The sequence below is a fragment of the Bradysia coprophila genome, unplaced genomic scaffold (genome assembly GCF_014529535.1).
Source record: "Bradysia coprophila strain Holo2 unplaced genomic scaffold, BU_Bcop_v1 contig_50, whole genome shotgun sequence".
Lineage (NCBI taxonomy): Eukaryota > Metazoa > Arthropoda > Insecta > Diptera > Sciaridae > Bradysia > Bradysia coprophila.
In genome coordinates, this window is record NW_023503751.1 from 1 (window position 1) to 72,089 (window position 72,089).

The 72,089-nt window shown below is 35.8% G+C and overlaps 3 protein-coding genes across 3 annotated transcripts; all 3 read right to left on the reverse strand.

The window, feature by feature from the left end:
• Positions 1 to 4,898: 4,898 nt before the first annotated feature.
• LOC119082906 lies at positions 4,899 to 5,849 on the reverse strand. Its single transcript, XM_037192562.1, has one exon. It carries the CDS (start codon positions 5,847 to 5,849, stop codon positions 4,899 to 4,901), a length of 951 nt encoding a protein of 316 aa, XP_037048457.1.
• Positions 5,850 to 5,871: 22 nt separating this feature from the next.
• LOC119082907 lies at positions 5,872 to 8,178 on the reverse strand. The gene has a single exon (XM_037192563.1). It carries the CDS (start codon positions 8,176 to 8,178, stop codon positions 5,872 to 5,874), a length of 2,307 nt encoding a protein of 768 aa, XP_037048458.1.
• An 837-nt stretch (positions 8,179 to 9,015) lies between these two features.
• LOC119082887 (nucleomorphin-like) lies at positions 9,016 to 11,208 on the reverse strand. The gene has a single exon (XM_037192546.1). It carries the CDS (start codon positions 11,082 to 11,084, stop codon positions 9,792 to 9,794), a length of 1,293 nt encoding a protein of 430 aa, XP_037048441.1. The 5' UTR covers positions 11,085 to 11,208; the 3' UTR covers positions 9,016 to 9,791.
• Between the last annotated feature and the right edge of the window lie 60,881 nt (positions 11,209 to 72,089).

Genomic DNA, 72,089 nt, shown 5'->3' on the forward strand with positions numbered 1-72,089 from the left:
AATTGATATATTTGTCTTATGAATTTTAGCTTGTACGCACCTTGTTTGTGACCTGAATTGTCAGTTTACGTTTTTCATGCTTATTTGCTATTTACACATTTCTTTATTTATAATATTATGTAATGTATGATATTTGTAAATTTTATTCTGTTTATCTCAATTCAAAAGCAATGTCCAGATTTGGACATCCTCCGCATCTTCACACTGTTTCACTTTACAGTTTCTTGTGCCGCTTTTATGACAGCACTGAAGTGGGTTTGTCATCACTGCTTCGTTGAATGTCGATTCTTCGTTCATTGCTGACTGACAATTTCAAGTTCAAGTCATTTCTCCTTGGATGGTTGGCTTGATGGATTTCTATTGATATAATAATTTTTCTCTTCTCTCGTCTGACAACCATGTCTACTGAAATTTTAGTTGAAGCTATCAGGTGATGATATATCTCCAGCGATGGAATCATTAATATCCATATATTCACTGCCTACAGCTAGAGTATTTGCGATCTGAATTATAATTAATAAATTATATCATGTGTGCTGAATTGAACTGTGTTTAGATATTATTTCCTAAAGAGTTCGATTGTTTAGTTTCTAACTGTTTGATTTCTGATGTAATGTGCTCTGACTTGATCTATGTGAAATTCTTGCGTATCAATACTATTTCTGTTGTCAATGTATATTCTTTCTTCTCCATTCAAATTTTAATTGACCCAGTTAAGTGTCGCGACATATTTGACTGAACTAGGTCGGGAGTCTAGTCGGCTAAAAGACTTATGTCACCTCTCGCGCATGATCACGTCTTAATAACGCTTATGCTGAACTAGGCTTCACATCCGGCTCAGTTCAGTTCAATTATTCCAGTACTCTACTCACGGTTGCGGATTGTCTGAGCTTACTCCAAATAGATCACATAAACATATGCTACAATGTGTTTTCGACTCATTTCGTACTTATATATCTGAACCGATATTTGTCACCGCGAAAATTATAATTGTATGCACAAGAAATATTCAGTATGTTGAATGTTGTTTCAGTTTTTATCGATGTTGCAGACCTATATAGTTGATTATACGTTTCGTCCACTAGCCAATCTCGTTTTCTATAGTTCAATATCGTTTAATATATTGCTGTACAGCTATTTCCAGTTTTGTGGAGTGTTTTTGCAAACATTGTGCAGTATGCACTTTTACATTAATTTGATGCTCATACAGTATTGAATCACGCGTTTCCGTAAGTGCATATGTATTTCCGAAATTCATTGTCTATTGCTCAATTTGTCTGTAATTGAATTACAATCCTTTATCGATAGGGATCATTTAGGCAAACATGAATGCTATTTATACGTCTCTTTTTACTGAAAGTCGAATATTCCAGTTTCGTTCCCTTACGTAATTGCCTTAGTTAGCTTACCATAGAGCCTCTTTAGTGAAAAGTGATTTAGATTATTCCGAATTATTTTTGTTCCTAGAGAGAGGTAGAGAAGGATGGGATTTTCCTGAATGCGTCATACTCAGGTATTTGCTAGATTCTAGAGTCGAATGTTCAACATCGGGGATTGCTTCTTGCGCGCATCAGAATTCAATAATTTGACATCAAGATCATGGCTGTGTGGTGTCTAGTCACCGAGAGTTTGCTTCCTATTTCGGTGTTTATATATTATCATTACATTATGCTAACTTGCTTCTTATTCACTTAATGTGTAGTTGGGCGTCGAACAAATGCAATAAAAAATAGCTGTTTATCGTGGGCACTTGCTGCAAATCTTCGAGTAGCGTAGAATCATTGCTCCTGTATCTACACTCCACTCAGTAGTGCTAGCCCAACAACGAATCTCAGATGTAAACATATGCTCCCGTGTGTATTATAATGAATTATTGATTAGACGGAATCTAGCTCTGTATCTTCCTTGCAACGTTTTTTCATTGCCAGTTGTATAATATTAAGATTGATTTTCATTAAATTTTCGCATTTGTATGGATTTTCAATCAGACTTTGTGACAGTTGGTAGCTCAATTGTGCTTTTGTACTGTATTTTTCATTCAGTTCGATCACATGCCAGTATTGAGTTCGCTTTTCTGCTTTAAATCCCACTTAAATTGAATATTTTCTTCTCCTTGAATTTGAGGTAGTATATACCGACAATCACAATTATATTCCATTACAAAAATTAGTCGTACTTCATGACCAACTTTCGAAGCACATTCCACACTTACAAAATGACCTATAGACGTTTACCTGACGGTTACCATGGTAATTTGTTTTTTTGTTATCAATTATTATTTAGCAATAGAAAAACCGATATCCGAGTCATATAGGATGTGTACTATATAATGTCAGTCTGTCAACACTTATGATCCAGACTCGATACCATGAAAACTACTTGATACCTTTGAGAAAGGATGGCCGCTGCACTTTGTTTCCACACTCTTGATTCAGATCATTTCAGATATTTTATTCTTCTGTAATCGTTGACAGATTGGAAATATGCTCTATCATTCCAATTGTGTTCTGATGCATAATTTTCTACTCCCAAGATTTCGAAATAGATGCCAGCTTTGTGTTGGACGTCGCTATACTCTTCATTGCCTCTGCTCCGCCACATCACATTCACATCCGAAATAAAAGTACCTCACAGTTACTCTATATCGCCCATGGATCCTGTGGATACACAATGAGTGACGTCCTTGATTTAGTGTGCTAGAAATTATTTGGATATTTCGATTCCTGCTGACTTGAGACTATCTTATATGATGGTCCACGAACTGTTCGACTTGCCAGCGAATATCTCTTGCTATGAACATCACTTAAGACAGTATGAGCACGAATTGATTAACCGATACTCGTCTCTGTCAATTGATATAGTGCTTGGCGGATTTCGGTCTTTACCTCAACGTGCGACGTTCGTACTCGTTCTGATATCTTTGTGCCAGTATGTGTTTCAAGTCATACGATCACAGCAACCATTTCTTGATGATGTATGTTCTCGTCTTTCATCTGCTCATTGATCATCCCATTATCAACATTGGGTGTATGCATCTTTTGCAATTTATTGCGTGTGTGGAGGTCGTCATATGATACTCATTATGTCTTTATTCAAAATTTTGTTGTTCAAATCGTGTGTACATTTAGTATTCCTAACCCGTATTGTTTCCTTGTGATCCATTCCGTCCAGATGATTGCATGGCCTCATGGTAGGTGCCGTATCAAGACATTTCGATATAACATGTCCTGTGAGTCGGTTTAGAGAGGAGTTAGAACGTCTAGTGAGTCAATGTCCGGACTCATTGCACAAATTGGTCTGGAGTTCAAACATGCTTCTATTTTGCTCAATAATGTTCCGTACTCTTCGAACGTCAGTGATGATGTACCCAATTCCTTCTTCAGATGTTCTTTCATTGATCGGACTCCTCGTTCCCAGAGTCCTCCAAAATGTGGGGTGGCCGGTGGAATGAATTTCCAATCAACTCCCTTACATGCCACCTTTTCTGCCAATTGTTTCGTTTATTACCTTGATCCAGTCTCGTTTCAACTTATTGACTGCCCCAACGAAATTAGTCCCATTGTCGCTATACATTGTGTCAGGTAGCCCGCGACGGCTAATGAAACGATCAAACGCGCGCCAGAAATGCTGTTGTTGTAGCGCTGCTTACCAATTCCAGGTGAATTGCCTTTGTTGCCATACATACGAACAGTGCAATGTATCCTTCTCCATTCTTGCAGATCGAATACTTGACATTTTCACTTGTATTGGCCCTGCGTAATCCACTCCCGTATGTAAGAAACTTCTTCCTGGAGTCACTCTGGCAGCCGGCAAATTACCCATTTTTTGATGATGACTTTGGCCAGCAAATCTTCGACATGTCACACATTGATTGTAGGCTTCCTTTGCCATTCGTTTTCCTTGAATTGTCCAGTATTGGTTTCCTCATCAGATTCATTACCAACTGTGGTCCGCCATGGGCCGTCATTCTATGCATTTGTCTATGGATCAATTTTGTTATTGCATGACCGTTTGGCAAGATGATTGGATGTTTTTCTCCAAACGTCAGTGTCGTATTTTCCAAACGTCCCACCAACTCGTAGAATTCCCGTTTCGGTCGATAAATGGATCCAATGACCGTAATTTGCTTTGCTTAGGTATGTCCTTATTTTTCCTCAACTGGTCCAGTTCTGTTGCAAATGCTTCTTCTTGGCAGTTCTTGGTAATGATTTCTTTCATTTCTCTCAATTCTGACGCTGTCAGTCTTCCGGTTTTACGATGTTTAAATCGTCGACAGTACGCCATTACTCGAACCAGCCGGTCCCATGACGAGAATCTGTGCCAACTGTTCTCATTGATCGTGGCCACGTTGATTGCCACCGTACGTTGATATTCTTCCGGTGTTGGTATGATCACCTCATCTCCCTCCCATCTTGAGGGACTATCTTTCAACCATTTCGGGCCTGTGAACCAAATGTGATCCATTTGTAATTCGGAAGGCATAATACCTCGTGACGCGCAGTCTGCTGGGTTGTCCTCTGATTTGACATATCCCCACGAGGTGAGTCCATTGTTCAGTATCTCGGCCACTCGATTGGCGACGAATGTTTTCCAACGCTCTGGTCCTGCTCGTGTCCAGCCCAACGTAATCATTGAATCCGTCCATGCGAATGTTGGAACTTCTGCCAAGTTCAGTGCTTTCTTTGTTCTGATCATCAAGTTGCTCAGTAAAACTGCTCCGCATAACTCCAACTGCGGAATTGTCAGCTTTGATTTAATGGGCGCTACTCGTGTTTTTGAAGCTACCATTGTCACTGTAACTGCCTCGTTGTTCTTGATTCGGGTGTATACGACGGCAGAATATCCCTTTTCTGATGCATCACAAAATCCCACCAGAGCGCTTTCCATCGTCTCATTGTTCAACTGTATCCATCTCGGATTCTCAATTTTGTAACGGATGGTAACTCACTTTTGAATTGACTCCATTGCTCCACTATCGACTCTGGGAGTGGATCATCCCACCCAATTTCCTTCGTATATGTCTGTTGCATGATCAACTTTGCCTTAATCATGATTGGTGCCAACCACCCCAATGGATCGTACAGCTTGGATGCTTCTGACAACAATTCACGTTTTGATGTCACTCGTTTGTCTGATGCCCATTGTACTTCAAAACCAAAATGGTCCGTTCGTGGATTCCATCGTATTCCCAGTGCTTTTGTGTCATCGGTTCCGATCAATTGAAGCACCTTTTCTGTTTGTTCATCTGGAATCGTCCTGAGAAATGCTTGATCATTCGATGTCCATTTTCGTAATGTCATTCCTCCCGATTGCAATGCTTTGATCACCTCATCCTTTTCTTTGATTGCGTTTTCCAAACTGTTGCTTCCTGATATAAAATCATCGACATAGAAATCGTTTTTGATCAAATGTTCCGCCAATGGATATTCTGTCTTTGCATCGTCCGCAATCTGTCTCAACGTTCTTGTGGCCATAAATGGTGCTGCTGCTGTTCCAAATGTCGCTGTTGTCAATTGGTATTCTTTTATCGGCGTAGCCGGCTGCTCTCTCCACAATATGGTATGGTAACGTTGATCTTCTGTATCCAATTTTATTTGCCGATACATTTTCTCGATGTCGGCCTTGAATGCAATTTTGTGTCGTCTCCAACGTATCAATATCTCGAATAGATCACTTTGTTGGCGAGCTCCAATGTGCATGCATTGATTGAGGGATCTTCCAGAGCTCGTTTTGGCCGATGCATCAAACACTACTCTCAATTTGGTTGTTAGACTATCTGGTTTTACAACGGCATGATGCGGTATGAAATACAATTTTTTCTCTGGGCTGAGCTTTGTCACTTCTTTCATGTGGCCCAAGGATAAATATTCCCTAATTACCTTTGGTGTACTCTTCTTTCAATGTTGGATCCTGAGCGAATCGTTTTTCCAACTGCAGGAATCTAGCCATGCACTGTCCTCTGGAATTCCCCAACGTTTCTGGACCCATGTCTGCTTTGAATGGAATTTTTGCTATATATTTCCCATCTGTATCCTTTTGATGGTGCTGGTGTAGAAATTTTTCACATTCTTGTTCTGCGGCCGTCATTTCTCGTTCTGGATGCAATTCCTCGATTTCCCAGAATTTCGTCAGATCAATTTTTTCTTCACATTCTTCCCTTTTATCCAATGTACTGACCAAACATTTCACGGCCTGCGACTGCCACTGTCGATCAATTTTTCCGGACATTATCCATCCAATTTTTGTTTCCTGTGCGATTGGTTGCCCTTCTTGTCCCTTCACGAACCCTGACTTCATAATTTCGACAATGACGTCCATTCCCAATAGAATGTCCACATTACCCCTTGCGTAGAACTTAGGGTCTGCCCAGGTCAGTCCTTTCAAATGATTCCATTGGCTGGGGTTGTAGTCTTGATCTGGCAACATTTTAGTCAAATTTTTCAAAATGTATACATCTACCTCTAAACTCCAACTGCTTTTGAATCTCGGTGAAATTTTTATTGATGCTCTCTTTGTTTGACCAGTGGCTGCCCCGCCCACACCAGTCACTTCTATTTCTGAATTTGTCAATGGTAGTTGCAAAATGTCAGCAGCTCTTCTCGTCATCATTGATCCTTGGGATCCTGAATCGACCAGAGCTCGTACTTTCCATTTTTTCCCATCCTCAGTTGTGACTTCAATCACTGCTGTGGCTAACAATATTTCCCTTGGTGTCAAGCTGGAATGTAGGACCACTACTTCTCCTGCTTGATTACCGTTATGCTTCCTTGCTTCGTGTAGCCAAGTGCTGTGTTTCTTGTCGCATTTCTTACACGGCTTCTTCTTGTCGCAACTCAATTTTTCTTCATGCTGGCGAAGACAGTTGAAGCACAATTTATTCCTTTTCGCCAAAGTCCAGCGATCTTTAACCTCCATTTTTTTCCATTTTTCACAGGAAAATAGCTGATGTTCCTCCTTGCAGGCTGCACAGTTTGCCGAGTTGATCGAGGTCTGGTACGATTTCAATTGACCAGATTTCTGTTGCTCTGGTCGGCGATTGCTGCTTTCAATGCGTTCCATGATTCGGTATTGTTCCTCCATGAACGTTTTCAGTTGTGTCCACGTGGGTAAAGCAACCAATGTTCCGACATGCTTTTCCCATTCTCGTTGAACGTTTTCAGGGAACTTGTGTGAGATGCATAGCACAATCCAATCATCCCAATGTCCCGTTGGTCGTCCCAAATTGCTCAAAGCCAAAATGGCTTGATCCGTTGTATCCAACATCTTTTTCAGAGATTTGGCCTCATTTCTTGGTGTTGGTTGATTCATCAGTTTGTCCAACAATTTATAAACAACCACCTTGTTGTTTTCATACCGGTTCGTCAAGCGATCCCAGGCACAACTCATGTTGACTTCAGAGATCGTTAAGTCTCCGATAAGGTCCTCTGCTTCTCCGGTCAGATTTGTTTTCAATATCTGCATCTTTTGGCTTTGTGACAGTTGCTTATTCTTCAAAACCATCGTTGAGAACAGATCTCTGAAGGTGACCCACTTGAAATAATCACCTCCAAATTTCGGAATCGTCACCCGACCCAATTTGACTCCATCCTTTGCACCCTGATCTTGCTGGAGTTGTCCTTGTAGAGTTACCAAAGCAGTCTCTACCTCTTTCTCCAGTTCATCGAATCTTTGGTTGTAAATCGCATTCACATTTCCAATCAATCCTTCGTGTTCCAACTCGATCCGATTCCAAATGTCGCCAATTTTCTTCGCCTTGATTGTCGCGTATTGAGGTGATATGGCGTTCAACCCTTCAGTTGCGATTTTCATGTTCAGGTCTGCCACTTGCCTTGCTATGGCGTCCAATCTTCCATATTGCGTTCGCATGTCCACATCCGTTTCGTATTGATCCTCTTCTTCATCATCGTTGCATACGATGTTTGTCAAGGCCGTATAATAAGCATTATAATTGTCAGTGACCATTTGTTTCATTTTGGAATAAGTGTCGTCGATGGTTATCTTGCTTTCCACTTCCTTAGCGGCGTTGTTGAAATCTAACCAAAGTTTAGCCAATTCTTGTAGACGTTTACGTTTATATTCTGCATGTTGTGATTGCTTGTTGCGTTTTTTGTGTTTTTCGAAAGCCTCACTTATTTCAGCGGCCAATTCTTTTAGTTCTTCGACTTCTCTTGCCGACATTTTTGAACCTCTGCACTTCTTCGTCGATTTTCTTTTGTATTATCACTGACACCAGTTGATGTGGATGTGCTGCGTACTTACTCTCTTTGGCTACCTGGAGTCTTTCGTTATATGCTTTGGTATTTTTCTTACCAACAACCTTGTTTATTTGTTCCAACTGCTGTCCAAACGATCCTTTTGACTGCTCGCGTCCTACCGGTTTAGGATGGGGCCTTGTCTCTTCGTTAACCACCAGTTTTTTCGTTGTGAAGTGCGACACTCTCGCCTTCATTGATTCTCTGCACCACTGCTTCGACCTTGCCGACCGTGATGTGTGGACTGTATTCCGTTTTTTTTCGAGCACCCAATGGCTCGAAGGACCAATGTACAATTCTTTACCCTTCGATGATTTGTATAGATTTGCACGATGGTTTTTTACTTGTCTCTTGAGCTAGGAGACTAACATAATTCAAGCTCTGAGTTCTTTTCTCATAAAACAACTAATTTATTTTCCCAAATTACACCGTATTTATAACAATCTTTTTCCCATAATCTTATGTCTAGGCTTGATAAATTTGTTATTATTTATTGTTTATGTTTACTGTTTATACTTCTTCGACTCAACAGTCAATTGCATATTATTTTCATTATCAATGTTATGCTTGTACGCACCTTGTTTGTTGACCTGAATTGTCAGTTTCCGTTGTTTATTCTATTTGCTAATATTTAACACATTTCTTTATTTATAATATTTCATGGTAATTATGATATTTGGTAATTTATTCTGTTTATCTCAATTCAAACATCAATGTCCAGATTGGACACTGTCAGTTTATCAGAATCTAAAGTGAAAATGTCAGGATATTTGTCCCACAGTTTTTGCATTTTCGACCTATATAAGGGGTTTGTATTCTTTCTGAGTTTTTCAAAAAGTTGTGTTTTTCTGTTTTCTTTTGAGCTGGCTTGTTTTAGATCGACTATGTCGTATTTAGAAAGCGGCTCTGTTTCAATGAAACTACTTTTTTTAACTGCTCTGTAGGAGGTGTTAACGTTCAGTATCCGTATTAAAGGATTTGATGATGATACAATTGTTCGTGGTACCAAAACACCCTCTTCAATTTCTTGGTCTAATACCAGTACATCTCCTACAGAAGATAATTTAATTGAACGAACTACTTCACTACGCGCTGGTAAAACCATCACATCATCTTCAGGGCCTTCCAGTAGTGGAATTGGTAGAATGTAGCCATTCAAATTAATATTAAGAGTCATCTTATTCAGGTCAATGCTACATTTGTAAAAATGAAGGAAATCCTTCCCAATAATCCCATCTGAAGGGATGTCGAAATCATCTGGCACTACATGGAGTAATGCTGGCACAATTTCGTTATCAACATAAAAATCAACGCATATCGTTCCTAAGGATAATATTATTTCATTAGTAAATCCTTTAATGCTGATTATATCATTTACATTCATACGCTTAGCCACGTTAAAATAATTTTTTATCGAAGAAATTTTTATAAGAGAAATTCCGGCTTGAGTATCAACTAACATTGTGGAGCCTTCGTAATTTAATTTAGAAAATAAGATGACGAAATCGGAAAAATTTGAATTAAGAGAATACACTGTTTTCAATTTGTTATTGCCAGTCGTTGAGGGACTATTTCCTGGCTTTCCCCCCCCAGTCCCCATTGGGGGGCTTCCTCGTTTCCCAAATATCTGACAGGATAACTAGAATTATTAAAATTGTTAGAGCGGTACCCTCTATTAGAGGTGCCTCTACTTCTACCATTATATCTATTATTTCTCCGGTAATAGTTATTATTAGAATTGTCATTCCTGTTCGAATTGTAGAACGTCTGAGAATTTACTTGATCGCCACGATTGTTACCTCGAGAATATCCATTACCTCGATTTCTACCACGGCCTCTATAATTATTAGGATTTCCTCGTTGAGCCCTGTATGAAAGAACTTGTTTCTCTTGTCGTTGAGAACTTATTTCACAAATAAACTTAGAAACAACCTCCTTATGATCGGTAAACGGAGTAGATGCTAACACTGACTTAATCAAATCGGATTTAGCGTTCAAGCGGCAGACTTCTACTGTTTTATCAACAGTCATAATTTCAGCTCTTTCTGGGGGTATTCCCTCTAAAATGAGTGCTCTGCGAAAACGTTCTGCTAATTCATTAGATTTGTCACAAAAGTTTTGTACAGGCGTACGATCTAATCTCAATGCATGAAATTTTCCTTCAACTACTTTTGAGCTCTCTGGTTTAACTACTGCTTTCACTGCGTCTATAATTTCATTCACAGTTCCCGGTGTACCCACTATTCCATCTCGAACAGTTCCTATCAATTTAGTAAGCGCAAATTCAATCAAGATCTCCTTCAAAGCATCAGACTTTGCCATTTTGTTCAACAAATTCAGAGAGTCCACAAAGCTGTTAAGTGACAATGGATCTCCATCGTAAGGTTTGTTTATGGTAGACCCACATAATTTGAGAAAATTTTCTTCGGCAGACATCTTGTGACTGTAATCTGGTCCAGACTCGTTAGTTTGATTTGGATCAGATCTTGAATTGGGATTAGAATTAATTTGCCTTTTGAGCTCAGACTCTACTAGTAATTGATTGTATGTAATTGTATTTGGATCAGCAATTACATTCAACACTTTAAAGCAATCTATCAACTTGTTTTTATTAGTCTCAAATTTCTCAAGCAACGTATCTTGGTCTTTTTCGGAAAACTTGTTCCAATGGTCAATATAGAATTGAACTATTTTGTTAAATGTAGTGATAATGTCAATCCTAGCGTCTTCTAACGTTGTTTCTTGTTTTGGTACTTCCTCTTTTAATATTCTTTTCGTTGCTCTTAAGAAATCTTCTTTCAATAATCTGTAAAATTTTATTAAGTCATCCATTAAAATCAATAAAAAGTTCCATATTCAATATTTAATCCCGAAATAAAATTTACAAAAGAATTATCAGACTCATCAAAATTCGGCGGAAACTCATTTCAAATTGTTTATTTTATTTTACTTGGGTTTTTTTTTTTCTCTTCTTACCAAATTGACAAAATATTTGTTTAATTGACAAAATATTTAATAACTTTCGATTAATTTATTTATTAAAAGAATTCACAACGTCATCAAAAATTAACTGAAATTCATTTTAAATTGGATATGTTCTTTTTCTTTGTTTTATTTTCTTTTTCTTTTTTTTATTTTATTTTTTATTTTTACTAAATTGACAGAATATTTGTGTAATTGACAAAATATTTGATAACTTTCAATTAATTCATTTATTAAAAATTTTAAATTTAAAAGAATTCTTTACCTCAGCAATATGCAACGGACATTCATTTTAAATTGTTTTATTTTATTTTCACTGAGTTGACACAAAAATTTATTTTCTTTGGAATTAACAAACATTTTATATTATTTTTTTTCTTTCTTGTCACGTTGGCAAAATATTTTTCATAATTAACTTGTAGCTGAATAACTTGCAATATATTTCTACTATGTGAACTGTTACGTTTTTGAACTGATTGAAATTTCGCGAAATATGGCGAGTAAATATTTTATATAAAAATTTTCCTTCGATCAATTAAAAAAAATGTTTAAGTGTAACTCACCAACTATAGTCAATTTGTATTTTTATTTTTCTTTGTAATGATATTGACTATTACCACCAGTACAGCAGCTATAAAAAAGAATGCTAAAGTGTAGATGACGATGGAAATCATGCATTCTTGTATTTCTTTTAACACGTTGCTATTTGATTCGGTTTCCATGACGTACTCTGTTCACTGTCTTTCACAAATAATTGTTCCAAACGGCTTTCTTAGTACTCTTGTTCCATGACATACTCTGTTCCCTGTCTTTCACAAATAATTGTTCCAAACGGCTTTCTTAATTCTTATTTTCAGTGTATATATTTTTGTTAAATTGTTTTTAGTTCAAAAAAAATAGAAAATATTGAAAATTTTTGTTATACTTTATGACACTTTGGTTCAAGTTTCTCATAAATTGATTTTCTCTTTGTTTCACAACAACTGCACTCTTTTTTTTTTCGTTATTCGTACATCAAACACTTGATAAGTTGATTCTACTCTTGGCTCTTTCTTTTCTTTGTATGTTCTTTTTGTTCATTACGTATAATTTTATTAGTAAGTTAACTACTAAAATAACTGCGACAATTATTAAGATACCTATAACTGTTGACGAATGACTTTCTAATGTCTCATTTATTGTTATGCTATTAGAATTCGCGTTTGAAAAATCACCGCTAGCATCGGTGTTTTGTGGTTTTGAATCTGTCGTTCCCATTTTATTTTTTAAAGTCAATAATTAATTGAATTTTTTTTTTTTTTTTTTTTTTTTTTTTGAACTGAACTTTAGTTATTTGATCACTTTTATTATTCGTGTTATCGAACTTCTGTACTCGGTCGCCATATTAAGTAAAACAACCGAACTCTCTAGCGGTTTGCCAAAGACTAATTTTATTCAAGACAATTAATAAATTAAAAGTACAGTCTCCCCACTCTCTCTACATGCATATAATAACTGTGTACTGTATAATGTAATTGCCTAAATGTAGACAATTACATTACAGTTTGAGAGCGAGGTTAAGTCGACTGCTGGCTATGGTATGAGGCTAGCGATGAGGTCGGAAACCCACAGGAAAGCCGTACCTATTTATGAATCTAAAGGGTACGACTAAAGGATTCTATAGGAATACGACTAAACCTGTATTGAACGCTCGGACAGGCTAGCCTTGCGAACACTTTCAGTGAGACTGCTGGCTGTTCCGTCGTCAAGGAAGGCGAGATCGCTCTCATAGAGGCTTTCTTCTTGGCTGCTGACATCACTTAATTCACTTGTATCTTCTTTACACGTATCAAAAAACATTGACAAAGAACAAACTATTGACGTTGTAGCGTCAATTTATACTGATCGAGATATGCGTAGATAAACACTAGTAAACGTTTTATAAAACGTCGATGCGAACAGCAGCGACAGCAGCGAAAGTAGCGTGCATGCGGAACGAACTAGGTGTGGCGCACATGCGCAAACCATACACAAGGCCATGGCCCGATCGACCGATGGTCATGATCTTTTGGGCCGGCCTTTACTTTTTTCATTTTTAATTGTTTTTTGATGTTGAGTTAAAACTATGTTGTTTAGGAGTTCACTAATATCATGATTGACAATTTCGCCTAAATGATCATTGCTTAACTCTAAATTATATGTTTTTCTACATTGTCCACGTGAATGTTTCATATGATTTCTGTTTCTGATTGTTTCGGATTTCATTGAAGAATTCGTCGGAAATTGAATTAAATCTTTTTGGGAGATATGATGTTTCTCTAAAGTCAATTTAGTTATACTCTTTCCAGACTTTCTTTTCAAGTGTATTTGTGCAGCAGTTATCAAATATTTTTCATTAATTTTCGGTTTCGGTTTCTCACTGGACTTAATTGGTAGAAGTCGCCAATTATTTATATTAATAATAAACGACCAAATGGTAATTCACAATTAAAAATTTGTTGCAATCTCACATTCACTTTGTTGAATACCTACCGTTGATATTTCGTCAATAATCAAAACTTTTAGTTTCATGTACAATGAAAAGAATTTGTTTCTAGTTTATATACAGTCGAAGAAAAATAAGAAACTGGCACCACAATCCAATCAATGCTATTTATCCCACATCCATTACCAATGTTACGATATTTACGTATGTATATGTATTATAACTTGTAAATCGCATGTGGATTAAATAACATCGTTTGGATTGTGTTCGTTGAAAAAAAAAAGAAAAAAACGGCCTTAGGCCGACTGAAAGAAGCGGAAATTAGTGTACTTTTTCCACTACCCGCGCCGCCTGCAATGTACTCGTAAAATCGAATATTGTTCTTAATATTGTGTAAGAAATGTGTCAAATCAATTAGTTTTATCCTTGAATGAAAAACAGAGACATTACGGCTTTTCATTCAATGATGAAATTAATTCGATAAAGTCTTCATCAGGGTATTCTGCGGGAATGTAAACTCCTCCAGCTAACTGGTCGGGATTTTTACTTTAAATGTTATTTTCATTGGCAGTTGAAGCACCATAAATATCTTCATTTTCATTATCACGATTGTAAACTTGAAATTCTTCGTCAGCATTATTTGGTTGTCGATTTTCATGTAGAGTGTAATTAAATTTTCAAACTCTTCATCGTCGTCAACTGCATTGTATTTCCTTCGATTGGCTCTGACAACATCAACGTTCTCTTCGTAGAATTTTTGAAATTCTAATTGTATTGTTCTAGTATTCCCTCCTCCTCATTTCTCCATGGAAAATTCAGCGTAATTTGTTCCCGATAGTAGTTTTAAGGATCTTTGTTAATATTAAAATTTCGGAAAGGTATGACAGCAACATGACCTCTTAACTTAACATATCCAGAATCATTTTGCAACGGCATAAGCTTCCCTTCTTTATTATTACTTTTCTTGTAGTCATATAACGCAACATTCTTTTGTTTAAATTTTGCACTAAGTCCATCATGCAAATTACGGCAGAACAAAGAGTAAGTACTTTAAAAATTAATTGAATTTTTAATTGGAGACAAATTAGTCTTATTTAGACATTCTATTGTCTCTGGGAGAGAGTGGACCGTCGGTGATTCTTCTCACCTGTCGTGACACAATTTCTCATTCATTCATTCCTTCTCTTAATTGAACGGTTCATTGAACTCGTATCATTCATTCATGATGCACATAATTATGCGCTCTCGCATATACAACATTCGGACATCTTCGCGAATCTATCGCCCATGGAACATTTGCATATTCCTTCATTACATTCATCTTTTTGCGCACGCGTAGTCGCACATATCGTCGATTTGATCACCCAATTTCATGCATTGATGCGGGTATAGTGTATAGGTGCTACATAAATGTTCCCTTTTTACACTAATCTTCAGCGCATGCATATTTTGCATATAGGGCTAGAATCATGGCGATAATTTAACTCGCCTACGCATTTTCACTGGACATAAGGAGTGCGGCTACGGTGTAACCACACGACATTAGTCTCATTCATTCACATTTTCATGTCACACTTTGGCGTCGCGACACGTGAGCGGGTCACGATAGTCTCTGATGCAATCAGATCACATATAATAATTACCATATGCGCGCGCATATTCATGATTGCGCATGCGCAATGCATTAATAATTTTGTATATCCAGGTGAAGATGCATGCATAATGTGTATTATGCATAACAGATTCAATGTAAAATTATGATTTTTCTTGGAATAATAACATCCTTCACAGTTTTTGTATATTTACGAATTTGATTCTCTCATTACGAGAATATACAAGTACAAGAATGACAAAGGTAAAAAGTTCTTTTGTGAAAAACGTTTTGCTAATTTCTAAAATTGTAAACTGTCAACTGAATTCTATTTAATTCATATTGGCGTATTTATACAAGACAAGGTATTATAATTGTTTATTTTTTTTTTTTAAGTGAATCAACTGCGGTCGTCTAGTATGACTTCCACTCATGCCCTTAACATGCATTGTAGTTTCATGATTTGGTTGGTGTAACATAGCTGCTGCTTTACTGGTGATCATGGATCCCTGTGATCCTGCATCTAATAGTCCTCGCATGTAAAACATTTTCCCCATTTGATCTTGTACTAAAACCAAAGTTGTCGCCAGCAGCCCAGTTGGTTGAGCTTCCACTTGATCTGAGTACACGTTCCTATGGGCATTCACACCTGTTGTATTTGCTGCGTTCTTCTTTTCGTCGACTAACCAGGTGCTATGATTTTTGTTACACTTCATGCTTCCTTGGAAGGCTTCGATCCAACATCCGGAAATGTTCTGCTAAAAATTGTTTTAGTTGATTCCATGATGGAAGTGCTGCACTGTTACCGATGTGTCTCTCTCAATCCTTGCGGGCATCCTCACTCATCTTTGATGTTATCATTGAAATGACCCAGTCATCTCATGATTCGATTGGTCTGCCCAAGTTTTTCAGCGCCAGTAAGACCTGATCTGTGGTATCCAGTTACTTCTTAGTTACTTTTGAGTCCCCTTTTCCATTTTGTTGCATGATCAATTTATTAAGGTGTTTGTAAACAACAACTCGATTGTTATCATATCTTTCCAACAATCGATTGCACGCACTGTCGAAGTTTGCATCTGTGATGGTTAAGTCCGTTATTAAAGTTTCCGCTTCACCATCCACCAATGTCTTCAGCAGCTGCATTTTTTGTCCATCAGAGAGATTGGTTTTGTTTTTAACCATTGTTCAAAACAAATCTCTGAAGGACGTACGTCCATTTGAAATAATTTCCTGTAAATTTAGGGATCATTACTCTTGGCAATTGCGTTGCCCCATCTAATACAATTCATCAATTCATAGAATGATTTCATGTCATTTTGGGGATCAGCAGGACGTTTTATGCCCACAGGTATGTTATCATTGACTGACTACACTCCAACTGTTCTTTTAATTGTCATGGAGTGAAGAGGTAACTACTGATGTGTCCTTGTTGCAAATATTTGTTCGGTTCGGTCCGGTCAATCCAACTTGAAACATACACAGTCCAACCCAGTACTTGATTTTGCATCTTGCTCAATTCGGTTATGTTCATTAGTGTATCATCAATTGCTTTTGGAAGTTTTTTATAATTCGATGCACATTCGGTTTGCAAAGATTTCATGATATTTGCTGTTAATTCTACAGTACATGTTTGCCTTTTTATAAGGTTGGTTAAATAGTTGACATTAGTTCTGCATTTTTCGATGTCGTTATTCAGAATTGTTGCATGCTCTGCATCCATGATACCACCCTTTATATTTTCTTCAAATTATAATAATGAAAAGACCTCGGCTTGGGTCCAACTGTATAACTTTACACTTTGCAGTACAGTTTAACACTATTATCAATGTGATTAGCCAACAACAACTTATTTCCGATTATTATTATTCAACTTGGAACAGATTTATATCGAACTATTCTGAACTATGATACATGCTATAGTAAGAGCAATTTCAACCGTTCAACTCAAACCTCGACAAGAAACTGAATTCAAAATTATTCCATTCCATCTATCTAACCTCGGATCGTCGATTTGTCTCATAAGCTGAAACCCTACCCTTTAAGAATGAATGAATGGTTTCGAATTCTGCAGATGTTTCCACTTCAAAAGTGTCCAGTCTGCATTTTAATATAAAAACTTGACTCATTTCATATGAACATATCCACAAGTGGATTCAAGTGGATTTTACCATAACAAAAAACCCGATAACAGCAGATCATATTGTATCATACAATTAAGCGTTGTTTTGCTCTATCATACATAAACGTCTCATTGTATAATGAGTCCGTTACAAATATGACCTAAACAATATCCAACATCAATCCGATTTCGTGGATTTCTTTGGTCAAAACTAAGACATTCCTCGCATTATTCCCAACTTCGGCCACCATAGGGGATACCACAATCGTCAGCTTCCTTACACGCCTTTTTCAGAAGCACAGACATACCACGATTCGATTTGATTATATAGCTAACAATGTAATCATGTAATCAATAAAAGCATAAGGATCTAAGATGAATTGAATATCCATATTAGCGCGGTGTAAACCCAATATCGAGGGGGTTGAATGCATTAACGAAAATGTCATTCAGTAAACGTTTAAGAAAAACTGTATTTTTCGTTATGTTTGAGCAAATTGCCAGAATATAGTCTTCCGAGAAATTAATTTCCGGTAAGCTCAAAAATTCTTCAAATCCCAATCTTTATTTGCTTTATCGTTTTGATAGATCCCTTAAGGATCTTTAGGGTTCTTTATTATTACACTTCATTTAATAGTAATTAAAACCACATCATTCATTACTTCTTACTCTATTGAATGTACTTTATTGAATGAATAATAACGTTGCCAATTATGCTTAACTTACTTAACTATATGCGCGCAAAATAAGAATGAATATAATGAAAGAGAGAATAAGTTCTCGTGCGTGTGCATTGTAGTCAGGGGCACTACATCACCCCTCTTCAGAAAAATCGTGATTTATCTCACGATTTTAAACACATAAAATTTCATATCTTGATCTGGTCTAGATCTGGTAAACTTTCACTAATTCTTAGCGGTTTCTGAGAGAAGAAGTCGCTTATACGTTGTTGATTGTTCGAGTCGGCAACTTTCTTGAAAGAATGAGATGGTGAAAACGGAATTTCATCACTAGCACGTCTTTTTGAGTTCTCGTTTAGCTCTTGGGACATGCTCTTTTAGCATTCCCTGGCTGACGTATCTATTCCTACGACCAAAAAAGTAAATCGCTCTCCTCCTTTAAGCAGTTTGATTTCAAGCTTGATTGCTACCAGGAACTACAAGCGTCGTAAATGGCAACGAAACAAACTTCCAGCCACAAAAGCAGAAAATTAAAATTAACCATTCCAAAACCAACGCAGCTTTTTTCACCAAAAGAACTGCTCAAAGATGGCTCCCTTCTGAGCGGATCACTATACACAATTCTAGAATTAACTGGAGTAACTCAATCAAGTATCTAGGTGTCACACTGGACAAAACCTTGACGTTTAAGACTCACACCGACCTTATTTCCGATAAAGCTTTCAAACTTCTCGGAATGCTCTATCCTCTATTCAACCACAAATCCAGATTGAATACAGTAAATAAAATACGTGTTTACAGAGCTATTATCCAAAGTGTACTTCTAGGCGCGTGTCCAGTATGGGGCAACTGTGCCAATCTCCACATCAAAAAACTACAAGTTATATAGAACAAGTGCTTAAAAACCATTATGAACTTACCCAAATACCATAGTACTTATGACCTGCACAAACTCGCTAAATTACTTCAAGTCTCGCAGCAGATCTCTAAAATCAATCTAAATTTCAAAAACAAACTGTTAAGATCTGATATTCTCTTATCAGAAATTTGTACTGAACAACCTGTGATAAACTACTACTAATAATCAAATTTAAAAAAATTTATTCGAAGTTTTTTGAAAATTTTCTTCGGCCTAGTTTCTATTTCATCTTTAATCGACATTTATATCATATTGTAACCAAATAAATAAATTATTTTATTTTATTTCAAAGTTTGAAAAGCTTGAAACTAGCTGACCACTTAAAATTGTGTCTAAGTTGCAAAAAAAATCTGTAACCAATGAGTTTTTAATAAAAGAATAATAATAATAATAATTTGTAGTTTTCGATTCTGATGTTCCCATCTCTCTTAGTTTAATGATAACTTGATAAAAAAAAAAAATTCTGATCACTATTAACATTCAATTTATTTATTAACTCAACTTTTTCTTTTGACTAAGTCATTTATTGTGGATTATCAACACTTCAGTATTTAACAACAACCAAAAATTCTTAACTGTTCTGTTTTAAACTGGCAGGATCGCCATGATAGATCCCTTAAGGATCTTTAGGGTTCTTTATTGTTACACTTCATTTAATAGTAATTAAAACCACATCATTCATTACTTCTTACTCTATTGAATGTACTTTATTGAATGAATAATAACGTTGCCAATTATGCTTAACTTACTTAACTATATGCGCGCATAATAAGAATGAATATAATGAAAGAGAGAATAAGGGACTGCAGTTGGACGCAGTCCTTCAATTAAGCTATCGCACGTGATAAAATCGATAACTTTGTCATAGTTATCTTGATCTGAACTCAATGGAACAATGGTATTATAATGAAATGTTACGTTGGACTACGCTCAAAGTTATATTCCTTTCAATTAGATAATGGAAAGAAAGAAAGCAAAAGGAATTAAACAAAATGTTGTGGACAAACTTAAATTTGTTAATTATAGGAGTTGTTTGAATAAATTTTTTTTTTAATTAAATCAATGCAGATAATAAAATCAATTGAACATGTACTATTCACTCGTCGTGTAAATAAAATTGCTTTAAGTTCAGATGATTGTAAAAGATGTAGATTAGAAGATAACAATAATACTTTGGCATTGGGTCATTATAAAATGAAAGACAATTTAAAAAAAAATAAATTATTAAATTTTGATTAATAAATTCTACAAAAAACTCACTTAAAACTAAGAACTCAAAATGTATTTTTAAAAAAACTTACAGTGAACAACATCTCAAATGTCTCACTGTCATTTTTTTCAGAGAATGTCATTGTGAATTTGCAATGACACAATAAAATTCTCAGAAAAATTTGACAGTGAGACATTTGAGATGTCGTTCACTGTACTCTAAATGAATAAATGTATTCAAAATAAAATGATCTGTAAAATTTTTTACTTCACTAGTCAAAGGGTTACAGAGGGTAACAATACGATCGTGAAGAATTAGACAATATAGAGTTTGTACAAATGACATATAAATCTGAATTATGAGTCGAAAGTCACTTGGCTATAAGTCCTGAGTTATAACGAGTTGGGATGTCACGTGGTCGTAATACCACATCTGAACATAACAGATGCTTCAGTGTCTCGAATGCTTTCCTTTCTTTGTCGCCGCACGTAAATTTGATTTCTTCTTTCAGGAGCTGTGTCAAAGGTTTGGCTATTAGGAGCCGTTTATAAATGACGTCCGCCTTCTGGGGGACTCCAGAAAATGTGACGGCCCTAACAAAATTGGGTCAAATTTGACCATTTTTGCGTGACGATGGGGTAGGCGGGAGTCTAAAACCGACCAAAAGTGGTGGACGTCATTTATGAATGGCCCCTTATTGCGTATTTCTCAAAGAACTTACGAAAAAAATCCTGTTAGTCCTAAGAAACTTTGCACCGCTTTTTCGTTAGTTATGGAAAATCTGGGACTGATTTCAACTTTCCCTGTGACGGTCGAATTTCTCGATTTCCAATTCTGTACTCCAAGAACAGTATGTTTTTTTGTCAAAAACTTTCATTTGTCGAAGTTAATGAGTAGTCCATTCTTTGCTGTTATGTCAAACACTGTTTGTAGTTTTGCCAAATTGGATGTCTTGTCCTTCGATGCAATCAATAGATCGTCCAAATATAGCTGAATCACTCCCCGTCTATCTGCTTCGTAAAAAATGTTATTTATGAACCGTTGAAAAACAGCGGGTGAATTGCACAAACGAAATGGTGCTTTACAGTATTCATATTGTCCGTCTGGACCTGGAGTAACAAATGCCGTATACTTTCTGCTGTTCTCTTCAATTTCAACGTGGTAGAATCCGTTCCTCAGATCGATAGACGAGAAAACACATTCATTGTGTAGACGATCTATTGCGTCCAACATCAGTGGTAATGGATATCGATCCTTTCCAATTTTCTCGTTCAGTTTGCGATAGTCGTCACACTACCTGAACTTACGGTTTCTTCCTTAGCAGGATGGGACTGTACAACTTTTTATACTTTTTGTTACACTTAGGCAAAAAGGCCGCGGACACGTGAGCGGGTCACGACAATTACGTGTGAGAAATTTGTTCATGTCGACTCTTACATTCGAGATAGCAATAACAAGAGTCGAAGGCCGGGACCTGTTCGCTTGTGGAGGAAAATAGGTCGCCGATGAGGGATACAACAGAACAAAATCTCGAGAAATGATTTCGTCGTATAAAATGATCCTGCCATATAACCTTTGGAACATTTCCAAAATCTATGTTTGGGGAGTTCAAATCGCCGCCTACTATTGATATCTTTTCTTGTTCGACGTGAATTTGCACAAGTAATTTTTGGGAATCTTTCGAACCCGAGAAATAGACCGCATAAAATTGCAGACCGTACACTTGAAGGCCAATCGATTCAATGACCTGTGTTTTCATATCAGGCAATTCTGCGTGGGAAATGTCTCTCTTGATTGCTATTGCAACTACACCAACGGGGTTTCTCTTATTCGGCTCATCACAAGTCCGATCTTTACGATAGATTATGAAATTTTGCATTGAAATAATGTCAACGAGTTTCCGAATATCATTAGCAATCAAAATGTTTTGAAATTCGATTATTTTGTTACGAATACTCTGGGCATTCCAAATGGTAACTTTCAGTGGATTACGGTGTGTCATCGAAGAGATATTTAGTTGCCATTTCAAACATGACTTCAAGCTGGTCCTGTTTGTTCATGCAGGATCGGAGTTTGAGGGTTAGCCCCTAAAGATTACACTGCATTGATGAGCGCAGAATCGGTTGCCGCAGGAAAGTTTCCATGCTGGGTGAGTTTCAGGCTTTTCATGAATCCACACAAATTTTAAAATTAAAGCTGTTTTCTCTATGTCTGAGGGGTCAATTTCTATTTGATGAAATCCCTTCGCCAACTCTAAGACACTGAGGCATCCAGTTTCTTAGGGACTACCCAAATGGGTGCATTACAGGGTGAGTTAGACTAATCGAGTTGGTTTACCATCTCCTGGTTCATAGATTCCGAAAACGTTCGAGTTAAATTTTTAATCGTTAAAATATTTGTTTGTCCAGTTTATCTGTTCGGTTGTGTATTTTTATCGGTTTGTGTGGAACATTAAGGCGGAAACCTTTCCTTAAAAATGTTATGTGAGTTAGAATGTCTAATTATTCCGTTTTCTAACATTTCTTCTTTCAATGCAGGCATGGGGGCATCGATAAATTTTAGTATAGAATAACATGTCTTTAGATTAGAGAGCTTACCTGCCATAAGCGTAACAGCTCTTCCTTTCCAAAAAAGGATTTGATCGAGATTAACGCTCAATCAGCGCGTCGAACTACCTTTTTATGCCGGTGTTCATGCACCAACATTACCAAAGGTGAGGCCAGAGCCCATCTCAGCCCTTACTGGACTTTCCCCGGAAGCAATACCCCAGCGCATAAAGCGCAATTGAACCTACAGCCACCACGTTTCAGCCAAGGATAGGCTCCTCAACCAACGCTGGGCCCGATACCGAGAGTTTCTCGGGTTCTCGGGGGGCTTCCAGTTCCCGTGGTACCGATACAAACCCTCGGGTAGGGTACGTGGTTGGTATGACCACTTCGGATGGAATCATGAACTTCCAGCTCCGATCGACTTGCATCAAATTCCGCGGGGTTGCAACGCCTCGAGGGAACTTCGTGGAATGGGCCGGGACTGCTCGGTTTAGAAGCAGAACCGACTTTTACGTCAGTAATACTGACACCAGTAGTTCCCATTTTGCGGGAAAATTTTAGTATAGATAGGTTGAGAATTGTTGCAGAATTGTTTTGCAATAACTGGGTAAGTGACGGCAGCTGACAACGAGGCAACAGGCTCTATTCCGAGCCGACCAATCCCAGCTTCAACTTCAAGAGCATTGGCAGATGTCCCAGGAAGAATAGTGTCAACGACCAAGTCTGGCTCCGGGTCGTTGGGCGCGGTAATTTCCCCTATTGGATTAGGGGCGGCTGACGTGGCTGGGCCCAAAACGGCGGTTGACTCCGTCGAGGCCAAAATTTGATGCATTAAAACATTGGGTAGAGCATGAGCCTCCCCCAAGGCAGCTCCAGGTATGTTACTAATAATGCTCTCCAACGCGGGAGAGGGAACTTGGCCCCTGAGGACCTGGAGGACGACGGCCAACGCGCCGGCCTGAACGCCTGTCATTTTGGGATTTCGGTCTGCCATGGTTTCTGAATTTACGAAAGCTGGCCATTGTCGTATCCTTATTCCGTTTATCAAATAGTTCACGATACACGAAATAAAAATGCGGAACTTTGTGCTCGACACAAATGTTTACTTTATTCAGTAAATTTAAGTATGATACGTATAACCCGAAATCACTTTTCCACTTCCTTTCACTACTCAGGACTTTTATTATATCAATCGATTGGACCTACGGGAGTCTCTTTTCCGATCAATTACTATTTTACTCGGCTCTCAAATCATAACTAATTTTCATTTCAATTGCGATCGACCGTTCGGTACGATCGATATTCCACACTTTTCACACTTTTGTGTGATCAGCAATTTGATGTGAGTGCATTTGCACTTCACATCCGTCCAACCTCGACACAGGATTTTTGCAAATATTTGGCAATTGTTTGAAGAGAATGTTTTACGTCATTTGTAAATGTTAAGTCGTCGCCGTCTTTATAAAATATGTCTTTAAAATTTTGAGTTAATGTTTTGATTTCTTGGATCTCGAATGGTTTGAGGTGATCAAAACGTAGATCTTCTTCGAAATTAGTAGAACTCTATAGTTCAGGTTGCGGTTCAATTATACATGAATTGATTTCTTCTGATGGTTCTTCATCAGGATGGAAATATAATGGAGCAATTTGTCCATTGGTACGAATGCATTTTTCCGAGAAGCAGATGTCTGCATCATTGGATATCAAAATATCATTTGCTATTAAGCCGTCTAAATTTTCACGAGTTCCAGTCATTGTTTTAATATGTAGAGGTTTGTCTAATGGCTGTAAAAATTTAGTTTGGCAAATGCTAGGGTTAATCCTATGCGGGATTTGATTTTTACATTTATGGCAATTTGTTTGTTTTTCCGAGGCTTCCGAATGAAAATTTTGGATTTTTTCGGGAAGTGAGCTTTCAATTTGTTCGGTTTAGGTTTCAACACATTCCTGATTTTGGTCTTCGTAATAATCGTTTTCATAATTGTCGTAATCATCATGGTCATTAGTATGTTCGTTATGGTCAAGTCTTCGTACTTGTGAAGAACGTGGATCTATGTCCATAGGTTCTGGTTTGTTTTGTTTAGAAAATTCCAAAGGTTTAGGAGGGTAATTGATATTTGGAGGATTGGGTCTTAAAAGGTCCTGGTTGAAAAAGCTGCTATTTCGTTCAAAATTATTTCTTTGTAACGGTTGACGTGGTTGATAGTTTTGTCAAATGGTCTAGGACTAAAATTTTGTTGAACTTGTTTGGGTGGAGACGTCCGGTTTTGTGGATAATTTTATCTTGGAAAAATCAGGAAATATTGTGTGGAACGAGATATAGATTGGTTCTTTACTCCAGCAAGAAGTCCGCATTTCAATGGTTTAAGTGAGGCCGCAGTGAAGTCAGCAAAAATTCACTTAACAAAAATTCTACACTCAGTCCAAATAACAATTATCGAGCTTGGAACAATATCCGCAGAAATAGAAGCAATCTTAAATTCAAGACCGCTTACATCAATGTCTAACGATCCAAATGACATTCAGCCGTTAACACCTGCACATTTTTTAATAGGAGCACCACTTAACACAATTGACGACAGATTATTACCTTACAGTTCAAAAGCGAAATTGTGGCATAAATTGGTAGCAATGATGCAATGTATCTGGATGCAGATATGTAAAAGTCGATGCTTATCATTCAACGAGTAGTTTATTACTAACTCCAATCGTATTCGATACATCACGTTTACATGTATTGATTAGGGTGACCAAATGTCACTATATCAATATACTACAAATGAGAAACCAATTTTGGGAAAGATGATAAAGCGAGTACTTATCAGAACTGCAAGGAAAAACAAAATGGAAGTCTGAAAAGGAAAACGTGAAAGTGGGCACCAAAAAAGGATCATGCAAAACCGTTGAAATGGAAAATAGGCAGAATCGTTGGGATAACAACAGACGAGCATGGAAAAGTACGAGTTGCAAAAATAAAAGTTGCAAAAGCGGACGCATCAAATGCAATCAACTATAAAACCAAAAAAGTGGATACAAGCAAAATTCAATTGAAAACTCGTATAATCACTAGATCAATTCATCAAATTTGCCCATTACCAGTAACTGAAAGTGATGACAGAACAAATATTGAGGATAAATTTTCGAACAATGAGTCAACAGCGAAAAAGTTGGCAGACAAGAAAGCAAATAAAGAAAATTTGAAAAATGAAAAGAAATTGAACCGTCTAGTAGACGAATTTCAACCTATTGCTAGTAGAACTCGAGCAAAAGGGTTAACAATCAGCTAGATGAAGTTTACAAATTATAAAATATGTAAATACTCATCACATGTAAAATGATCATGAATTTTCGGTAAAAATAAAGAAAATCTTATAAAAAAATTAAAAAAAGTTAAAAGGAAGTATTCTGTTCCTATGTGCATTGTTTGCCCTAATACTTGGAATCGGGCAATGTTACAAACGTAACAGAATGCGATTTATTCGGTTCTTAGATACACTTCAAATTTCTGTAAGGAAATACAAACGGTATTCTATGTAAACAACTTCTCATATTTTCATGTCTTACGTTTAGTATTCCCTTTGATTAGATCTCAAACTACGGAGGGAATATCGGGGTGTGTGTGTCGTAGCTAGAACTAAAAATAACCTAAAATTAACATCTATTGTCTTATCTCTTTTGACTCAATTTAAATAGCTTAAATCACTCTTTAATTATTAAACTTTTTCCGACTTTTATAGAGGGATTTCAACGATAAATTTAAATGACAACTTTTCTGATCTGATTCCAATAGCAAATGACCGAATAGCTTTTTCCATTCATCTGTTGAATCAGGTAACGATGTCGTTGAGTTCTTTGATGAAATGTTATTGTTGACGTTGAGATGCCGCTGCGCAACACTAAGGAATGCGACTACACACCATTGAAGCATAGCCCTGGACTATTTTTCGAACAAAACGGACAGATGTCCTTCGGATCCATGTCCTTCCATTTTGGGCAATTGTAAAGAGTATGTGGTTGATTGCATATTACACACTCACCCTCCAAAGACACTTGAAAGGTTTTTTATTGGTTTTCCATTGATTTGCTGAGTTCGATCTTGTTTTTTGTTTGAAGATTCAACTCGTTCCATCAGTCGGAACTGCTCTTCCAGAAATTCTTTCAGCTCTTCCCATGTCGGTACTGAAGTCGCTTTACCAATTTTTATTTCCCAATCTTTTATGCGTTTCTTCGTCCAATTTCTGGCCGATTATGATGACGATTCAATCGTTCCAGTGTTCCGTCGGTCGTTTCAAGTTTTTTAGGGCCAGAATCATTTGGTCTGTTGTATCTAGAATTTTTTTTATTGATTTTGAATCACCTTTACAATTAGGTTGGTTCAGTAATCGGTTAATCATATTTCCAATTATGACTCGTTCGTTGTTGTATCGACTGAGTAACCGACCCCATGCACAATCAAAATTTGCTTCTGAAATTGTTAAATCACGTATCATTTCTTCAACTTCTCCGGTTACGTGTGTCTTGAGGCGCTACATTTTTTCAGCTTTTCCCATTTTTTTCCTGTCGATTACCATGCTGGTGAACAAGTCTTTGAAAGTCGCCTCCAAATTTTTGTATTTCTACTCGGTTAAGCTTCAATCCTTCGTTAGTATTTCCAGATGATTTGGATGCAATATGGTCTTACAAGAAAATTAATGACGTTTCTACTAACGTCTCCACCTGCTCGAACTCCTGTCTATGTGTATCGTAGCCAGTGGTTTCTGTGTCTAATAACTCGTCTTCCGTTTCCACTCTGCTCCACAGGTTCAAGAGTTTATGCTTCTTCACCTCACAGTAAGATGATGACGGTGTTTCGTTGTTGTCAATTTTGATTAGCACATCGTCCAGGACATGTCGTAACATCGCGAATCGTTTGCTTTGTGCCTTCATTAACATCTCACCAGCATCATCGTCTGAATGGTCAGAATCGGTTGAGTCGTCAGCTCTGTCGTTGGTAGGAATTGCCAATAATCTCTTCGTGAGCTCGCTGTACGTGGCTTGGAATTTTTCCGTAGCCCCTTTGACACAAGGATCGTCTTTATCAATTACCTTAAGAACTGCTTGTAGACTTTTGTTATACTCCTCCCATAACTTAGTTGCTTTAGTTATGTATTTTGCTCGATAAGCCGCATTTCTAGAATTTTTGCTTCTCTTTCTGTTCCTTCCAAGGAGTGATACGATTTCTTCTCCTTTTTTGAGAAGTTCGTCGAGTAATTCTTTGCAAGCATTGGTATATCACGGACGTATGAACTCGTATACACAACAATAGAATATTCGATTATATAGTGCACTCAATGCGCAGGTATAATGCACATGTATATAAATGATATACAACTGATATGCAATGTGCTGTATGAGATATGTTTTGTTGTTGTGTATCACAGTTAATTATGAATGGACATACAGGATGCGCATGTTAATCATTCTATAAGTTAATGAATTATGAATCATTAGGGTCAATGTATTAATGAGTCAATGACTTACGTTGACTCTTTAATATCTCTTTGTTTAGATTCAGTTCTTTGTTATATTTTAGTATAAATACTGTAACAATTGATTGAATAAATCAGAGTTTAATTCTCCTTTGAGAAGAGAACAGCTTAAGTTTTACTTATACCGATAACGAACACGTATTATAGTAGTTTACTATACAATCGTCAATTGTTGTAAATTTGTTCCACGAAATGTACCATCATCCGATGTGTTTCTCAATGTCCAATGTGCCAAATGTTAAAACTGTTTTTTATTGTACTCGTTTGATTTTTGCTTTCGTCTCCTGTTCATCGTCTGAAACCAAGCTGTTCAATATTGTAGTTTCCCATACAGAAAGTCGTTCTTTGAATTCGGTCGATTCTGCTTCCATTCATATTACCTTGTCTTGTCTAGAAAGTTTAATTTTTGATGTATTATGCCATTGTCTGTCACATCTATTTTTCAATCTTAATTTTAGGGTTTAATTTTTGATTGTTGCTGGAGCTGATTAATTGACTCTCTGTCTCAAAATGTTTATAACTCAAGATTTGATTTGTGTACTGCTTTTCGTCGAATATTGGTTGTATGACGAATATAAAGTTAATAAACACAGATTAATAACAAAATTGTAATGATCACTAATAGCAATATTTTTATGTCCAAACTATGGTCTTGTATTATTTCGGTAATGTTTATTTCATTGTGGTTGGAATTACCCTTTGTCTGAGATTCTTTACATTCTGTTGTGCCCATTTTATCACTCAAAATTTATTTGTTACTCTCAGAGTTTTAACTGGCTTAGGATCGCCATATAAGATTCCTGTGACCCTATGTAAGGACTGTTAGTTACTTTCTCGGATATAATCAAAGACGACCATTCTGCTTCAACTCTATTTTATTAATGAATAATAACATTGTCAATTATGCTTAACTTACTTAACTATATGCGCGCACAATAAGTATGAATATTATGAACAAGTTCTCTCGCGTGTATATTGTTGTCAGGGGCGCTACAGTGCATAGTTCCATATTATTTATGATCACTTAGTTCATAGATATATGTGTCAAAAATTGTTCAGATAATACGTTATATAGCACAATTTTTGCTCACTAAATTATAAATCGTCTGTAATTTTGTTTACGTCCATTCGTGCTCTGCGAATTGTACGCAAAGCTACTCTCTTTGTATGCGTTTTATACACTTTCCATAAGAAATGCATGATCACTACTATTGCGAGTATAAGTAAAACTGAAAAAACCACAGATTGAATTATTGAATATTGAATATTTTTACAAAATATTTCAGAATAATGTTGTAAATGGAATTCAATTCAAATTAATAGATTGATGATCTTTTAAGTTCTCGATAATTTGAACATTAACCGAATCTGAATTACTATTTTCGCCTTTGGCAGCCGATGTTGCCTCAGGATTTTTAGAGTCAAACCACATCGAAACTTTTTGTCGTGAAGTGACAGTTTTGACATTGACATTTTTGACGTTCTCATTATTGACATCTGAAAATTGTTTTCATAACCTCAATTGAAAACGTGAACTGTACACAGAACTTGTCTTGAAACAATTAATTTTGTGTTACAGTGTTATCGTATCCTTATTGTAGTATTTACGATAATACTGTATTGTTATTCAAAATTAATTGTTTTAAGACAAGTTTTGTGTCCAGTTCACGTTTTAAATTGAGGTTATGACGAAATTTTTCAGATGTCAAAAATGACAACGTCAAAAATGTCAATGTCAAAACTGTCACTTCATGACAGAAAATTTCGATGTGGTTTGACTCTTAGAGTTACACATATTTCTAGTTTAATATTGAAGACAGATTTTTTTTATTCACTGCACTATATACTTAATTCACACTGTACTGGCAAGAGTCGCCATGTAATAAGTGGTTGGTATAATAATAAACCTGTCTGTCTGACTGCTACTATATATCTGATTTATTACTGTTATTATAATTACAATGAAACCTCTTGTCCACTGTTATGCTTACGTATATATAATAATTCATAGACGGCAATACGCCATTACACAAAAATATGCTTCGTGATTGCTTTGGTTAGCGAGTCAGCAGCATTTTTGTCGGTTGGTACGTATTTTAAGTTAATAAAAACTGATTCGAATTTTTCGCATATGATGTCTAATGTCTATGTGTTTCGTCCGAGGACGAGATCCATCGCTTTCTGCCATCGATATGGCACTGGTATTATAACAAAGTATTGTGATCTTCCCTTCCCATGAGGGTCGAATTCTGCGACCAACTGTTGCATCCATAGCACGTCACAAACTGGCAACGCCATGTACTTGTTGCGAAAGTAATAACGCCGACGGTTAGTTTGTGACTGACTTTAATAATCAAATATAATATCAAATATAACATCAAATATAAAAGTGTAATCTAATACCGAAGTTTGTTATGTCTTCAACACGGGAAGACGGTATATAAAAGAACGTTGAATATGAATATGAATATGCTTACACAACAGTACTCAGCCTCTGTTGATGATGTTACGAAATGAAAACGCCAACGGTTAGTTTGAAATAACTAAAAAGGAAAGTAAACTTGCTAAGTAACAACATAACCGATGATGTTGGAACAATATTTACCGAGAAACTCAAATTTCTGCATTAATTGTACATCAAACTAGCCAGCAAAACAAAATAATTAATTTGGTAACTCATATCCATCATGGAAAAGTGTCAACAAATGTCATCAGTCCAAAATTATTGCAACAACATCTAAAGGCAATTGAAGAAAACATTCATAGCGAGGTAATGATTCCAGGAACAAGATTGCAAAACAATTTGTTGATATTAAATGTGTTTAAAAATATTTCGTAAAAACAGTTATAATAGATCAGTGTCAAATAACGGTTTTTCTCTCAAAATAGTGTCAAATGAGTTGTCAATTTCACAAAGCTAACCTCAAACAATGACAGCTCAATATAAATTTTTCTAACATTGTGGTTAGCTTTGTGAAAATGACAGCTCATTTGACATCTCAAACGACATTGACAATGATCTATTACACATTGCTTTCGAAAGAAGACTCATCAAATGTGAACAGATCATTGGAATGTTCGAAGAACGATTCCTGTTCACGCCGTTGAACCTCTCGGTCAGATATTTCAAGCATTTCACCTTCCATGCTTTGGTCTGAAGTAAATGTGCCGACCCAACTGGAAACAATTTGATACATCAAACAAACTTCGAACGCTAAATGGATCATTCCGACGAACTGAACAAAAAAAGCTATGGTGGATTGTACGAGAAACGATAGGTCGTGTTCGACTGTTATATCCAGAAGAATTGTGTGTTCAAGTCTGTTGGTTGTTGTCGTGCAGTAAATAATTACGAACATTTGGTAGCAAATTCGGGGGACCAGTAATCGAGAACGTCTCTGTTGTATTTATGAAGCTTTAATCTATGTGTCCATTCTTTTTTATGCCATACCAAGTGAAAGCGTAATTCTTCTTAGAATATGTCTTTGGCCACATCTCTAAAATGACGTCAGAATTTGCACGCAAAATTAAATTAACACGTAACATGCGTCGAAAATCGAGATTTTCATGTTTCAAGCACTACTTTCGACGCCCTCAGCATGTAATAGTAGATTACAACATAGACCATGTAAATGGCCGATTACATTAAGCGCAAAAGTTTGCGGGCGGAGCGCAGCGAAACGGTAGCTCCTGACTTGAGCTTCGAAGCTGATCACTTATACTATCTAATTCATTTAGTAAATCTTTGGCCGACAACAAAGTGTTTCAAAGTGCAACATATCTCTAATTTGCACTGGCAGAATTGTTGAACATGAAATGATGTCTTGAATCCCTGCTTTCACTCTAGACGATCTCTTATCAACTTTTGCACCAGAATTAAATATTGATGTAATTTTCTCTATTTGTCGTTTTACCTTAATGCTATAAGTTTCTGCAATCTCTTCCACATTAGCAATGCTTACTTTTATAAACGTTCCGTGGATCTGCGAAGTACCATTGTCATGTGATATGTGGTCGTAGAAAGACCATCTAAAAATCTAAAAAAAAAATGTTTCTTCAGCTGGTATATCAGTATATTCAAGTTTTGTGTGATGTCAGCGCACGTATCGTAAATATTGTAGAGGGTAGCAGCAGTCAATTCTCGAGGAAGTGATTTACAGAAGTGGTGTAAGTTATTGTAGACATGTTGTAGATGCAATACGCATTGCTCCTAGCAAGTTAAATTTATATACGTATAGAAGATCCTATTTTCCGTACGACGCATAGTCGTAATTCGTTGAGGGATAGGTTTTGTTAAGCATCCCTCAGCATAAGTTGCTGAGGGGCCGTTACGTTTCCCGACGTATTTTCGTCTCTTCCAGCTTCAATGTAACGAACATTATTAGTTCGACGGTTGGAATTGTAAGACTGGTTACCTAGGTGGTTATCATTCATTGCTACGATAATAGCCTCTGTTATAAGAATTTGTTTGATAATTATTTCTACGATAACCTCTATTGTTTTGACGTTTACCGCGGTAATTACCACCATTATGCCGTTTATTAATGTAATTGATCGCAAGGTTAGAATTGGTAGCTGTTTCAGCCGTACTTAAGCTAACGAATTTGTCAACAGCTTCATTTAAATTCTGGAAGCTTGACTTTATCGCTAGACGCGTTTTGACGAATAGCTTTAATTGCAGTTTTAGTAGCAAGACTGTCAGCAGCGGCAATTGGAATGCCTTCAGTAATGTGGGCACGTTTAAGATCTGCGGTAAGAGATTCAATTTCTCTCACATAATCAGTCGCTTTTTTCTTGGCTTGATTTTGGATTGAATTAGGGAAGACGATTCGGGTTTAACATTACCTCGAAGGGCTTGAATAATGTCTTTGCTAATGCAGGTCCTTGCATCACCTTTTAGTTTTGTTTTAATAAGTTCTATGTAAGAAGAAGTGTGTGTTCCTACACTAGCATTTGCTAAATTAAGAGAATCAATGAAACCTTGGAGATTTGCGTCGGTTCCATCGAATTCTGGAGCAACTTTAGTAGCAAAATTCAGAAATTCAACCATGGTAAGAGCCATTTCGTCTGAATTGTCGCTTTAATTATTATCGTCGTTATTTAGATTATTGTCGTCACGATCTTCTAATTCTTGTTCAGTCTCAGTGCTATCTGAATCAGTATTTTCTGTATTCTGATTATTTGAATCTGGACCGACTAAGATCACTTGTAAATGGATAAGCAAGATTCAATTTTAGAAAACAATTACCATCCGGACATACATTAGTACTTTAGAAAAAATGAGCAACATTTTAAAAAATGTTAAAATTGACTCTCTAGATCATGACTTGTTTCCAACATTGTCTTCTGTGGTGACTCAAGTTAACGAAAAAGGAGAATTTGACTCTTGTCCTATATTTGTGAAGAAATACTTTACACAAGGCACTCGCGGAAGTTCTCGAGCTGTTGAATCTAACTGCAATGATTTTGAAAATGCTTTACAAGCATCTAGCAAATTAATTCATAGTTACATTGACAGTTTTGTTTGTAACTTTGCAAGTATGATTGATATTGAAAATAATAGAAACAAGATCATCCTCTTTGAACACTAAGACTTTGATTCTACGCTTAACTTTTAACTAGAGCTCTTCACGCTAATGCACACGAAAACGAACTAACTAAAATTCGCAATGTATCATTAGACATCAACTCTGTGACGAACCACAATGCTTTGGTGACCCACTAATCGAATGTGCTGATAACGGTTCGACACAGTGAGCAATGTCTAAATGCGAAATGATTAAATTTCCGCGTATGAAATAACGAAATGGTGTTCCCATTTTGAACTGCGCGTGCAATTCTGTGCAACTGAACCTTTTTGAGATTGCAATGCAGTCTAAAGGTGTGATGAATCATGGGTCATCACAATCGTAGCTCCCCAATTGTTTTGAGGACGCTCTTTCTCAAGTGCTCAGAATGTCGAAAATAATGTTTGACAGCTGCTTGAATTCACGCTACACCTGGCGGTTCCAGATATTGGTCCGTGTCAACCGCTTCATTCAATGGGTTCCAAGTTTTAACTTGAACAAACCCCACATTCATTCCCACTACTGAAGTTCGACTTCGTGTGTCTGTGGCAACATTATCTTCAACAGAACAGAACTTTTGATCTGCAATTTAACGCGTCTCTACTGTAGTGCATTAGCGAGATATTAGCGAATTGTTCTTTCTTCATAATTCCTTAACCTAAGATAATAACTGTCCTCAATGTCCTTGAATGTCTTTGGTGTTGTCTTGCATAGGTCTTTCCTCGTGGCCGACTCAACTGCCCAAAATGTAACATGTGTGCACTTGATAGCTTGACTTGTGACAACTAGATGCTATGACCCAACAACTGATGTCCCGGAATGGTACTGCCGTAAGTTTCCTTGGTCTTCTTTTCTTTGCAACTCGTCCCTGGCAATTACAAATTGACTTTTGTAATAATGATGCTTGTCCTTCTCGGCCCTTAGCTTTTCTTCTAACCTGATTTTTAGTTCTTCTCTGGCTTCAGCTACCCTTTCCACGTAGGTTAATAAATCATGGATAATTTTGTCTGTACACTCAGTGCTCTGTAGGTTGTTGTAAGTGAAAGGTTCTTTTGACTGTAGGAGGTTGTATACTTCCGTTCCAACTAGTTTCTTTAGGTGTAATAACAAATTTTCGTTCAGAAAACTTTGGTGATCGTTTTTCTCTTGTAGTTGTCGCTCTAGCGAAGCCAATTTCTCCTCAAGGCTACCTATTCCATCTGCCATTCCATTTTCACTTTGTATTAAATTTTTTTTTTCAGTAACCACGTAATCAACTTTATTTACTCTTTGGTTCTTCACTTTACACTAATAAGCGTCACGCCCAAGACAATGTCGCTTTTACAAATGGTTTTAACAGGAAGTTAATCAATAGTCTCAAAAATCTTTTGGTGGTCTTAACCAAGAATTGCAATGACCTTGGCCAAGAGTTCACGAACTAAAAATTTTACTCAGTGGTTTCGTCCAAGAAGAAACTACCATGCCTTAAACACTCGTTCCGAAAACACAAATGTTTTTAAAACCAAAATTCGACTCTTATTTATCTATCATTTAACTCTTCGCGTTTCCTCGTTCATAGTGACACGCCCAAGACAATGCTCACTGCGAAATATCCGTTCCCTATTTCGTTTTTCCAATTTGATTTTTTAGTTAACCCTGTCTTTATCAAGAGCCAAAGCATTTAACCCTGTCTTTCTATACTTATTAATCCCTCACTAGTTTCTAGATTCCGTTAACACACAGTGCCACGTTCAAGACAATGTGCACCATATGAAACTTTTAAAATTAACAACCTTTCGTGGTTCACTAACTTTCGACTTCACTTCACACTAAATTAAAGGGGAATTGTGAAACCACCGTCGTGAGTGGTAGCACTGTCTCAACTACTGTGACAATTTCGTTTGCTCGATCTTTAGAAAAAAAATTATTTGATTTTTGTAGCCGGCAGTTCGCCACAGCGAGGTTTATTGAACCCCCTTCTATTTTCCAATAGCGCTGCAATGAACTACTTTCACAATTCTAAAATTGAACCGAAATTGTAGCCAGCAGCCGATTTCAGCGGAGTTTATTGAACTCCCTTCTATTCTCTGATAGTGCTGAAATGAACTATAGTATAAGAATAAACTATGTTCTTTGATGGTTGTATTATAACTGTTTATTCAACTCAACTGGTTAGTATAAGGAGAGAGTGCATACGCTCTCCCCACTTACATTATATTAATAAAGTGTAGTGGAGGATCTTAGGTATTTTTATACTACACCACCCTTCTTTGAAAAAGATTGATTTTAATGATCAATCGTAATCTATTACTTTACACTGTTTTAATAAATTGTATAAAAATGAATACAGAATATAAAATATAAAAACTTACTAATGAAAAAGATTTTCGTTTCGTTGGCCGAGCAATTAGAAGACAATTATCATAACATGAAATACGAATTCGGATGTTGATCAAACGAACAATGGATTAGCTACTTCCACTTCCCTTTAACTAATTCGTATTTAATAATCGTGTCGACAAGTCACACTTTCATGCATCGTTTTTCGTGTATTTTCTTATTCTATCCTTATGTATAGTTTTTAATTTTTTATTCGTTTCGTTCAACAATACCAAATTTGAACCATTTATTTCTTTTACTGTAAATGGTCCGATGTAAATATTTTTATGTTTATTGTAAGGTTCACTAGTAACTAAAACTTTATCATTTATCTTAACATCTAATGGTTTCACATTTTTATCATAATATCCTTTATTCCTCAATTTCATTTTCTTAAGCAAATTGTTTGCATGGACATGAGCAGTTTGAAGTCTATACCTCGCTTCTTGTACAAAATTATCAAAATCATACAACGGTTGTACATCTCCATTCAATAATTCATTCGGAAAAATGGGTTTTTTATTAAAAACAAGTTCATACGGGTATACTGATGATCTAAACTGGAATTATTAGTTATATTGTAGCAAAAGGTAAAGTATTTACTATAATTTTCCCAATCATGTAAATGATCAGAAATATAAGACCGCAGATATTCATTAAGAACTCTGTGGTTTCGTTCTATTGTACCGACTGTTTGATGCCTATGAGGAGTAGATTTATCATGATTAATTTGTAGTAATTTACACAGTTCTGTTATGACTTGATTCACATATTCAGTAAATCGGTTTTAATACTTTTGATCAAACCATAAATCAGTACGAAATGGGTGAAAATTGCTTTAGCCACGGAGATAGCAGATTTATCTGCAATTGGTGCAATGATTAAATACTTCGTCAGATCGCATATCATTGTTACTGCATAACAATTTCCATTTTCCGATTTGTGTAAAGGACCTATCGTGTCGATTACCAGTACGTCAAACGGCCTTTGAGGAGTGCTCGTAATAACTAATGGTTCTTTGTTCTTGGTCTTTACTTTATTCAATTGACACTTGTCACAATTACGTACAAATTTCGCTACGTCTTTCGCCATGTTCTTCCAAAAAAAACTACTTCGAAGCTTAGCATATAATCGCTTTTGTCCGCAATGTCCACCAAACAAAAAATTATTATGAAATTGCGTCATCAACTTATGCTGTTCGTTCATCTATACTTTCTATTATTTTTGGTTTATTTATTAATACAATTTGTAAAACTTTTAGAACATTTTTGCATGCCATCTTAAAATTATCTATGTTAAAACATTGGAACATAATATCGTCCTTTGGCCATTGAATTTTAGTCATTTTATGCTTCATCATTGATTTTTCTAGATTCAATAAGATCATTTCACAGGATGACATATCATTCATAATCATATTCTTCGCCTCTACTGTCAATAATCTTTTATGCTTAACGTGTACACGTATGTGTATATCTAAATCATTCTTTAAAACCGAATTAGTACGTATACTTGAAATTCGTGGAATAGCCTTTAGAAATTTATCATTTAGTTCTTCAGTTACCGGTAAGTATTCATTCGGATTTTCATTATCCGTTTCATTTCGAACGTTCGTCTGAGGCATGGATCCTTTAAGCTTTTTTGTCATCGATCGCGTCTGAATATTCAATACCGACGCCGTTTCTACATGCATATCTTTCAACTCTTCAATAGATACTCTTGACAACGCGTCCGCTGCCACATTATCTTTGCCCTTTATATGCGTTATTGTAAACTCGTAATCTTCTAACTCTAAACGTATTCTAGTTAACTTAGGAGAAGGATTCTTATGAGTAAATAAGTAAATTAATGATTTATGATCAGAACGAACAACAAAAGGTTTTCCATAAATATAAGGCCTGAATTGAGTAAGAGCGAAATGGATCGCTAGGCATTCCTGAACAGGAGTGGACTTATTCCTATCTGCTGGAGAAAAAGGGTTTGAAGCAAAGTATACCGGTAGGTCTTGATCACCGTAACGTTGACTCAATACGGCACCGCATCCTATCTTAGAAGCATCTACTGTAACCAAAAATTCCTTGTCAAAATCAGGATAGCGGAGAATCGGAGGGTTCATAAGTTTATCCTTTATAATATCGAAAGCTCTTTGACATTCCTCAGTCCATTCGAACAATACACTTTTACGTGTGAGTCTAGTAATAGGTTGCGTTATGGTTGAAAAATTCCGAATAAAACGTCGATAGTAATTTGCAAAAGCTACGAATCTTCGTGCTGCATCCTTGTCTTGAGGAACACGGTAGTTTTCTATCACATACTTCTTTCTTTCGTCAGGCAAAATACCTTCTGCCGTACACTTATGTCCCAAAAACGTGACCTCGGGTTTAAAAAATTTGCACTTGTGAGGGTGAATTTTGAGATTGAATTTTCTCATAATTTCAAAAACTTTTCGAATATTGGATAGATGATGGTCAGGACTTCGACCAATGACGATAACGTCGTCAATATAAAGAAATGCCTGTTCTGGTGTGATGCCAGCGAAAGCTATAGACATCATGCGAGAGAACGAATTCGGACTCACATTTAATCCAAACGGTAGAACTTTCCACCTATAGGAACCTTTGTCTGTGCTGAAAGACGTGACGTCTCTTGATTCAGGATCTAAGGGAATCTGGTGAAATCCCTGAAACAAGTCAATTACTGAAAAGTATTTGGCACGGCCAAGACTATCAAGTATTTCGTCGATGCGCGGTAACGGAAATTTATCCGCAATAATTTTTTTGTTAACTTGGCGATAATCCAAGCACATTCGCCAACGCTTTTCACCTTTTAGAGGCGGTTTGGGAACTAGAATGATGGGAGAATTAAAATTGGAAGCACTAGGCTCAATACAATTATTTTTTAACAAATTGTCGACTTGAGAATGGACTTCAGCTTTTTGACTATGAGGCAATCTGTAATTTTTTATATAGACCGGATTAGAATCAGTTAATCGTAATTTTTGTGTATAAAAATTGTTTACAGTCATTGTATCGTTTTCTAACGCGAAGACATCCGCGAATTCTTCACATAACGGTATTAATTTTTCGTAAGCCTGTTCAGGTGTATTCTGTTTTATTATACTCGTCAACATTTGTGTATGTGGGATTTGCCTGGTTACCCAGGGATCCTGATGAGTATAATAAAACGCCGAACGGGAACTTCGTTGTCAATCAACGCTTTATTAGGAACTAAAACCATTACAATAAAACAGTCTTTTATACACTTAACTTTTCTGATATTATGCAAGTGGAACTCATGTTACACTTTCATGTTTAAAAACTCTTTTCACGGAAGTTTAACATTGTAATTAATAATATTCGTTTATGTTGCACTTTCGTGTTCTCATTACTTCATAATCAAAATAGTGTCATTGTCTGACTTACTTTATGCAATAGTCATTCTAGGCCACATACCACACTCGGCCACTCGACTGTCTAGTCGCCCTCGACAGACACAAAAAATCAATTAAATCAAAATAAAATCAAAAAATCAAAATCAAATTCTCGTTCATCTTTGGTGTCAGAAGTGGGATTCATCAAAACAATCAAAAGTCTCATTTCCTCATAAATTTTTTTACAAATTTAGACTAAAATCTATCATCATAATATCAAATTCTCAATTCATTTACAACATTTTCAGATTACTTCATAATATTCAATTAAAATTTTGAACTCATTAACCTCAGCAAAACAATACTCGTTATAATCATATAAATTTGCATCATTAATTATATAATCGTAATCAAAACATCAAAATTTGTGTCACTCGTAAAAAATTTTCTTTCTATAGTTCAATATCACGTCGTCATATTTTCTTTCTCATCAAATTTCAATTTCACATATTAAATATGTTATGTTGTTGCATCAAAACTTTCATTACCAAAAAAAAATTCATCGTCAACAAGAAATATTTTATAAAATTATTTTTCCAAACATTAAGATTCCGTACAACATAGTATTTTCATTATTCAGCAAATTTCATTTAAAAAAACCAAATCATCAAAGTGCTTGTCGCTTCATCGAAATAATTTTTTCTCTATTCTCATGAATGTAATTCACAAATTCCAAAATCTAAAATTCAATCATCAAAAAACTTCACTCTCGTAAAAATAATTCACATCTAATTCAAAACCATTTGTATACTTTAAATAGCTATTTATTATAGTCAAAGGCATCAAATCGAATTTTCAAACTAAAATCATCATTTTTGCATTTTAGCAATTTCACTAATATTTCTCGCTTATTGGAATCTCACGAAACATTTTATTTCTACTCGCAAAAATGTTTCCATAATCACTTTCATCGAAACAAAATCATTTGGAATTATCACACACATCAAATAAATTCAAATTATAATTCATCGTTTTTCTTCAATCAAATCAAATTTTCACTTCTCTACTCAAAGAACGATAAGAATCAATTACCTCGCTCCGTGTTGTGAATCACCATCGTTGTTCAAATACCATAATCGTGTCGTCGTATGTAGAATTGGCATTGAAGTTCTTGTTGTGTTGTGATTCGTCACCATCGTAAAATTCAAAAATGATCAGTAGAGTTCCCATCAGCGTTCGAACTCTGCTCTTCGTTATCATCATGATTCCACCAAAAATTTCCATCGTGTGAGCAGCTCTTCATCATTTGAACTGTTCTTTGAGATTTCCATCGTGTGAGCAGCTCTTCATCCTTTAAACCCAGCTCATTGCAAACCGTCTCGTACTCGTAGTTTTATCAATATGGAATCGTTCATGTTAATCATGTCCATATTCATATCTTGCCATCGTTGTTTTTGTGAATTTTTTCCGTTGCGTGTGAATTTAGTGTAGCCAGAAACTAGCATCAAAATCTCCGTTTTGATATTCCATCTTGTGTGCGTTTGTGACTCGCACTTGAATTGGTAAATATCCACCATCATCATCGTAATCATCGTAATCTTTTGTAAATATCACCATTGCCAACAATATTCTCGTCATTCTCGTACCGTCGGTAATTTGCACGTCATTTTTCTCGGAACCACACTTAAAATCACAGAACTACTTTAATTTATTCACTACTTTCGAAAAACTTTGGCCCAATCGAACCCCTGTATGGAATTCGACCGGTTTAGAGCCCCCATGTGGGATTTGCCTGGTTACCCAGGGATCCTGATGAGTATAATAAAACGCCGAACGGGAACTTCGTTGTCAATCAACGCTTTATTAGGAACTAAAATCATTACAATAAAACAGTCTTTTATACACTTAACTTTTCTGATATTATGCAAGTGGAACTCATGTTACACTTTCATGTTTAAAAACTCTTTTCACGGAAGTTTAACGTTGTAATTAATAATATTCGTTTATGTTGCACTTTCGTGTTCTCATTACTTCATAATCAAAATAGTGTCATTGTCTGACTTACTTTATGCAATAGTCATTCTAGGCCACATACCACATGTACGTTCTGCACTATCTTTTACCTTATCTAAATTATAAACATAATAGTCACTCAAATCTTCTGACCGTAATTTATTCCTTTTCATTATTTTCACCTCATCTGTAGTATTAATTACTCTAACCAAGGGTTCATTACTATTGACTATTGTTCTAGCCACAAATACTCCTTTGCCAATTTCTTGCGCATCTATTAACCTAGCCTTATCACTATTCGTCAACTTAAACTTTCTTACAACTTCGCATCTTGCGGGTAAAACAAACGTATCTTCTTCTGGTCCTTCTTCAATAGGAATGGCTACTTGTTGGTTATTAAACCAAAATGTAAGACTTCTATCCCTGTAACTAATATCGCACATAAATTTTTTTAGAAAGTCTTTACCAATTATTCCATCGGAGGGAATATGGAAAGAGTTTGGTACTACATGTAAAGGATGAGTAATAACAAAATCTTGATGCATCAATTCAGTTTCAACAACTCCCAAGGAGGATATCGGTTCATCGGTTATTCCAGTAATTTGAATTAATTCAGAAGTATCAAATTCTACACGCGATAACAGAACTCCAACCTTAATGATTGAGATGTCTGCCTGGGTGTATATTAAAAATGTACAAATGCGGGACGAAATAGAAATTTGTAAAACAATAAAATCTGAATAGTTTGGATTCAACGTGTAAACATTACTCGACGTCAACCGGTTAACATCCTTTTTGGTACACCTATACACGCTTTTCTGAGTTAATTTTGATTGCGACTCTGGTTGTAATTCTGATACGCCCCCAACTGTTCTGGCTGGGGGGCCTGTTCGTTTTCCGACGCCTCCATAGTACGAACCGAACGATAATTATTGTTACCTCTCGAATTCTGGTTGCCTCTTCCCCTATTATTACCGTAATTATTCCGATTGTTCGAATTATATCCCGAATTATTACCTCGGCCTCTGTAATTAGAATTACTATGGTAATTTCCCTGATTTTGATGATTGCGATTATTCGACTGGAAGTTACCTCGTCCTCGCGACGAATTAAATTGTCCTCTTCTATTGTGATTACGGGAAGCCTTATAGGCAAGGATTTGCTTTTCTTGCGTTTCGGTTGATATCTCTAGCACTAACTTGGCTACAACTTCTTTCGGGTCTTTATAGGGAGTAGCGGCGATAACTGATTTAACCAAATCACTTCTAGCATTAGCTCTACATAGCTCAATCGTTTTTTTAATCGTCATTTCCCTAGCTTTATCTTTTGGGATTTTTTCCAAAACTAGCGCTCTCTGCATAGCTTCAGCTAACTCTTCAGCTTGTTTAATGAAATCAGGTATAGCAGATCGGTTAAGTTTCAACCCTAGCATTCTACTAGAAACAACTTCAGACGATTCAGTCGTAATACCATTTTGTAAACCGTCAATAATCTCATCTACTTCAAGGGGTGCTTCTGGAACTTCTTCTAACGCTTTTCCCTCTAATCTGGTCAATATGAATTCAATCAACAATACTTTATGAGTATACGTTAACAAATGCTCTTAATCCCAACGGGTCTCCTGAATAGCTTTTACTTAGCAGTTTGCCTGCCAAGGCTAAAAATTCGTCTTCTGTCTGGGGCATGTTTTCGTCTTCGCTTTCAGAAGTATCAGAACCCACTTCAATATCTAACGGATCGATTACTTGAATATTCGGAGGAACCTTTATTCTAATTTTCAGAATAGAAAAAAGCTTAATGACTCTGTCTCTTAATGCCGTGTGAAAACTACTCGCGTCAATTTTATGCTCCTTTGTAAAAGTTGAATACTGCGGTATTATTACTCTCAAAATCGCATTATATTGCAGTATATAATTAGTCAGGTGGTTTTCAAAAGTTTCGGGTGAACCTCTTTTCTTCCTTCTCGCTAATAAACACTTTTCCACTCGTACCAATTCTGTTTTAAGAGTTCTTGTTTCATTTACTATTTCTTCCCATGTTGACATGGTATTAGCATTAGGCAAAGTTTATGCAAAAATAAAAGTATTTACGAAACGCAATGTAAAACATGAAAATCAAAGTAATAAAAAATATGACAAAATTTAATTGCGAATTAGACGCGTTTGAAATAGCAAAAATACTCGAAAACGGTTTAGCTTCAAAAGTTTCCATCATCACTTTTATACCCAAAAAAAATTCAACATTAAACAAAATTGCATTAACACGCGCGACTAATTTTTTTTTTCAATTCAAAACGTTCATATTCAATAACATCCATTGGTAAAGAAAAATATGCAAGAATATCGGATTACCTTACGAAATTGCCAAGCCACACCATATACTTGTTGCTGTGTGCTGTTGTTTGTAATTTTGCTGACCATCGAATTTATTGTGCAAGCCACGCTACCAACTTGTTGCTATGTGCACCAAAATTACTGTCGCCAAAATTTTTTCTTATGACCGTCAATTTTCTGTTCCAACACCTTATTTTGTTTTAAATGTTCTTATCGCATTTCGGGATTCACTTAAATGTTTTCTAGAGTGTCTCTGGATTTTCTAATTGCAGCTTTCTTAATACATTGACGATGCTTCGTATATATTTTGTACAGTGAGTGTACGCATAAAATTGCAACTATTATTACCAATAAAATTCTGGTCATGTCACTATGGTCTTGCAATTGTTCAATTATTGTGATATCATTTGTGTTTGAGTTTCCTTCCGCTTTTAATTCTTTTGATTTAGAGGTACCCATATTTCAGTTTAATTAATTATTTCCATTTTACAAATTAACACTGCTGCACACTGAAACAATTTCACAATGTCACCAATTTTTTTTTTTTAGTTTCTGTCTTTGGTCGCCATATAGTATAAGAATAAACTATGTTCTTTGATGGTTGTATTATAACTGTTTATTCAACTCAACTGGTTAGTATAAGGAGAGAGTGCATACGCTCTCCCCACTTACATTATATTAATAAAGTGTAGTGGAGGATCTTAGGTATTTTTATACTACAACTGTAATGTTATTCAAAATTAATTGTTTTAAGACAAGTTTTGTGTCCAGTTCACGTTTTAAATTAAATTATGACGAAATTTTTCAGATGTCAAAAATGACAACGTCAAAAATGTCAAGTTCAAAAATGTCACTTCATGACAGAAAATTTCGATGTGGTTTGACTTTTAGAGTTACACATATTTCTAGTTTAATATTGAAGACAGTTTTTTTTTTATTCACTGCACTATATACTTAATTCACACTGTACTGGCAAGAGTCGCCATGTAATAAGTGGTTGGTATAATAATAAACATCTCTGTCTGACTGCTACTATATATCTGATTTATTACTGTTATTATAATTACAATGAAACCTCTTGTCCACTGTTATGCTTACATATGCTTTGTATATATAATAATTCATAGACGGCAATACGCCATTACACAAAAATATGCTTCGTGATTGCTTTGGTTAGCGAGTCAGCAGCATTTTTGTCGGTTGGTACGTATTTTAAGTTAATAAAAACTGATTCGAATTTTTCGCATATGATGTCTAATGTCTATGTGTTTCGTCCGAGGACGAGATCCATCGCTTTCTGCCATCGATATGGCACTGGTATTATCACAAAGTATTGTGATCTTCCCTTCCCATGAGGGTCGAATTCAGCGACCAACTGTTGCATCCACAGCACGTCACAAACTGGCAACGCCATGTACTTGTTGCGAAAGTAGTAACGCCGATGGTTAGTTTGTGACTGACTTTAATAATCAAATATAATATCAAATATAGCATCAAATATAAAAGTGTAATCTAATACCGAAGTTTGTTATGTCTTCAACACGGGAAGACGGTATATAAAAGAACGTTGAATATGAATATGACTATGCTTACACAACAGTACTCAGCCTCTGTTGATGATGTTACGAAATGAAAACGCCAACGGTTAGTTTGAAATAACTAAAAAGGAAAGTAAACTTGCTAAGTAACAACATAACCGATGATGTTGGAACAATATTTACCGAGAAACTCAAATTTCTGCATTAATTGTACATCAAACTAGCCAGCAAAACAAAATAATTAATTTGGTAACTCATATCCATCATGGAAAAGTGTCAACAAATGTCATCAGTCCAAAATTATTGCAACAACATCTAAAGGCAATTGAAGAAAACATTCATAGCGAGGTAATGATGCCAGGAACAAGATTGCAAAACAATTTGGCAGTAAAGTTTTATTAACATAACTCTCCATGAAGTTATGTTGCTCCAATTTTGTTGATATTAAATGTGTTTAAAAATATTTCGTAAAAACAGTTATAATAGATCAGTGTCAAATAACGGTTTTTCTCTCAAAATAGTGTCAAATGAGTTGTCAATTTCACAAAGCTAACCTCAAACAATGACAGCTCAATATAAATTTTTCTAACATTGTGGTTAGCTTTGTGAAAATGACAGCTCATTTGACAGCTCAAACGACATTGACAATGATCTATTACACATTGCTTTCGAAAGAAGACTCATCAAATGTGAACAGATCATTGTGTAAATCTTTCTGATTATTCGTTGGAAACTCTTGAGCTAAGAGTTAGTTGAGTTAAACAAGCTCGGTTGAATTGCAATGATTTTTCTGTGTCTGCTGTGGGAAGTGTTTCCAAAAATTGTTTATCATTTGAAGTCCATTTTCGTAACTTCATACCTCCACCATTCAATAAGGTTATTACTTCATTCTTGACTCGTAGTGCTTCCTCGATTGAATGTGCTCCGGATATTAAATCATCGACATAGAAATCGTTTTTGATGATTTGTGACCAGATTCAATTTTCCTTTTTTCTTTTTTGCCTTTGCGGATTCAGTCAGGTCTTCGTCTTCAGCTTCAATCATTCTTGGTTCATTTTCCAGTAATGGGCAGATTTTATTTACAGATCTACTAGTCTCGCCCTTTGCTGTTTTTATAGTCACCACTCGAACTCGGCCATCCGCAGTTTTGTGAGCCTCCTTTATCCTCCCGAGTTCCCATTTTCGCGGGGGAAGATTATCTTCCTTGATCAGTACTATGTCTCCTTCTTCAACATTTGGAGAATCAGTTGTCCATTTGCTCCTTTGCTGTAGCATAGTCAAATATTCTGTGCTCCATCGAGTCCAGAAGTGTTGATGTAGTAATTGCAGATGTTTCCAGCGTTGACCAAATGGTATTCTGGTTGGATTAAGGATGTCTGGTGGTGCTAGCAGGGCATCTCCTATCAGGAAATGTCCTGGAGTAAGCACATTTAAATTTTCTGGATCTTCATTCATTGGTCCAATCGGTCTAGAGTTAAGGGTAGCCTCAATCTGACACAGCACAGTGGCGAATTCTTCGAACGTGAGTTTCGTTGTTCCCAAAACCCTTTTCAGATGTGTTTTCATGACTCCAATGTTCCTTTCCCATATGCCTCCCTTATGTGGTGACGCTGGCGGATTGAAATGCCAATTAATCCCCTTGATCGCCACATTGTTTGCCAATTCCTTATTCCTTATCAGAAGCAATTCTTTTTCAAGTTTGTTCGCTGCCCCAACTAGATTTGTCCCGTTGTCGCTAAATATATCGGAACAGATTCCTCGACGTGCTGTAAAACGTTGAAGTGCTGCCAGAAATGCATCTGTGGTCTGGTCGCTTACTAGCTCTAAATGCACTGCCTTAGTTGATAGGCAAATATATAATGCGACATATCCAGTCACAGTTGGCGCCTTACGTAGTCTTGAACTTCTGATTTCATAACCACCGGTATAATCCACACCGCATTGTAGGAATGGTCTCGTATACGTAACTCGGTAACTTGGTAAGTCACTCATCAATTGACTCGCCACATTCCCTGCTTGTCGTTTGCACTTGATGCATGACTTATAAGTTTCATTGATTATCCGTTTCCCACGGATTATCCAGTACGTTTTTCGCAATATTGTAGTCATTAACGGTGGGCCTCCATGTGCTGTTTCTTCATGAATCGCTCATGTTATCAGTTTGGAAACATGTGACCTTGATGGCAGTAGAATCGGGTGTTTCGTATCGTATGACAACTCCGAATTTTCTAGTCGTCCTCCCACTCTCAACAGTCCGTCATCACTAATTAGTGGATTAAGTCTGATGATATGGCTACTTGATTGTATTGGTTTCTTCTTTGATAGCCTCTGGATTTCTTCTGTAAAATGTTGTTCCTGACATTGTTTTAATACCAAATTCCTTGTTTCAATCAATTCGCTAGCTGATAGTGGTCCCTTGATCTTTGTTTTCCATCGTCTCACCCAAGTCATTACATTCAACAGCTTATTCCATGATGAGAACCGTTGAATTATTTCGTCTTCAATTACCACTAAATTAACCATAATTTGGTTTCGTACTTCAATTTGTGGATCTGAGATTGGGATTCTTTGCCATGTACTTGGATCATTTTTTAACCATTGTGGTCCTTCCCACCACAAAGGATGATTTATCAATTCGTTGGGCATTATCCCGCGAGAAGCACAATCTGCCGGGTTTTCATCAGATTTAACATAATTCCACTCAGTTGTATCAAAATCATTTTGTTGGATTTTGATCACTCGGTTAGCAACAAAGGTTTTCCATCTCCCTGGATTTCCCTTGATCCATCCAAGCGCAGCGGTTGAATCAGACCAGGCGTATGTCTTTATCTTGTCCATATTTAATGCTGTTTTTATTTTCATAAGTAAGTTCGACATTAATTCAGCTCCACACAACTCGATTTTTGGTGTTGTTAATTTCACCTTTTTTGACGCAACCCGAGTTTTTGATGCAATTAATGTTATTATTGGTTTGTCATGGGTCCTGACGCGTGTATATACCACCCCGGCATATGCCTTGTCGGATCCATCGCAGAATCCATGTAGTGAGATGTCAGCTTCATTTGGTGATTGAATCCATCTTGGGATTTTTATTTCTCCCAACCTTACAATGTCATCACGAAATTCCATCCATTGTTTGTTTAATAGTTCGGGAATTTCTTCATCCCATCCAATTTTTTCATCCCATAAATTGGTCATTAGTAATTTGGCTTTTAATACTACTGGAGCGAGCCACCCCAATGGATCAAACAACCGTGATAACTCTGACAGTAATTTCCTTTTTGTAATTACTTCAGATTCGGTGTACCATGATACTTGAAAGTGAAAGGTGTCCTGTTTAGGGTTCCATCGGAGCCCTAAAGTTTTCGAGTCTTCGGTATCGGTAAATAATTGCAATGATTTTTCTGTGTCTGCTGTGGGAAGTGTTTCCAAAAATTGTTTATCATTTGAAGTCCATTTTCGTAACTTCATACCTCCACCATTCAATAAGGTTATTACTTCATTCTTGACTCGTAGTGCTTCCTCGATTGAATGTGCTCCGGATATTAAATCATCGACATAGAAATCGTTTTTGATGATTTGTGACCCGATTGGGTATTTTCCTTCACCGTCCTTGGCAATTTGATTCAAGGTTTTAGTTGCCAAATAAGGTGCTGATGCTGTACCAAATGTTACGGTTGTCATTTGATACTCCTTCAATTGATGGGTTGGCTCATTTCTCCACAAAATGGTATGGTATTTCCTATCTTGTGGGTGTAGCTGGATTTGGCGGTACATCTTTTCTATGTCCGCCTTAAAAACTATTTTCTTGGTTCTCCATCGTGTTAAAATAACGAATAAGTCTTCCTGTTGTCTCGCGCCAATGAACATCGTATCGTTTAATGATAATCCGCTTGCCGTCTTTGCCGAGCCATCAAAAACTACTCTAGTTTTTGTAGTTAGACTCTCTGGTTTTATCACCGCGTGATGAGGAATGTAATAAGCTTTCTCTGCTCTGTCATCAATTTCAACCATGTGGCCCAGTGAAATGTATTCTTGCATCACCTTTATGTATTCGGCTTTCAATTCGGCGTTTCTTGTCAATTTTGCTTCCAATTGACCAAACCGTGCCATTGCTCGTTTCTTTGACTCTCCCAAATTTTTTGGATTAAATTCGTCATTCTTGAATGGAATGCGCACCGTAAAATATCCCCGTGCATCTCGTGAATACGTTGTATTATATAGTTCATCACACTTAATCTCATCTGCTGTCAAATCTCGAGTGGGATACAGTTCTTCGCTTTCCCAAAAATTCCGTATTTTTTCAATTGATTCTTGTAGATCAAGCAAACCTGCTGAACAAATTAATTTATATTTCCGGTTTTGATGATGATTTAGCCGACCCGACACTATCCATCCTAGTTCTGTTTCTTGCGCAACGGGTTCGCCGATGCCTCCCTTCCGGACACCTGGTTTCAGTAATTGATCAATGTTTTCTGCTCCTAGGAGAATATCTACTGTTCCAATTTTATTGAAATGTGGATCAGCCCATCTGATTCCTTTAACATGTGACCAATTTATTTCAAATGATTCTTCCGGGATTGATTTCATAATTTTCTGTAGACAGTAACATTCGACGCTTAATTCAAATGGTGACTCGAAACGTGGTTTGATAGTAAGGGTTACTAATTGTGCTGTCATGGAAGATCTACCTCCGACTGGAAGTATTGTTGTGTTATTATTGATTGGTTGTAAACCCATGAGTCTTGCTGCAGCATTGGTAATCATAGATCTTTGGGATCCGAAATCTATTAGTGCTCTCAGTAAGATTTTTTGTCCGTGATCGTCTACAACTGCTACAATTGCTGTTGCTAATAGTACGTTCGTGGGATTCAATGTTACATTACCCGTGACGATTTCAGTTGAACGATTCAAATTGGTTGTTTCCATAATTGTCGCAATCTTAGAAGGTTGGATTGATTCACTTTGTTGAATAAGAGCCAGATTCGTACTAATTTCAGTTGGTTTGTCAGTTGTTGAACCTTTTGGTTTTTGATTCTTTGTATTATTGTGTAACCATGTGTTATGGCCCTTATTACAATGTTTACAGGCTTTTTCTCTGTTACATGACAACTTGTCTTGATGAACTGATAAGCACCGGAAACATAATTTTCCCTTTTTTGCTACCTCCCAGCGTTCATCTGTTGTCATTTTTTTAAATTTCTCACATTCGAATAACGCATGCTTTTGATTGCATAGTTGACATTTCGCATTTTCTAACGAAATTTGGTTTACCTTGATGTCGGCTGTTTTGGCTGGAGTTCTATCTTTCATACGTTTTTTCGTTCTTGTCTCTAAACTTTCCTGGATTCGGTACTCCTCCTCCAAAAATTCCTTTAGAACTTCCCATGTTGGCAACACCTTATCATGTCCGACTCTCTTTTCCCATTCTCTTCGGGTCTGTTCATTGAGTTTGTGGCAAATCGTGATGACTATCTGTTAGAGTGTGTTAAAAGACCGACGGTTGCTTAGTGAATGAATTATAAATTTTATTGAACTTAATAAACGACTCGATATAAAACTAAATTATTGTTTTGTCTACGTTACATCCGATACGCGAAAGAATGCTATGCAATACATTCTTCAACACTATCCAATCATCCCAGCTTTCAACTGGTCTACCTAGATTTTTTAATGCAGCTAAGATCTGCTCTGTGGTATCCAGTAACCGTTTTAAATTGTTTGATTCATTGGAGTCATCACGAAGATGCCCTTGGGTTATTAGTTTTCTTAAATGTTGTTGGACAATTACTTTTTCATTTTCGTACCGATTTTTTAATCGAGCCCATGCCGTAGAAAAATCATTGTCGGTCAGAGTGAGGTGCTTTATCAATCCTTCCGCTTCCCCACTTAAGTGCGTCTTTAGCAGCTGCATTCGTTGAGCATTTACTAACCTCTTATTATCAATTACGGATGCTTGAAATAAGTCTCGGAAATTGACCCATTGGAAATAATCTCCAGCGAATTTCTGAATTTCTAATCTTGGTAATTTGATGCTCTCGCTTGTTGGTAGTGGTACCACTGATTCTTGAAGAGTAACTATAGCTTCGTCATAGTCATACTCCATACTTAATTGTTTTTGGTGGTAGGATCTTGGTAACTTCTTTGTACCGAGTTCCTCGTTGGTTAATAAAACCCGCTCATAGTATTTATTTAAAGTCTCTATTTTGATCTTACACCACGCAACAGATAGTTGTTCATTGTTGTTCCTCTTCTGGTGTATCTGGTCAAAAATTCGTTGCATACCGGCAAAACGTACTTCTTGTGCTTCTAATTTCGTGGTCGTTTCGTCATCCAGCTCATCATCATGTTCGTGGCCTTGTTGATCGTTCCGAATTTCCCTTAGTGGGATGGGCAGAAGTTGATCGTTCGGAATTTCCTTTAGTTGTTTCCGATACTTGGTAATGGTTAAGTCAGTATTTGTTCGTAACTCTTCTTGCTTGGTGTCCTGCTGGCCATCATTTGTGTCAAAGTATGTGCAATATTCCAAATATTCATTTTCTAGTTCTTCCAGTTCTTTAAGACGATTCTCACGATAGGCTTCAGTTTTTCGTGCCTTGTCGTGTTTCTTAAAATCCGAATATGCCTTTGAAATCTTCGCTGCAACTTGCTGAAATTTCAAATTCATCTTTTCTAGTTCCATTGTCGCTCAGCTGTGCAAAGAAATATGCTTCGTTTGTTATGAGATTCTTCAAATTGGTAGATTGCTCCCGTTTTGGAATGCTTGCGTATCTTCCTTCGGTTTGGTAAATAGTGCGCGTTCTAGATGCTTTTGGTGTCACTGTTTTGGCTGTGGGTTGAGTTTTGGTTGGGTTTCGTTGTTTTGGGACCTTAAATGTTACAAATATGCTGTTCAAATTCAGTTTGTTTACCAAATTGGTTTTTGCGTCCACTCGTTTTGGGTTAGTGCTTGCCAGCGGTTCTTTCGTTGTTGTTTCAGGTTTTTGTGTAGGTCTTGTTATAGGTGTCTGTTGTATGTTTTTTGAGATGAAATGCGAGATACGCTTTTTCATATTCACTTTTCCAATAATTCAGCCGTTGATTTGGCGAATCGCTCTATTATCTTTTCTAATTTCGCTAGCTGTTTTCATAGCCTGCAATTTTCTTCGATTAATGATTCGTTGTTGTTGTCAAGTAATTCTATTTCTTCAGTAGTCTCAATGTTTCTCCTTTTTAAATTTCGGTTCTCGTTAAAAAGGATTGTGTTCGTTCTGATAATGATTTCTATTTCGTCGTTGGTAATTTCGCCCATTTAATACTGGGTTAAATTTCTCGTATTAAACTGTCCGTTTAATTTTGTTCGTTGCTTTTTTGAGAATCAGCTGGCCGTCTGCTTCTCGTATTAAACTGTCCGTTTAATTCTTTGTTGGTTCGTGACCGTTTGTTTTTTTTTTTAATTCCTTTTCGCTCGAAGGACCATGTCCATAACTCCATAGGTCGCTGGTTAATATCCGGCTCGAAGGACCATGTTAATCTTTCTGATTATTCGTTGGAAACTCTTGAGCTAAGAGTTAGTTGAGTTAAACAAGCTCGGTTGACTGATAAAAATTAACTGGTTTATTTGCATTGAAAAAACCCTATTTATACTAAATTTACTCGATATAATTCAATACAATTCGCATGACAATACAATTTACGCGTTGCATTTATTCCATATTGCGTGGATTGCAATTCGGATGTTATTATACCTCAATCCACGAAATACGCAAACAATGCATCGATTGCATTATCAATACTCAATTCATCAAAAGTGCGTATATTGCTATTCTGGTTCATTTACCCATCTACGATATACGCGCTTTAATTTATATTGTTCCATGTCTAATGTTGACACATTGGAATGTTCGAAGAACGATTCCTGTTCACGCCGTTGAACCTCTCGGTCAGATATTTCAAGCATTTCACCTTCCATGCTTTGGTCTGAAGTAAATGTGCCGACCCAACTGGAAACAATTTGATACATCAAACAAACTTCGAACGCTAAATGGATCATTCCGACGAACTGAACAAAAAAAGCTATGGTGGATTGTACGAGAAACGATAGGTCGTGTTCGACTGTTATATCCAGAAGAATTGTGTGTTCAAGTCTGTTGGTTGTTGTCGTGCAGTAAATAATTACGAACATTTGGTAGCAAATTCGGGGGACCAGTAATCGAGAACGTCTCTGTTGTATTTATGAAGCTTTAATCTATGTGTCCATTCTTTTTTATGCCATACCAAGTGAAAGCGTAATTCTTCTTAGAATATGTCTTTGGCCACATCTCTAAAATGACGTCAGAATTTGCACGCAAAATTAAATTAACACGTAACATGCGTCGAAAATCGAGATTTTCATGTTTCAAGCACTACTTTCGACGCCCTCAGCATGTAATAGTAGATTACAACATAGACCATGTAAATGGCCGATTACATTAAGCGCAAAAGTTTGCGGGCGGAGCGCAGCGAAACGGTAGCTCCTGACTTGAGCTTCGAAGCTGATCACTTATACTATCTAATTCATTTAGTAAATCTTTGGCCGACAACAAAGTGTTTCAAAGTGCAACATATCTCTAATTTGCACTGGCAGAATTGTTGAACATGAAATGATGTCTTGAATCCCTGCTTTCACTCTAGACGATCTCTTATCAACTTTTGCACCAGAATTAAATATTGATGTAATTTTCTCTATTTGTCGTTTTACCTTAATGCTATAAGTTTCTGCAATCTCTTCCACATTAGCAATGCTTACTTTTATAAACGTTCCGTGGATCTGCGAAGTACCATTGTCATGTGATATGTGGTCGTAGAAAGACCATCTAAAAATCTAAAAAAAAAAATGTTTCTTCAGCTGGTATATCAGTATATTCAAGTTTTGTGTGATGTCAGCGCACGTATCGTAAATATTGTAGAGGGTAGCAGCAGTCAATTCTCGAAGAAATGATTTACAGAAGTGGTGTAAGTTATTGTAGACATGTTGTAGATGCAATACGCATTGCTCCTAGCAAGTTAAATTTATATACGTATAGAAGATCCTATTTTCCGTACGACGTATAGTCGTAATTCGTTGAGGGATAGGTTTTGTTAAGCATCCCTCAGCATAAGTTCGTTTCCCGACGTATTTTCGTCTCTTCCAGCTTCAATGTAACGAACATTATTAGTTCGACGGTTGGAATTGTAAGACTGGTTACCTAGGCGGTTATCATTGTTACGATAATAGCCTCTGTTATTTGAACCGCGATGGTTGTTGGAACGATAATTTGAATTATAAGAATTTGTTTGATAATTACATATTTCTACGATAACCTCTATTGTTTTGACGTTTACCGCGGTAATTACCACCATTATGCCGTTTATTAATGTAATTGATCGTAGCAAGGTTAGAATTGGTAGCTGTTTCAGCCGTACTTAAGCTAACGAATTTGTCAACAACTTCATTTAAATTCTGGAAGCTTGACTTTATCGCTAGACGCGTTTTGACGAATAGCTTTAATTGCAGTTTTAGTAGCAAGACTGTCAGCAGCGGCAATTGGAATGCCTTCAGTAATGTGGGCACGTTTGAGATCTCTTACAATTTCTCTCACATAATCAGTCGCTTTTTTCTTGGCTTGATTTTGGATTGAATTAGGGAAGACGATTCGGGTTTAATATTACCTCGAAGGGCTTGAATAATGTCTTGTACTGTAGCTTCATTGCTAATGCAGGTCCTTGCATCACCTTTTAGTTTTGTTTTAATAAGTTCTATGTAAGAAGGAGTGTGTGTTGCTACACTAGCATTTGCTAAATTAGGAGAATCAATGAAACCTTTGAGATTTGCGTAAGTTCCATCGAATTCTGGAACAACTTTAGTAGCAAAATTCAGAAATTCAACCATGGTAAGAGCCATTTCGTCTGAATTGTCGCTTTGATTATTATCGTCGTTATTTTGATTATTGTCGTCACTATCTTCTAATTCTTGTTCAGTCTCAGTGTTATCTGAATCAGTATTTTCTGCATTCTGATTATTTGAATCTGGACCGACTAAGATCACTTGTAAATGGATAAGTAAGATTCAATTTTAGAAAACAATTACCATCCGGACATACATTAGTACTTTAGAAAAAATGAGCAACAATTTAAAAAATGTTAAAATTGACTCTCTAGATCATGACTTGTTTCCAACATTGTCTTCTGTGGTGACTCAAGTTAACGAAAAAGGAGAATTTGACTCTTGTCCTATATTTGTGAAGAAATACTTTACACAAGGCACTCGCGGAAGTTCTCGAGCTGTTGAATCTAACTACAATGATTTTGAAAATGCTTTACAAGCATCTAGCAAATTAATTCATAGTTACATTGATATGCGTTTTTAATGTTAAACCACTTTGATTGACGGTTGATACAATAATGAATTTATTTAATAATGTATTTTGTCGCCAAGCATGCATTTACATTTCATTATGCATGTTGGGCTCGTAATTGCAGTGCATCATAATATTCGCACTACACTTCCTTCCTTCAGAAAGTGACAAAATATAACAGAATTTTGTCACGTATTATTTCGTATTTCAAACTCTTAAATTTTTATGTCTCTCAATTATTTTCCGGAATTATTTTTAGGTTTTATATTTTCTTAAACTAAACATTTATGCATGATTCACACCTTACTTCTTATTTTTTTTTTTTTTTTTTTTTTTTTTTTTAGAGATTTATTTATTTTTCATATTTTCTTAAACTAAATAAGTAAAAATGTAGAAATTATATTCAAATTGTATTTGAGCATGGTATTTTATTTTCTTGAAGTATTAATTAATAAATCATAAAATTATTTTAAAATTTGATATTCATATGGAACTTTTCTTATTCTATTTTTATGGATTTCTTTCATTTCATTAGTAATTCTATCCTTAAGAACTACGTTGGTTTCTTTAATTTCTACCACTACGAATGGACCGAGATAAGTATTTTCGTGCTTTTGTTTTCTGGCGTCATTAGTGACAACAACTAGATCGCCGATATTCAATTTTATCGGTACTGATTTTCTATCATAGATTGCTTTATACCTAAGTTTTGCTTTTTTCAACAATTCCCGTGCATGGGAATGAGCCAATTGAAGTTTGAACTTGATTTCTTTCACGTAATCATCATGGTTGTATAAGGGGTCAATGGTGTCACTTCTGACACAATCTATTGTAGGAGGTATTTTGCCGAAAACGAGTTCATATGGTGAGTATTTAAACTCAAAAGATGTATTAGGAGTCGTATTGTATGCGAATAGAAAATATCGAAGAAGATCATCCCAATCTTGACCTCCATTTGGCAAACAAGTTCGCAAATACTCATTAAAGGAACGATGATTCCTTTCAATAGATCCGACTGTCTGATGTCTGTGTGGTGTGGAAAATGATTGTTTCAATTTCAACAATTCGGTCACATGCTTGAAAATCTCATTTTTGTACTCTTTTCCCAAATCACTCAAAATTTCCAGAGGAATACCAAAAATCAGAATACAATTGTTCACAAAATGCTCTAGCGAGAGTAACGGCTTCCTTGTTTGGTATTGGTACTGCTATTACATACTTCGTAAGGTCACAAATAATAGTGAGAGCGTAACGGTTTCCGGATTCGGAGAGATTTAATGGACCAATTGTGTCTATAACCAGCTTATCAAATGGCTTCAATGGAGTTTCTGTAAGTACTACAGGCTCTTTATTTCCGACTTTGATTTTGTTCAATAAACATTTTTCACACTGTTTTACATATCGAGCTACATCGCGTGACATTCCCTTCCATAAATAATATTGTCTCAACTTAGCTAATAAACGTTTTTGACCTGGGTGTCCTCCCATAGTCAAATCATCATGAAATTTCTCAACCAACGACATTTGTTCCGCTTTATCTTTTATTTCTTTTGGAGATGGAATTATTAAAATAAAGAGTTTTTTAAGAATTTTATTTGCAACGTTTTTAAACTCTTGGGCTGTATACAGGTTAAATAGGATATCCTTGTCTTTTATCATCATTTTATTTATATTCAATTCAATGGCTTTCCTTTCGAGTTTTGAAAAAATAGTTTCGAGAAAAAATTTCTCATTTCCCGTCAGAGATACGTCTATCTCTATTTTGGATTGAGCCCTTTTTCTTTTATTTACCTGTTTATTTTCATTATCTTTGTCAAAGTGCACTTTTATTGTAGCCCTATCTTTTTCAAATTCAGTAATCATTAGCGGCAACCTTCCATCTCCTGATCCTTTCAATATGTCAAAAGTCTTTGGTTCAGCAATTTTGGTTTTTTCATGCATTTTATCGTCGTTAGTTTCTTTTTCTTTATTTTCCTTAATTCTATTAGACATAGACCGAGTTGTAACGGCTAAAATTTTCCGCGTCAATATTTTTATCGATTTTAATTCGTCAATGTGGATTCGAGAGAGGGCATCGGCTACGACATTTTCCTTTCCTTTAATATGTTCTATCACAAAATTACATTCTTCTAAATCAAGCCGAATTCGCGTCAACCGTGACGACGGATCTTTTAAACTAAACAAGTAAATCAACGACTTGTGATCTGACTTGACCGTAAAAAACGTGTCATAAACATAGGGCCGAAAATGTTTTATAGCCCAGTGAATTGCGATAAGTTCTTGTTCCTTGGTTATTTTATTTATTTCGCCCCTCGTAAATGGTTTGGACGCAAAAGCGATGGGTTTTTCAACACCATCGAAAATCTGACTTAGCACTGCCCCACATGCAAACTGAGACGCGTCGGTGGTTATTATGAACGGTTTACTGAAATCAGGATAGGCTAAAACTGGTGGATTCACTAGCATCTTTTTAATTTTATCGAAAGATTCTTGGCATTCATCCGACCAAGCAAATAACGCTGTCTTTCTAGTAAGTTTATTCAAAGGTCTGCAGAGTGCAGCAAAATTTTTCAGAAATCGTCTATAGTAATTGGCAAATGCCACAAAACGTTTCACAGCGTCTTTATCCTTCGGAATTGGATAATCTAAAACACATCTCAACTTTTCAGAATCGGGCAGAATCCCATTGGCCGTACACCTGTGACCCAAATAGACAACTTCGGGTCTAAAAAACTTGCATTTCAGAGGGTTCAATTTTAAATTTTTGTCTCTACAAATTTTAAAAACGCTTTCTAGGTTTTTAAGATGATGCTTCACTGAATTACCTATCACGATCAAATCATCTAAATATAAAAAATATTGGATCTGAGTGGCTCCTGAGAAAGCCAACGACATCATTCTGGAGAATGAATTAGGGCTGACGTTCAATCCAAACGGTAGGACTTTCCATCTGTAATGTCCCTTGTCTGTGCTAAATGAAGTAATGTCACGTGACCCTTCTTCTAATGGGATCTGGTGGAATCCCGAAAATAAATCGAGAACCGAAAAAAACTTCGCTCGACCTAAGCTATCGAGAATCTCGTCAATTCTGGGGAGCGGGAACTTGTCCGCTATCAATTTTTTATTTACAAGGCGGTAGTCGACACACATCCGCCAACGCTTTTTACCTTCAATCGCTGGTTTTGGCACTAAAATCAAAGGACTGTTGAAGTCCGAACAACTAGGTTCAATTAAATCGTCTTTCAATAATTTCTCGACTTGTGCATTTATCTCTTCTTTTTGGCTATGCGGTAGCCTGTAATTCTTGACATAGATTGGATTGTCATCTTTAATACGCAACTTTTGTGTATAGAAATTATTAATAGACATTTTGTCATCACTCAAGGCAAAAACATCAGAAAATTTCATGCATAGATCCACTAAATCTGACTTCACGTATTCAGGCACTCCTTTTCCCACTAAACGAGCTATTTCTAAATTCCTCTTGCTGTCTACATTTTTCACATCATCTAACGAATATACCTCGTAATTAGACAAATTTTCGGATTCAGGGACAGCATTCTTGATCTTAACAACATCATTTGTCAAATTCATAACACGTAAAAAAGGTTTTTCGGGATTAAATATCGAACGGGCAATTAGTACCCCTGGCATAATTTCATGAGGATGTATTACTTTGTCTTCATACGAAGAAATATTCTTTGAAACTTTAAAATATCGAATTACTTCGCACCTTGGTGGGATCGTAAAGATATCCCTGTCTGGACCTTCACAAATATTTATAATTTCAGAGAAATCAAAAGCATTAACTGTGAGAGTCATTGTACCATAGTCAATATTACAATCAAATCGTTTGAGGAAGTCTCTTCCCAATATTCCGCACACCGGAATTTCAAAATCGTGCGGCACAACGTGTACCTTATGCAACACCCATCTGGTACCTAAACGAACTTCTACAAGTGTAGTTCCTAGGGATGTTATCACTTGATCTGTGATACCCTTTATGTAAATTATATCTTTATTATTCAAATTAATCGGATTCCTTATTTCACCCTCTTTCACAACGGATATATCTGCTTGTGTATCTAACAAAAATTGGACTTCTTCAGGAGAAAGGTTTGTCAAAACATTGACATAGTCCTCGAAACTAGGATTTACATTGAAGATTGTGTGGATTCGCCCCCCAGAGTCAGCTGGGGGTACGGGCAGTTTTCCGACATGTACCTGACATTCTGATGATTATTTGAATTACCTCTATTGTAACTTTTTCCACGATAATTTCCCCTATTGTAGCCACGAGAGTAATTTTGACCATAATTATTTCCTTGTTTACCCCGTCCGTTACCTCTAAAATTATTATAATGTCCGCGACCTCTACCATAATTTCCACGATTCCCATATCTATTGAATCTTTTATTATAAAAAATATGTGCCTTATTGGTTGCCTGTTCAGTCGTGACAGCTAAAAACTTTGAAGTCACCTCATTCATATTTTGGAAATCAGCGGCTTGAAGAACCGTTTTAACTTGAGAATTACCAGAGTTCATAATTAATGACCTAACAGCTGCAGTCACGGACTGAGATTCAGCAAGTGGAGGTGGCATCCCCTCATTCAAAAAAGCCATACGCAAAGAAGTTGTCACTTCTTCGATCTCTTTCACAAAATCTCCGGGTGTCTTATTAGCTTGCTTCAATGCCATTAACTTGGCGTCCACTACTTTAGACGAATCGCCTTTTACGCTTCTCCTGATCGCATCTATAACCTTTTGAACTGTATCTTCCGTGCTAATCATCGGAACAGCCAAATCAGACAGTTTAGTTTTAATAAGGCCCACTGCAACAGCTTCGTTCGCTCCTGCATCTTCTTTTAGCAATTCACACGCGCTGATGAATTTATGCAATTTTCCTATGGATCCATCGAATTCTGGGATCAATTTAGAATACGTATTCAACAATTGACTTTTCGCTTCCTGTGCCATGTTTACACGAGAGTTTTGAGAATTATTGTCTGAATTATCACTTGAATTATCTCCCACTCGAATTTTCACTTGACTATCATTAACCAATTCCCACCTATTTGAACTGAACTCATATGACAAATTCAATCTTTCTAAACACGAAATAAATCTTACTTTAATATATTCAATAAACTCCAAATAAATTTTCTTTGACTCTTCCGTCGCGCTGTCGTAACGATCTTCTACGTATTTAATTGAATTGTTATACACAGCAATAATGTCGGTCCGATAAGTTCGTAATGTTTCAGGATTTTTACTTAACTCGCTTTTTAAGATTCTTCTTGCCACAAGAACAAACTGATCCTTTTTTTCTTGCAGTGACATGAAGACAATTTTAGTCAAAAATTTTTTTTTTTTTTTTCACCTTTTTCGGAAATTATTCCATTATAATTTTAACAAATCATTACAACATTTTTCGTTTAAAATATTTCATCAAACGTGTCAACAAAATTAATAAAATCAGCAAAATAATAATTGTTTAAAATAAAAATTAAACCGGATGCTCGAATTTCAATATAAATGCAAAATCAGTTCCATTCCATTATAATTTTAACAAATCATTTCAACATTTTTCGTTTAAAATATTTCATCAAATGTGTCAACAAAATTAATAAAATCAGCAAAATAATAATTGTTTAAAATAAAAAATTAAACCGGATGCTCGAATTTCAATATAAATGCAAAATCAGTTACTTGCAATTTTTAATTAAACAAATTATCAAAATCATTAAAATCAGCAACATTATTAAACAAACAAATATTATTTTATTTAACGCGGCATAAAATTCTTCGTATCTATTTTCAAAATTTTCCATTACTTAAAGAATGTTTTATTTACTCACGGTGTTTTCAATTTTACCACGTATGTCCAAAATGACTGTCCAGCCTGTGAGGTTTCAATCGTTTCGTTTTTTGTTGCACCATTTATGTATTATCTGCTTGAATCTGTTATTGCTTTGCCATGTTTTCTATTCCAGATTTCCAAATTTTGATTTTGATTTTCTCGTTCTGTACTCAATTTTAAAATTTTTTTTTTTTTTTTTTGACTTTTATTCAAATGTCCTCCAAATTATGCTTTGACCGTCTCAATGTTTCTTTTTGAATGCTCCTTTTTTTCATTACATACAACTTGTGTCCCAAATTGAATAGGAGAATAATCACTATCACACTTAGCAATATTTTGATCACACCACTATGTTCTTCTAAATTTTCCACTATTGTAATATCGTTCGCGTTAGAGTTACCCTCTACTTTTGTTTCTTTTGACTTTGATGAACCCATTTTTATTTTACATGCTTAATATTAAATGTTTGTTTTCTTTTTATTTTGAATTTGCTCCTCCAACTATTATAATTTTAATTTCAATTCAACTAATTTTATTTAGAACGTTTCAACACATTACAGTATTTAGTATTTTTTTTTTTCACTTTTAATTTTCTGCTGATTTGATTATTTCGCTACGGTCGCCATGATATGCGTTTTTAATGTTAAACCACTTTGATTGACGGTTGATACAATAATGAATTTATTTAATAATGTATTTTGTCGCCAAGCATGCATTTACATTTCATTATGCATGTTGGGCTCGTAATTGCAGTGCATCATAATATTCGCACTACAACATTGACAGTTTTGTTTGTAACTTTGCAAGTATGATTGATATTGAAAATAATAGAAACAAGATCATCCTCACAGCAGGCAAACTGTTTGATGTAAACGAAATTATAAAATACGGTGATGCTAGTGAAGTTAAAGACTATTTAAATGACTATTCTAAACTTGCTAAGAAAACCGGATTTGCTAATTGAATATGATATTTTCATGAACAGAGTAAGAGAAATTTCTCCACAATATCTTTATGTTCATAAAGAAAAAACTAACGATTCGAAGAAAGTAAAAGTAGAATATCCTACAAGATACTTACAAACCGATCTTTATAGCAAAATGTTGGAAACTCCAACATTGTATAAAGATATTCCAAATATTCTTCACTTGACGTTAACTGCGTTATGCAGGACGTCTTGTGAAGCGGCAGTGGAGGGGATGGGAAGTGTCATGAATAGACACATAAAAGAGCGAAAGTCTCTTGATCCAAAAACGATAGAAGATGAGACAATTATTCGTTGGCAGCGTCCCCACCCTGGGTCGAAAGATGCTGGCGAATTAGTTAATGCTAGCCTGGACAAACACTTCAAGGGTAGAAGTAACTGGCATTTTCACACGACCGACACAAGAGCGAAGTATTTTAATACTTCTGAAGTTCTGACTAGGATCAAAAAAACTTCAGAACAAAATAAAAAGATTCCTTTTCCGTGACGTAAAAATTTATATAATATTTAAGAAATGTATTGTAATAAACCTAGAGTGTAAAATGAAAAGGATTGTAAATCTGAAATTTTATTTTAGTAAATAAAGAGTAACTCTTCCATGAACTTTGACTTTCTATGTTTCATAATGTATGCTGATAGCTCTGTTTAAGACGAAGAAAAATAGTTTGAACGTTTGTGGTTGAAACTGTCGTCTTACATTTTCCGAATTTTTTTTAAAAAAAACCTTTAACAAAATAATTAAAAATTTCACACTTTCCTCAACAACATTCTATGTGTGATAACCCCGGTCCAGGAGGGAACACAATTTTCTAATCCAAAGGAGTGCCTTGTCTTGGTATCTTGTACTATATTCAAAAATGCTCTCTTTTCTTTTTGTACACGGCGACACAATATTTTATTTGACAACAAAACTTGAAAATTGATACTTTGAATCTGTGCTGACAACAAAACTTTAACTATGCTCTTTTATACATTGACTTTGATTCTATGCTCCTTGATACTACACTGTGATTTACAAACTTTGAAAACTAACACTTAGATTCTATGCAATTAAGAACTTAACTTTGATTTTGCTCTTTGAACACTAAGACTTTGATTCTACGCTTAACTTTTAACTAGAGCGCTTCACGCTAATGCACACGAAAACGAACTAACTAAAATTCGCAATGTATCATTAGACATCAACTCTGTGACGAACCACAATGCTTTGGTGACCCACTAATCGAATGTGCTGATAACGGTTCGACACAGTGAGCAATGTCTAAATGCGAAATGATTAAATTTCCGCGTATGAAATAACGAAATGGTGTTCCCATTTTGAACTGCGCGTGCAATTCTGTGCAACTGAACCTTTTTGAGATTGCAATGCAGTCTAAAGGTGTGATGACACATGGGTCATCACATATGCACAAGAGCATACTCAATAATAAACTTAAATATGTAAGAATCAGAGCAATCAATTGTATCCAAATAGCAATGCGCAGAAAATCTTCTGAATGCGTGATATATCATGTACGCTGCATCAGTGTTGACATTTTTTAAACACCTGATTAGTGCATTGTCACAATCGCAATGACTTGCCACGAATGGGCTGAAGTCTGCCAAGCGCCATTTCGTTTCTAATGATTCTATGGAATGCGAACAATGATCGTGGCTTCGGCAGCACATATCCTCAAATCGCAGAAATCCTAGATCTTCATAATGTTGAACGCTGTTTCCTGGTCCACACCACAGCGTACCAGGAAATTGTACTGAAATGTTGGAAGAGGATCTAATTTTTTGTTGAAAGTGTAGAATAGAATACAATTTTTACTTGTGCCGACCATTTCGTTGCTCGACATGTGCGCACATGTTACGACCACTCCGAAGAAAATTACAGCGATGTATGGACCGAATTGCTGCAGTAACATTCGTATGCTGAGTTATCCAAATCTAAATTTGAAAAAGAAAAAGAATTTGAGAAAAATTTGATTTTGATGAAAAGAGATTGATTTTTTTACACCTCTGTACACAGAGAAAAAAGTCGGATTAAATGTTTACGGAAAGATTACGAATAATTTAAATATTTCGAAAGATTTCGTTTCAATCTTTTATCAAAGATTACAAAAATTAAATCTTTCGATAGATTGCGTTTCGGGTTAAAATGTCTAAAATTGATAGTAGCAATTAGAAGTAAAGATTTTGTTTTGTTTTTGTTCAAAGTTCGTTGTTCTGACATCTAAAGTTTATGATTAGAAGCTACTGCCATGTGTAATTTTTAGTAATCTGTTAACGATTCAAAAGTAAAAACCACAGCACCCATATGTTTCAGATTTTTTTTGCTTTTCTTAAAGGATTTTGATTTTCGAGTAAAGAAAATCGTTGAGAAAGTACATAATTCTTCCATGCAAACTGGTCTGTTATACTGTTAGATCCTTGTTAGGGGATCTTTAAGGTTCTTTATTTATTTCATTTAGATTAATTAATTCGAAATAAAAACCAACTGATCCGTTAGGCTAAACTTTATTGAATGATTAATCTTATTCTAATTCATACACTCAACAGTCACGCAGAATATAATTATAAAGAGCACGAGAGAACAATACTCTCTTACTCGCGCATATAGTCTTAGTCGCTTGCGCGTATAATATATATAATTATAGTCAGGGCGCTACACCGTACCGAAAGTTACTCTGGTCATCTGATATTCTTTCAAGGGTGAAGAAGGTTCATCTCGCCAAAATATTGTGTGATATTTTCTATCACTTTCATGGAGCTCTATTTGTCTATACATTTTTTCAATGTCTGCCTTAAAAACCACCTTTTTTATTCTCCACCGTGCTAGAATAACAAATACATCTTCTTGTTGTTTAGCTTCTTTTAACATACATTCATTTAATGACAATCCATTATTTTTCCGTGCTGATGCGTCAAACACGACTCTGGTTTTAGTAGTCAGACTATCAGGCTTGATAACAGCATGGTGGGGAATGTAATATGCTCTTTCCGTTTTTTCATCGATTTCGATCATGTGTTCCAAAGTAATGTATTCTTGCATGACTCGTACATACTCTGATTTCAACTCATCATTTCTGCTCAGTTTTGCTTCGAGATTATAAAAACGAGCAAGAGCACTTTTCCTTGAGTCGCCCAACCTTTTTGGGCTCAATTCACCATCCTTGAATGGAATACAAACAGTAAATCTGCCATGGACGTTGATGGAATATGTAGCTTCGTATATTTCATCGCATTTTATATCATCTGAAGTAAGTTCCTTACTATTTGGTAAATCTTCGATTTCTCAGAATCTTTGCATATTGTCAACGGGGTCTTGCAACTCGATTAACGAAAGTAAAGACTGAATGTTGTTTCGTTTTTGACAGTGATTCATTCGACCGGAGACAATCCATCCCAGCTCTGTTTCTTGTGCGATTGGTTCCCCCTTATTGCCTTTTCGTAATCCTGCCTTTACTAGTTGGTCAATGTTTTCCGCTCCCAGCAGTAAATCTACAGTTCCTGTTTTGTTGAAACTTGGATCTGCCCATCTGAGTCCCTTTAAATGAGACCACTTAACCTTGAATGACTCATCCGGAATGGGCTTCATAATTTTTTGAAGACAATAACACTCGACCTCCAGTTGAAACGTTGACTGGAACCGAGGAGTGACTGTTATGTTGACTGTCTTTGCTGAAATTGATGATACTCCTCCAATCGGTCTTATCTTTGTGTTGTTCGAAATTGAAGTAAGATTAAGTAAATTTGCTGCTGTTGTTGTAATCATGGATCCTTGGGACCCAAAATCAATCATTGCTCTCAACATTAATTTTTGTCCATAATTGTTGATGACGGCTACCATAGCTGTTGCTAGCAGTACGTTTGACGATTCGATTCCCCCATTTTCTGCAGTGATTTCCTTTTGAATTACTGCCAAGTTCGAACTGATTTCTACTAATTTGCTGCTCGTTGTTTTTTCAGTTGAATTTTCTGTTGATTGAGGTTTCTGCTGTTTATTATTTAGATGTAACCAAGTATTGTGACCTTTGTTACATTTTTTACATGCCTTTTCTCTGTTACACGATAACTTGTCGGAATGTTGTACTAAGCAACGGAAGCATAATTTGCCTTTTTTGGCAACCTCCGTTCGTTCCTCATTGGACATCTTTTTAAACTTTTCGCATTGGAACAGACTATGACCTTGGTTGCAAACCTTGTATACGATATTCCTCTTCTAGGAATTCTTTTAAGTTTGTCCAACTGGGAAGAGTCGTTAATTTCCCGACTCTTTTCTCCCATTCGCGTCGCAATTCTTCGTTAAGTTTGTGACTTATAGTCATCACAATCCAGTCATCCCAATGGCTGACTGGCCTTCCCAAATTCCTCAAGGCTTCAAGAATTTAGTCAGTTTTATCCAACATTACCTTTATTTGTTGAGATTCGCAGGTGTCTGACTTCAAATGCGGTTGAGTTATTAGTTTTTTCAGAAACAACTGCACTATTACTTTTTGGTTTTCATAGCGATGTTGTAGGCTTTCCCAGGCTATATTGAAATTCTCGTTCGACAAGGTTAGATCTGCTATTAGCCCTTTTGCTTCTCCTTTCATCGCTGTCTTCAAGAGTTGCATTTTCTGGACACTAGTCAGGGTGGAATTATCTGTTACTAAGACGACAAATAAATCTCTAAAATTTGCCCACTCAAAGTAATCGCCGTGAAATTCTGGAATTTCTGCTCGGGGGAGTTTAATGTCAGTTTTGTTGGATATTGGGTTGTTACTCATATTGTCTTGAAGAATAACGAGTGTTTCTTCGTATTGTTGTTCTATCGCAAATTTCTTCTTAAGGTAATCTCTGGGAAGTTCCATCATTACCATTGATTCATGGTTAGTCAAAAGTCGGTCCCAATACTCTGTTAAAGTTTGCATCTTTATTTTACACCAGGACTTGCGTACTTGTTCCTCTATAGAACTGTTATTCGTTTCATTGCTGGAATTATCACGAATCCCGTCTGATGACTGTTGGTCCTCAGGAATTTGCTCCAATTGTTCATAATAATTCTTGTAAATTTTCTCCGTGGGCGCAATCAATTCGTTGATGGTTTCATCGGGTGCCTCCAACCCCAATACTTTGCCTTTTATGGACTTGAATGTGGTCCAACTAGTATTTAGTTCTTCAAGACGTTAAATTTTGTATGCTCCTGTCTTTCTGGTTTTCTCATGCTTCGAGAAATCTTTCGCGTACTTTTTGATTTGATCCGCTACTGTTTGTAGCTCCCATAAAATCTTCGTTTGTTCCATTATCAGCTATCGACTTGAACACTTCCGCTTCAAGTTTTATTAAGCTGTCGACGTACTTTGATGTGGTCTTATACGGTCTACACGCGTATACTGATTCCTTTTTGATTGGATTTAATTTCTTAATTTGTTCTGGTACTTTCAGTTGTCGTGTTCGTGATTTTTCGAACGTTGGTACTTTATAAGTACAAAATGTGTTGTCCAGTTTTAGTTTCTTTGCCAAACTTTGACGGCTATTCACTTTCACTGTCTTGACTTCAGATTTTGGTATCGGTTTTATTATTCGTTTTATCGGTGTTGAATTCGTTGCACAATGAGATATTCTTATTCTCATCACGTTTATCTAATTGAGTTTCGATATCGGTCACAAATGAACCCACTTGCTCCTGGATTGTTTGTAACTTTAGTTTTAATTATTTTGCTATCAATCTTAATTCTTGATTTTCTTTTAACAAAAAATCGTTCTCTTTCAAAACGCGTTCAATTTTTTCGTTCGTGATTTGTTCCATCAATTTGATTATCCCAAACTGTTTTACCCAATCCGCACTTTCTATTTAAGCCGACTCCGGCTGTCCGTTTAAACTCGCTTAGTCCACAACCGTGTTCTTCTTTTGCTCGAAGGACCATGTGAAAATTTGGCGTCCCAAATTGATTGATTCTTTTCCCGCGGTGCCTCTCTGAGCTAGAGAGGTAAGTATTAATACAAGCTCTTTGTGAATACCAAAATGTACTGAATTTCTTTTCATACAAAAACCCTATTTATACAAATTTTATTCCTATGCTGTCCATATAAATTCAATTATGATGAATTGACAATCTAAATGTATTGCACATGATATGCGTAAATTCTACATTTTGTTGGTAAGCAATATTGAACCACGCGTATCATAACTGTGTCATGGTGCAATTTACTTCATAAATTGTGCATCGTTAAATCACACAAAAATAAACAATTCATTGTTTACATAGTTTCATGTCCAGTGCGGACAATGGAAAAGAGATCCTTATTCTTCAATAACAAATTCTTCAACAGATGATTTTCTTCATCGTTGAGTCCTGATCTTTCCAATAATTCACGAATTCCTTCGTTGCAATCGGAAATGGGTTCGAGTGTATTGATTTCGACTAATTCACAGGGTATGTTTATGTCTACAAAATGAATTGTGTACTTTGATAGTACTTCTACGTATTGTGCACTGATGTCTATTCGTGCTTGAAATGGAAAAAAAAATTCATTCCGATGATTGCGTTGTATTTTTTACTTTGTAATGGAAAAGATTTCCATAATAAACTACCTGCTACCTTGAATTCTTTTGGGAATGGGGTTATTATTTTGTGAGTCACTAGACTGGAACCTCCCAAGGAATTGTAATTTTTTGATTTTGTTAGTTTGGAACTTTTGTAGGGCAAAATATTTGGTTTTAATAAACTTGTTTCGGAGCCACTATCTATCAAACATTTGATCTTCGTTTTTTCAAAAATGTCAAAATGACAATGGGTAACTTATTTTTATCCGAGGCCTTTATTGAAAATTTACCTCTTCATTTTCGGAGTCTTCTTCAGAAGATTCATCTACTTTTTCAACTTCAGCCTCTACTAAATTATCGACCTCCATATTTTCGACTTTCGTTTCTGGTACATAAAAATTGTCCTGAACTACCTTTGTCTGATTTATATTGCCCGGAATTGTTTTTATCATATTTGATTGGATTATACCACGGTTTTTTGTGCACTTGAGAACTGTCAACACTTTTTGATTTATTTCGATTTTTATTTCCGTCAGATGACTTAGTAATGTTTTGGGAATTTTTACGTTCTTCAAATTTCAACTTGTACTCTAGCTTAATAGCGTCTGTACTAACATATAACTCGGATTTACAAAATTGATTATCTAATTCGAAGAGTGTTTTTTTCTCATCGATTTGGAACTGCAGTAGCGGAACAATTTCAAAATCAAAACTAGTTCATTATCTACATTTTCATATGTGAAGACCGAATCATTATCGAAATCACAAATTTCGCTTAATACTAGTTAATTTGTTGAATAGATCTTTTAGATTAAATACCTTGATCCTTTTGGCTTCAAATAATAGCTGGTGTATAGTGCATTTGGGTTTGAAACGCAGAATAAGAGTTGCAGTTACTGTTTGCCAATTGCGTTGATTTTCCGGAATCTCCAGAATTGTGTTGCGAGCTTTTCCAACCAATTTAGCATTGATGACGGTTTGTAAGCAATAATCGCGGAGTTCGACGTTCTTTTCTCCACATAATTGTTCGGCATTTTCCACAGATTTTAAAAATGACTTCAGTTTAAAGTTGTCCTCACCCGAAAATGGTTTGATATCGTTGAATACTTTGATAATTTGTGAGGGGGATAGTTGGAATTTTGTTATGTTTGCTGTTTTAAGCAATGTATCCTGTTCGAGCATCTTTTGGGTTAATAATTGAACTTGTTGAGTGAGTTCTTCCATAGTAGCCATTGTAATTTTTTTTTTTCACTTTTCGAAAATAAAATATGTAATGTGTATTTGTGGAGTAATTAAAGTCGATTTTATAGTTAAAAAATTTTGTTTGTTTGTTCGAGAGAAAAATGTTATTTATACGTTGACAATTAATTTGTTTTTTCACTGGTAACAAAAATCTCACGATTCACTTTGTCTTCAGACGAAAGTTTTGAGTTTAATGTGCAACTTATCACTTTTTGTAATAAAAATATTTTCAGAAAAACTTCGTTTTTGCGTGAACATGAACACTGATTTTCTAGTTTTTCACTGATCAAAGCTAATATTTTTATTTTGTTCGTACCACTGGACAACTTTCTTTTGAGAGTTATCCTACCGTCTGCGCCAGAAATGATATTGTTTATTTAGATGAACTTTTTAAAAAGTATTTATTGTGATATTGTTGTTACAAAGTTACATATACAACTAAACTCTAATGTTAGATAGTTATTCCTTTTATATTCTTTTGATTTAACTCGGGTAAAAGGAAATATTCATATCATTATTTCCTTTTACTTATTTTTGGTTTAGATAAATTTATTAATTGTGATTTCTTTAATATACAGTTTCCTGTATTCGTATCTATTCTTTCAAAAATATTATTTGGTTATGCTATCGAAATTCCCTGATGGGGAATATCAACTTTTAATTTAGAGGAATATGACTTCCGTCCAAATGTGATTTCATATTTTTATTATTGTATTTGTATTATTGTTAATATTCATACTTTTAGTTATATGAAGATATAACCAGGAATATAACTCGCACTATCTATTGTAAAAATATTTTCATCTGCCACATATTTTTGCAACGAATTGTCTTTATGTTTATTCGTCCTATAATGAACATGAAGTGACCGACTAGAAGATAATGCAATTTTACAAGTATGACAATAGTTGGATTGTGTTGGTCTTGACGTGCTTGGAATTGGTTGTTGAACGATAAATTTTCACAATTAAACATTTTAAATTTGTGTTATTAAAATTATCAAGACGAATAATTTAGACTGTGTCTTTCAAGATTTTTTTTATTGTTTTTTGACAGACAACGGACAGTAAAAACGATTGTATAAGCGATGTGAAACGAATATTGACGATTAGATGGAGAAATAAGGTGGAGGAATCAGGTGGTGGTATGAGGTGGGTGGAATGATGTGGAGGAAAGAGGTGGAGAAATGAGATTGGTGGAGGTTGAGGAAGTGGATGGTTCATGTTTTTGTGAACTCATTTCTTCATCTTTCTTCACCTAAATATGGAATATTTACCTTTTGACTATACATTTCTTTTAATTATCTTTGTTACCTTATGTTTCCTTCTTCTTCTTCTTCTTCTTCTTCAGACAGATCTTCTTTTTTCATAGATATCTTATTACCTTCACTTAATTTTTTTTTTTTTTTTTTTAATTGTTCGTTTAATCAAATCAAGTTTATACAGTTTGTTTACAAATAATTCTTGTTAAAAATAAATTTACAGTCTGCCAGACTTTTCCAAATTTATGTATGAAATTTCATCATTTTAAGTAATACTAGACTTAAAAATTAAAAAAAAAATTGAAATTTAATTGGAATAAATGAAATTGCAATAGGTTCATCACCTTGTAGATTGAAAAAAGCACGAAAAACAATCAATATTCTAAATTTTTTGAGT

Excerpts from the sequence above, each read along its gene's own strand:
- LOC119082887 (XM_037192546.1), bottom strand. The coding sequence starts at position 11,084 with ATGGATGACTTAATAAAATTTTACAGATTATTGAAAGAAGATTTCTTA.
- LOC119082906 (XM_037192562.1), bottom strand. The coding sequence starts at position 5,849 with ATGAAAGAAGTGACAAAGCTCAGCCCAGAGAAAAAATTGTATTTCATA.
- LOC119082907 (XM_037192563.1), bottom strand. The coding sequence starts at position 8,178 with ATGTCGGCAAGAGAAGTCGAAGAACTAAAAGAATTGGCCGCTGAAATA.